Here is a 72,089-nt window from a genome sequence, read left to right as displayed (position 1 = left end):
TTGAATCAGGCTCCTTGCTGTTTCTTGTGCAAAACAGTCCATCTCTGGGGCCCCCTGTCTTTTGCACAGGCTGTCCCTCATGCCAGAAATATATTCCTTCCTTGCCTCTTGCAATTCCCTTCAAGGTACAGCTTGAGCATCACTTCCTACATAGTTATTAATGATCTCCTTCATACTTTTATTTTGCACAAATGTTTTATTGACTTATACTAGGTACTTTTCTCCTAGCAGAATGTCCACTCTTTGAGGACAAGGAGTGTTATTGATAATTTTCACTTTGTATCTCTAGTGTGTTGCCTCTATTAGATGTTTAATAAATGCTTTTTGAATCAAATAAAATAATTGATTTGTAGTAGAATCAGACATAGGGCAAAACGTATCCTTTATTTTCATCTTCCATTATAGAGGGTAGTTGGTCTTTGTCCAGTTGAATTCTTCCTTCCACCTACTTGAAGTGGTAATAAAGCAGATAATAGAGATAATGAAGTATGGCTCAATTAATGAGGTGTTAATATGTTGACACCCTATTGTCTATTCCTGGGTGAACACCTTTCTCTAATGGAATTAAAGGTAGCCTAACCACTAGAGAGCAAACAAATTATGCTCACCCTTGAGGGCTTTAAATAGCTAAGCCTGGAAACAGTTGACACAATTCTAGAGGTGAAGATAACCAAAGAGAAAGTTAATAATATAGGAAGAATCTACCTCTTGAGGGACAGGAGGGAAATTTCGTTCCTCTCCATTCCCATCAGGCATAGCATCTAACTTCAGAGCTACATCCCTGAAAGAAGACATTACATACAGTATTTGAAGAATTTGTTCCAAGGAGTCCAAGGAATGATTGAAGGAGGAGAGACACACACTCTTAAGACAGCTGAATACAGAAAAACTCTCACTCAGGGATGGAAGCACCTTCAAGGAATAGGCGACAGTTGCCTATGGACTCAAGAGATCTGTGGCTCTGACAATTCAGTGTAGAGCTGCAGACTGTGGGAGCCCAGCAGAGAATGGTGCTGTGTTCAGAGAAGCTCTTGGTGAGGACTCCCCTAGGAGATGAAGGAGGTCCTGCAGGTTCCAGAGTCACGAGTAGCCTTGATCATATGCATTCCCTATATGTATGTCCCACTACCATTGTCTCTAAGTTTGTGCCCCTTTTTCCTGTGGGTGCTGTGTGTAATTGTGAAAGAACACACCCTAAGTTTTCAGGGATGGGGAGTAATAGATGTTAGGTAATTATTGTTCTTATTTTTTTAAAAACTAAAAGTATTTTATTATTTTCAAGTTACGTGTAGAGATAGTTTTCAACATTTGTTTATATAAGATTTCCAATTTCAAATTTTTCTTCCTCCCTCTCCCCACTAGAAGCAGGTAATCTGATATATATGTATATGTATACATATATAGATATATAATAACATTAAACATATTTCTGCACTAGTCATGTTATAAGAGAAGAATCAGAGCAAAAAGGAAAAACCTCAAAAAAGAAAAACAACAGCACCAAAAACAAAAGAAATAGGATGGTCCAATCAGCATCCATATTCCACAGTTTCTTTTTTTTTTCTGGATTTGGAGAGTCTTTTCCATCATGAGTCCTTTGGAACTTTCTTGTACAGTTGGATTGGTGAGAAGAATCTAGTCTATCACAGCTGATCAACACATAATGTTGATGATACTGTGTATAATGTTCTTCTGGTTCTGTTCATCTCACTCATCATCAGTTCATGCAAGTCCTTCCAGGTTTCTCTGAACTTCTCCTGCTGTATTGTTCTTATTTTATCATCTTAGTAAATGCTTTTTCTTTGAGCTAATTGTGTCTACTGGCTGATTGTTCACAAAGGAAGCACATTGGTGAGGGCTGAGTAGCTAACCTTTTAGGAAATTCCATCTAATCTACAGAATACTATAGAACTTTAAATTGCCCTCTGGGGATCCAAGCCATCTATGTAAATGTAAATTAGAGAAGTAGCCTAGTCTATTGCACTATCATAGTCCAAAGGAAAACAGAGCATAATAAGACCTAGAACCTGTAGCTGCCAAATGGCTCCAGTGGAAAAAGGATTTATTCTAATCAAGAAATGCTGGGAATCCAAGATTTCCACCTCTCCTTTGTAATGAAGCTATAGCTTTTCAGTCTCTTTATGGTCATTTTGCAGCTCATGTATTCTTTACTCCCAGTGCTTAGCTTCAGTCACTCTCTTGCCTATAGTGTTTCTTTTTTTTCTTTCTTTCTTTCTTTTTTTTTTTTTGCGGGGCAATGGGGGTTAAGTGACTTGCCCAGGGTCACACAGCTAGTGTTAAGTATCTGAGGCTGGTACTCCTGAATCCAGGGTCGGTGCTCTATCCACTGCGCCACCTAGCCGCCCCCTCCTATAGTGTTTCAAACATAATTTCATAATTGTTATTTTGGCTCAGTTAACACCTGCAACCTAGATTTAGTATCTATCAAGTCTTTGTTTATATACTCCTTCCCAGTAATATTTAATAAATAATTTTATAAATACATAATTACCCCCAGATTTCTGTTCCAGTTTCTATATTTTTACATATATAATATTTTATTTTTCCCCGGTTGCATGTTAAAATAATTTTTTATATTTGGGTTTTTTAAAGTTTTGAGTTCCAAATTCTATCCTTTCCTTCCCTCTCCCCTATCTGAGATGGTAGGCAATCAGATATAGGTCATCCATGGGCATTCATGTAAAACATTTCCATATTAGTCATTTTGTACAAGAAGACTCGAATAAAAGCACCAGATTGTTTTGATGATTACCATTTTATAATACAGTTTGAAATCTGCTACACCTCCTGGTCTTCTTCAGAAAGATTATTGACCTGGATTTATATCCCAAAGACATCTCCAAAAAAAGAAAAAGATCCTTTTGTACAAAAAAATTATAGCCGCTCTTTTTGTGATGGCTAAGAATTGGAAATCAAAGGGATACCCCCCAATTGGGAAATGGCTAAACAAGCTGTAATATATGATGGTGATAGAATATTATTGTGCTATAAAAAATGACAAGCAGGATGATTTCAGGAAGGCCTGGAAAGACTTCTATGAACTGATGTATAGTGAAGTGAACAGAACCAAGAGAGCATTGTACACAGACAGCAATGTTCAGTGAAGAATCATGAATGATTTAACTATTCTCAAGATAATCCCAATGGACCAATGATGAAGCATATTATCCACCTCTAAAGAAAGAACTGATATTGATTGAAACACAGACTGAAGCATGGTATTTTTTACTTTTTTCATTTTTTTCTTTTATTCAAGTTTTCTTATACAAAATGACTAATATGGTAATGTTTTACATAATTGTACATGTATAGCCCACATCTGATTGCTTGCTGCCTCGGGGAGGGGAGACAGGAAGAAGGGATAAAATTTGGAACTCAAAAATTTAAATGAAAATGTTTATTATTAGAAATTTTCAAAAAAAAAACAATAAAGAGAATATTGGTGATGGGGGATGGGGAAGAAAGACCAGTGAGCTTAAGACCAGCAGTTTTTGCTACTGAGAGAGATGTGTAATAAATGCAAAAGTGTGGCTGAAGGGTCTTTCTCCTAGTTTCATTTGCATGCCAATCAAGGAGGATCTTGAGAGTGAGAGGATGCTTGTCACTATAGTTTCCACTTAGCCCCTTTGTTGTTGTTTTGGTGGAGTCTCCCAGATGGAATTTAGGAATGGAAAATCACAGTTACAGATTTAATAGGGATTGAAAGAAATTTTCCAACTCCAAATTAGATAGCTGTCTGCAATCACCAAGAGAAAGCAGTCAAAATAAAAAGAAAAATAATCTTAGCCTTGGGTACTTAGTTTTTTGTATTGTAATGTCTCTGGTTTTGATGGTTGATAGACTTTGGCTATCGCATGAAGAGTTGTCCCTTTTTTTTTTCCAGGAAGGACCTCTATATGCACAAGTGACACCATCACATCCCATCTTCTCCAGCAGATTGCCTTTTCTATGATCCCTATTCTTTCACTTCAATCTCTCCCAGTCTACTGGCTGCTTTCCTACTGTTTTCAAATATGTTCATGTCTCCTGAAGCCTCAAAAAACTCCTACTTGACCCATACATCCCTATTAATTATTGTCCCATATCTCTTCTCTCTTTTGTGGATAAATTCCTTAAGAAGACCATCTTTAATAGTTGCCTCCACTTCATTTCTTTTTACTTTTTTCTTAACTAAAATCTAGTTTTTAACTTCCTCATTCAAAAACTACTTTTTCCAAAGTTGCTAATGATCTTTTAATTACTAAATAGGACTGGCTTTTTTCAATCCTCATCCATCTTGAACCTTTTATGAACTTTGACACTGTTGATCCCATTCTTCTCCTTGATACTCTCTTCTCCCTAAGTTTTCGGGACTACTTTAACCTGATTCTCTTCCTGCCTATCTGACCTCTCCTCAGTCTTTGGTGATGGAGCTTCATTCAGGTCATGCCCATTTAACATGGGCATGCTTTTTCACTCAGTGATCTTATCAGCTCCCAAGAATTCAATTATTATCTCCATGCAAATGATGCTCATATCTATTTATCCAGCACTGACTTCTCTCCTAACTTCCAGTCTCTCATCTCTGACTGCTTATTGGACATCTCAAACTGGATGTCTCAAAGACACCTTTAACTCGACATGTCCAAAATTGACTCATCCCACCCCCACCCTCTCCCCCGGCCCCAAACCCTTCTCCTTTTCCTAATGTCCCTATCACCATCCTCCAAGTCATCAAAGCTCACAACCTAGGTGTCCTCCTCAACTTTTCACCCTCTCTCCCCTCCCCCTCCCCTTTATCTAATTAAATTGCCAAGTTTTGTAGATTCTACTTCAGCCACATCTCTCACACATGCCTGTCCTCTGCCACTGCCACCAACCTGGTAGAAAGTCTTATCACCTCATGCATGCACTATAACAATAACCTGCTATTTAATTTCCCTGCCTCAAGTCTTTCCTCACCTTAGTCCATCTTAGACTCATCTGTCAAACTGATCTTCCTAAAGAGGAGTTCTGACAATGCCGCCCCACCCCCATTCAATAAACTTCAGATACTCTCTATAGCCTCCAGAATCAAATATAAAATCCTTTGTTTGGTGTTCAAAACTCTTCATAACCTGACTTCCTACCTTTCTAGTCTCATCACACCTTACTCCAAAGTTACTAATGACACGCCCATCCTCACCCTACTCTGCAATCAAGTGGCACTGGCTTTCTTCTGTTCCTTACACAAAGTGACCCATCTCCTAACTCTAGGCATTTTCACTGGGTTTCCCCAATGCCTGAAATTCTCTTCTTCCTCATCTCTGTCTTCTAGCCTCTGTCTCCTAGTTTCTCCAGACTTCCTTTAAATCCTGGCTAAAATTCCACAAGAAGCTTTTCCCAATCCCCCTTAATGGTAGTGCCTTCCCTCTGTTTATTATCTCTGATTTTTCCTTTTCTCGTTTGTACATAGTTATTTTCATGTTGTCTCCCCCAAGAGACTGTGAACAGCTTGAGAGTAGAGATTGATTGTCTTTTTCTTTTCTTTGTAACCCTAGAACTTAGGACAGAGCTTGGCACATAATAAATGCTTAGTGATTGACTGTCTAATAAAAATAAATATATTTGTAAGAGCTTGTGAGTTATTTTGAGTGGGTGCTGACTCACAGAGTTCCTCAGATTTTGCTTAGCTTTTCTGGATGTCCAGGTGTCCAGAGTTCCGGTGCTATATCTGTTGCAAGACCTTCTTTTATCTCTACTCTGCAGAATCCAGCCTCATCAAAGTCTCAGAGAGTTGTTTATTTCCTGTTAGAATGCTTTCTGCTATACCAAATATATAACCTTGTGCTCATCTTGATGTTTTGGTTTTTCTACTTCAGATCTTATATGGTTTTCCCTTTCAAAGACTGAAGCAATAGAGAGATCTCACTGATCCAGCTTTGGAGATAGTTGTGCAATTTCCTTCCTTCCTTCCTTCCTTCCTTCCTTCCTTCCTTCCTTCCTTCCTTCCTTCCTTCCTTCCTTCCTTCCTTCCTTCCTTCCTTCCTTCCTTCCTTCAGTACAATTCTGAATGTGCTCAGCCTATGTTGGTTTGTCTTTTAATTCTTTAATTCTTCTGTCTTGTAGTGGTCATAACATCCTTCCTGTTGCTTCAACTCCCTATCTCCTTTCAAAGTAAAAGTCATAGACTTCTAGGCCAGTGTCTGTCTACTTTCACTCTGAGGTTTTGCAAACTCTTACCTTAAGGCAGAAAAAGCACAGATCCATCCATACCATAGTCAGGAACCATGACATGAAAGCCCTCAAAAAGGAATTAAAAAGTCTTGGGAATAATACAAGCAAAAGGGTTAGAGGAAGGTGTGGGAGTAGTGGGGGTAGGAATTTTGAGGTTAAAAAAAGGGAAAAAGAAATTGACACGATAATTTTATTATATATTTAAAAGTAATAGGGGCAGCTAGGTGGCACAGTGGATAGAGCACCAGCCCTGGATTCAGGAGGACCTGAATTCAAATCCGGCCTCAGACACTTGACACTTACTAGCTGTGTGACCCTGGGCAAGTCACTTAACCCCAACTTCCTCACCCAAAAAAAAAAAAGTAATACCAAGTTGGACCTAATAGATTTGCAGTTTTGTGTGCAATCATCTTTTTCATTATGCTATGTTATGGAAATGCTTGTTTTATTCCATAAATTAAAATAAAACAAATAAATGTGAAAAAAGAAAAGAAGCTCCTTTGAGGAACTCAGGATATGAGAAGAGACAAGAGGAGTGAAAGACCGAAGAGGCCTCAAGACTTTTCGCCATTTCTCCTGTTAGCATATGACGGCAAACAATAGGATGCTTCTCCACACTGTGTAATTCAAAAGAAATACTGAGGTTACCAAATCACACTGATTAGGGAGGGATTTTTTTAAGTGACATTTTATAGTAACTTCCATAATTCAATTCAATCAGTCAACAAGCATTTATTAAACATATTATGTGCCATAGATAGTGCTAAGTGTTGGGGATATACAAAAACATGGTCCCTGCCTTCAAGGAGCTCACATTCTAATGTGGGAGACAATACCCAGGTACTAGGCACCTGCGAGACAGAGATAGTGTACATGGAAAGTGATCTCAGAGAGAAAACACTACTTCAATCCAACAAGCACCCCCTGTGTGTCAGGTATTTTGGAAGGGGCTGGGCATTCAAAGCCAAAAAGAAAACTTGCCCTTGAGGAGTCTATATTCTATTGGAGGGAAACAACATGTACCTGGATAAGTAAGTAAAAAAATAATACTAAAGAATATAAGGGGCAGTGGAGAGCTGTGACAACTAGGGAAAATCAGGAAAGACTACACGTAGAAGATACCTGAATCAGGAAGACAGCTAGGCATTCTAAAATACAGAGGTTAGGAAGGAGAGCTGACCAGGCATAGGGGAGAGTCTGTGGAAAACCAGGGAAGCAGGGGGTGCAAAGATGTGTAGGGGGGTGGGGCAGCAGGAAGTTATGGCTGGAATGGAGAGTGTGTGAAAGGGAAATAATTTGGAAAATGACAGGTATGGTAGATTGGAGCCTGATCTATGTTCCTCTACAGTGTGCTATTCTGCTGCCTCACTGTGGTCTGGAGGTGACTCTGCTTATTCCAAGTTATGACAGTGGATGATAAGCTCTGGAAGGCTCTACTAGGCTTTCAGTATGAGCTCCCAGCCACAGACCACTTCTGCTTTCTGAGGACCAGACCAGCTAAATATGGAGAGACTAATCAATAGTTTGCTGGCCATTTAGTGATTAATTCTTTGGCCATTGCAGTCCGTGACCAAACAAAGAAAAATACAAAATTGGCCTTAGTGCTATTGAAATCCTTTTTGCTTCTTCAGTGATAGTGGCAGTGCTGGGGAGAAGGGTAGAGGATGCTTCTGAGAAAGGAAAAAAATAAACTGTGCCGGTGAGCACACGCTTGCCTGAAACAAGTTTATTAAATTAAACTTCTTCTAAGCACCTTCTTAGTAGAAAGAGGTCCAAAATGGGCAGCGTGTCCTCATGCATTTGAAGACCTCTCTAACATGGGCCCTTTTGAAACTACAGTTAATAGTATTCCCAAACAAATACAAAAATTCTACAGTCAAGATTAAACAAGTGTTCAGAATTTAGGTAACTCAGAACAATTGTAGATTAAGAGTCAGCACACCCTAGAGAAACATTTTTCCTAAAACTATTCCATCCCACTTCACTACTTCCTCCAACAATTCTCCATTCTACCCAGTTGAATGTGGACTCCAGATATTTCCTTTAAATTGAGTAAAAATAGGGCAGGTAGGTGGCACAGTGCCAGGCCTGGAATATAAAGAAGACTCATCTTCTTGAGTTTAAATGTGGCCTCAGACACTTACTACCTCTGTGACCCTGGGTAAGTCATATAACTCAGTTTCCTCATCTGTAAAATGAACCGGAGAAGGAAATGGCAAACCACACCAGTATCTTTGCCAAGAAAACCCCAAATGGGACCACAAAGAGACAGACAGGATTGAAATGACTCAATAGTAACAACAATCAAAAATATCTTCGTTCTCTTAGTCTGATCCTTATCCTTTTCACCTGGCCTGAACAAGCATCTTTAGAATATGCTTAGACCTTCAAAAAGGATAAAATGAAAAGATTTCAGTGCAGGGCATTGTTTTCCAAGAAATTTGATTAAGTATCAGCAAAGTTTTTTTTTTCATTTGGATAAGACTTGAAATAATTTCAAGTGAAAGTATTGCCCTAAAATTATTTGCTATATATAGCCTAGAGAGACAATGAGAATGGAGGCATGAGGGACACTCAATGTGCTTCCATACTATCTACAATCTTTAACTTGGCTGTCAATTCATTCAGTATGAGATCCTTGTTTAATAACATAGTACTAAAGAAACTGAATCATGTATATCTTGACATTCTCATTATGAATTAAACAAGAAAAAAGAAGGTGCCGCATCTAAATGGAAATGATGTATCAATACTCTTTGAAGAGACAAAGGAATTAATTGGTAGAGGTGGTGTGTAAGGGGACGTTTTGGTGAATGAGAATTTGGGGGCAAGGTGAGTATTTCTCACTTCCTCAGATAGAAGTGGAGGAGAAACATGGGAACTACAGTAAGAGTTGCTGGGAGCTGGGTGATTTCACTGCAGATATGCTATTCCTGGCTGCAGGATGTTCTTGTGCCTGGATCCAGTTAAAAAGATTTCCTGGAAAATTGATGGCCTCTCTTAGTTCTACTGGATTCTCAGGGAGCCCTCCATGGCCTTGTTCTACTTCAGTCTGAGTGCTGGCTTTCTCTTTCATGAGGAGCCAGTGCCACTGTTTCTTCCTTCTTCCCCAATAGCACAATAGAGCATACTCTATTGGGAGTCATTTTTCTTTCCTTCTTGAGTGCCCCACTGGCCCCTGAATGGCACTTTATAAGTGAGGCAGAAAATGCCTATTTAAGGGTTGTGACTGCCTTAATATAATGATTCAAATCTTTTAGGTGAGTGAGCTGGAACACCCACTGTGAATAAGAAGGGAATCTGTTTTATTTCTTTATTTTTTTTGCAGGGCAATGAGGGATTTGCCCAGGGTCACACAGCTAGTAAGTGTCAAATGTCTGAATCCGAATTTGAACTCAGTTCCTCCTGAATCCAGGGCCAGTGCTTTATCTACTGCACCACTTAGCTGACCCTGGAATCTATGTTTATTTGAATACTTTGAGATTATTTGGAACCTTCAGAAACTGAATCAGAGAAAACTTCATTGGTGCCCACATGTTTTCCCTGCATAGATGGATCCAGGAGACTGACATCCTGATTCTTAACTTCTTGATCCCACTAGCCAGTTCTGCTTCCTCCAGGGAGAAGACCTTTTGTATCAGTATTGTAACTATTGGAAGCTCTGGTGTTGGATATGACATTCTTTGGTGTTTTCAACTGGAGATTTCTCTTTCTATTTTCGCATTGCCTTCTGGTTCTAATAGGTTTGGGCAGTTTTCTTTTGTGATTTCTTGAAATATGATATACAAGGGCTTGGGGGTTTTTTTTGTCATAGTTTTCAGAGATTTCAAGGATTCTTATTTCCCTTCAATCTGTTTTCTAGGTCAGTCATTTTTGGTAGTAGATTCCTTGCATTTCTCCTCTAATTTTGGCTTCCTCCTGCATATTTAAATGTAGTGGTCATGCCCTGTTTGGTACTGTTGGTGAGTTTTGGTGCTCCTGCCACTGGCTTCTACTACTTCCTGTGTGTCTGTGCTCAGGGTACTTGTAGGCTTTAGCACCCCTCTGAATTATGCCTTTCAGAGTACTTTGGACTTCTGATTCCTTGGGACATCCTGGTCAGAATGCTGTAGGTTTAAAGACCGTCTCTGGAGTGTTCCTACTCAGAGATCAGAGGAACTTCGAGACACTGTACAAGGTACCTGGTCAGATCATTGCGGGTTTCTGACTAACTCAGAATATTCCTAATTAAAGCTCCCTAGAGCAGGGATTCCTAATCTGGGGTTCACAGATCTTCCAAACTGTCTGTGGATAGATTTCAGGAGGTCCATGAACTTAGAAGAGGAAAAAAAAAAGCAACATTTTTTATTTTCACTAACCTCTAACTGAAATTTAGCATTTCCTTCAATTATGAATGTAGACAACAAACCACAGGTATTTATAGTACCTGTGACTTTTTCAGCAATAGAAACCATAAATATTTTCATTTAGAATTGCTGTAGATCTCAACATATCATTTATATTCGTCACTACTTTGAAATGTTTGTGGTTGTTATTATACCAACCACCAGATCGCACCTAATTATAGACTATAGATGCTCCTGCAAAGGAGTTGGCCAGCTAATGGACAACCCTGAGTTTACTAATCCTTCAGCTTACAAATGGTAAAGCTGTCTCACATTTGGTGACTCAGAAATTTATATTGCTGTTCAGATTTTCCCACCTACATTTATTTAGTGACCAATATGTGGAAGAAGGTGATTTGCTTTTATTACGTATAAAAATTTTACAAAACTAGGCGGTTCAAATGAGAAATCATAATTTCCCATACGGTATCATGGGCTTTTGTAGCACAGATCAGCATGCCAGCTAACAGTACAGAACAGGCAATTCATACATGCCTGGCAGTTTAGATAACTATTAGTATGTGTTATTAAAAATAGTAATTTCTTATTGTTAACAATGATACAGGTCACATACTGTGTTGTGAGTTCTGTGAATAGAGAAGTTCTTTTTTGTTGTTCTTTCTCTTTATACTCCCCTTTGTTGGGTGGGATAGAGTGTGTTATGAACTTAAAGCAATTCACATGCAGTATGTTGTACATATAGTGTTAATGTATTATTATTTTGTGAAAGTCCTGAAAATTGTGAATAATATAAAAAATGAGAACAGTTATTTCTAGAACGGCACAAAAAGACTTGAGATTCCATATACAATGATAGCCATATTCTAGTTAGGAAACCATCCTGAGCTACCGTTATAATTTGGGGATCTATCAAAGGATTAGGAACCATGTTAACTGTTAAAATTTAGATAAATTGTAAAACCTGGTGAGTTCCCCAACCCCCAGAGTCAGACGATGGGTGGGGGGCAGCTCGAAGTCTGCCTGTCCCTTACTCCCTTCCCTTCTTTACTTCCCTCCCCTCCCCTCAACTGATCTGGGAGAATCCTAAATGTCTGTGGGTATGTGGGTGTGTAGGTGTGTGGTGGCGGGGGGGGGGGGTGTTATGAGGGAGGAAAAAAACGTCAGGCCAATCGGTCAGTGTTTGCATTTGGAAACCATGTGCAATGTGTAACATCACTGGACCTTTCCCCTGCAGGAAGGGGGAGGGAAAAAAAAAACACTCAGAAGACAAGATATTTGTGGTTAGAGACACATGGTTCTGAGAACATTATGGTTATTATAGGTTTGTTCTGTGGAAACATGTCTAATCTCAGAACACTTTGAGGATGAGATACTCATAGCCCAATCTATAGTATTTGATAACATTTCAGTTGCCTCAAGCTTGGTTTCTGTAAAAGCTAAGTCTTATTGGAAAAAACTCGGACCTCTCATCTTGGTCATGTACCAAGAGAAATAAAAGTAAACTGAGACAGAAAACAAATGATAAAACCTGCCTTATTTTACTTAGCAGTCTTACAAATTTCTTGAATATCTTTATTTAATTAGCATAAAATATCTATGCAGGTCTATCAAACAAATCACTTAAAAACCACACCAAGAGTGAGCTCTCGAACTCAGGACATGATCTCTCCAAAAAATATCCAAATAACGCCATAGGAAAATGCCCAGAGCAGCAAAACTCACAGAAGAATGTGCAGAAATCATGTTCTAACCAAGAACGTCTTGGAAGGTCAGAAGGAGGGAGCTGCTGTGCTGATACAGGAGTCGAGCCCAACCCCACAGTCACCCTGACACAGATCCAGTCCCAGGAAGGCCTCACCAAAGAAGGAGACCCCCAGAGCCTCTGAATCAGCTGAAGCTCCAGTGTTGTCTGGAACTAAGCTCACAGTCTGGTGAGAGGGCTGAGCCCTTGGCAGGGGGGAGACTACAGGGGTCTATGCTGGTGATGAGGCAGAACTTGGATTTTTCACTCCTGCTGAGAACCAGGAGGTAGGCTCGAGTAGCAGTGGCCTAGGTTGGGGAGGGACACAGGCTCGTCAGAGCTAACAACCACAACACACAAAGCTGGTTGATTAGCAAGTTGGTCTAGGGTCATCTAAGGACCAGGGAATAGGCCAGGTGAGTGAAGAACCTGATCCTCCTTAAATCATACCACCTGGGACTTCTGAAGCTTGGGATACTGCAGCCTGGAAACAGTGCCCCACTTTAAGGAGCTAAAAGGCAAGTAAAAGAAAGGCAAGATGAGCAGACAGAGAAAGGTGAGGATCATAGAAAATTTCTTCAGTAACAAGGAAGACTGAGGGGCACCCTCAGAGGAAGATGTCAACATCAGGGCCCCTATATCTAAAGCTTCCAAGAAAAATATGAATTGGTCTCAGGCTGCAGAGGTGCTGAAAAAGGACTTTGAAGATAAAGTTAGAGAGGTAGAGGAAAAAATGGAAAGAGAAATGAGGGAAATGCAGGAAAGACATGAGAGAAAAGTCAACAGCTTGAAAAGTCAAATTGGCCAAATGGAAAAGGAGGTACAAAAGCTCTCTGATGAAAATAATTGCCTAAGAATGAGGATTGAACAAATGGAAGCTAGTGACTTTATAAGAAACCAATACACAATAAAGCAAATCCAAATGAATAAAAAAACAGAGGGCAATGTGAAATATCTTCTAGGAAAAACTGCTGACCTGGAAAATAGGTCCAGGAGAGATAATTTGAAAATTATTGGTCTACCTGAAAACCATGATCAAGGAAAGAGCTTAGACATCATCTTCCAAGATATTCTCAGGGAAAACTTCCCTGAAATTCTAGAAGAAGAAGCTAAAATAGAAATTGAAAGAATACACCGATCACCTCCAGAAGGAGATCCCAAAAGGAAAACTCCTAGGAATATTATAGCCAAATTCCAGAGCTCTCAGATCAAGGAGAAAATACTGCAAGCTGCCAAAAAGAAAGAATTCAAGTACTGTGGAGCCCCAGTCAGGATAGCACAAGATCTAGCAGCTTCTACATTAAAGGACCAGAGGGCATGGAATATGATATTCCAAAGGGCAAAGGAAATGGGATTACAACCAAGAATCACCTACCCAGCAAAACTCAGCATAATCTTTCAGTAGAAAAAATGGGACTTTAATGAAAAAGAGGACATTCAGATATTTGTGATGAAAAGACCTAAACTGAATGGCAAATTTGACTTTCAAATACAAGACCCCAGAGAACCATAAAAAACTGGAGCTGGGGGGACATACCTGGGGTCACACAGTGGGCAACTGTCTTGTGTCTGAGGCCGGGTTTTGTCTGGGATCCCCCTGGGTCCAGGGGTGATGCTTTGTCCACTGTGTGACCTAGCTAGGTGATGACATCTTTAGGGTTAAATTGAGGGGTGAAGGGAATGCACTGGGGGAGGGGCAAGGGCAGAGGTGAAATCCTACATGAAAGAAATAGGAAAAGGCTTATGGAGTGGGGGAAGAGATGGGAGAGGAGCAGGGCAGTAAATGAATTTTACACTCATCAGAAAAGGCTCAAAGACCTCAATCTCATTAGAATTGTCTCAAGGAGGGAATAATGTACACACTCAAGTGGGTGGAGTAATTTCTCTAACTCTGCAGGAAAATAGGAGGGGAAGGGGATAAAGAAAGAGGGGCAAAAGAAGGAAGGGCAGAGTGGGGGAGGGGACAGACAGAAGCAAATCCCTTTTGAAGAGGGATAGGATGAACGAAGATGGATAATAGAATAAATATCATCAGGAAGGGAAACAGTTAGCAATAGTAATCATGAAAAAGAGAAAAGGGGGGAAAATTGTACAAAAAATATTTATAGCAACTCTTGGTGGAGGCTAAGAATTGAGAATCAAGGGAATGTCCATAAATTGAGGAATGATAGAAAAAGCTGTGCTATATGATTGTAGTGGAATGGTCTTGTGCTACAGGAAATGACAAACAGGATGATCCCTGAAAAACCTGGAAAGACTAATGAACATCAATGTATAGTGAAGTGAGCAGAGCTGGGAGGGCATTGTGCATAGTGACAGCAGTATTGTTCAATGACCAATTGTGAATGACTTAACTACTCTCAGCAATGCAATGATCCAAGACAATCCCAAGGAACTAATGAGGAAGCTTACTATGCACCTCCATAGAACTAATAAAAAAGAACACTTGTGGATTATACATATATAAGCTGGTTGCGATCTTGTGGAGGGGGAAGGAAAGGGAGGGAGGGAGAAAAATTTGGAACTCTAAATCTTATGAAAATGAATGTTGAAAACTACCCTTACATGTAACTGGAAAAAATAAAATAAATGTTTGTTGCTAAAAAAACAAACACACAAAAAACCCCACGCATACCCCAAAATATTGAGTTAAAATATTGATTGAATCAAATTCTTTATTTTAGCCATAATTATTTTATATTTTTAAGAGACAATTTACATTGAAATGTCAAAGAAATGGAAATACAGTGAAGACTATGTATTCATGGTTTCACTTGCATTAATAACCATGATGGGGGGCGGCTAGGTGGCGCAGTGGATAAAGTACCAGCCCTGGATTCAGGAGTACCTGAGTTCAAATCCGGCCTCAGACACTTGACACTTACTAGCTGTGTGACCCTGGGCAAGTCACTTAACCCCCATTGCCCTGCCCCCCCCCAAAAAAAACCCATGATGGGACATAAAATCGATAGTGATTTTTGTGGCAATTCATTCTTATGAACAGAATTTGGAAGTCAGCAAAGTTGAAAGATCACCCACAAGTATCTAAAGATGCAGCCTACTCTTATGAAAGAAAGCTCAATTGAAAAAAAAAGCCAAAACACTCATACAACTTGGATTTGCCATTTCATGAAAAACTATTCTTGAAACATCTTATAAATTTGCTTACTAAATTACCAAATAAATGAAGCCCCACATTTTTGGAGATATGTTAGTAAAAACCATGCATACTGAAAATAGTCAAGCTCTTTGGTTGACTGGAAAAGAAGAAAAAACTAGAAGCAGTTCAGTTGTCAAATGATGATTCTTAAGTAGGTGAGGTTTTTAAAAACACTTTAAAGCAGGTCATTGAGGAATTGTCAACCTCACCATTCCTTTTCAGTATGCAGCTGGATGAGACTAGAGACATCTCTGAATGTAGCCAACTCTTTTTTTTTGTTTGTTTGTTTGCTATGTGCATACCAATGCCATCAAAGAATTTTGTTTGTTTTTTTATTCCCTTTAGGAAACTACAGAGGCCATCAACATTTTGGAAGTAGTAGGCAGTTGTTGTTTTATACCAAATAAAACATTGGCTAGAAAGAAAAGCTGCTTACTTTTTTGCACAGTTGGTGCTTCGTAATGCATCAGGTTTTGCCATTGAAAAAGGAATCACATCATCATTACTCATTGCTCCTTCCTTCCTTCCTTCCTTCCTTCCTTCCTTCCTTCCTTCCTTCCTTCCTTCCTTCCTTCCTTCCTTCCTTCCTTCCTTCCTTCTTTCCTTCCTTCCTTCCTTCTTTCTTTCCATCCTTCCTTTCTTCTTCCTTATCTTGTCTAATTTGAAACTGCAGTAACCACTCACAAACCCAATCTTACTACTGATCAGCATGGGAGCTTTGACCTGCTCCAGCCTAGTTCCCACCTAGTTCTCCTCTGACTCCAGTACTCACTATATTGGTGTTGGACTTAGTATGGACTTCTAATTGACTTAGCACACTGAAACTTAGAACTTCCTAGCTCAAGAGATATATCAGCTCAACCTCCCTAGTAGCAAAGCTTATAGGTATGCACCATCACACTTTTTACACAGACATACCCTGGCAACCAAGACTCTTCCAACAACTCTGAAAGAAGTCCCAACAGATTTTACCTCAAATAGCAAGTTTCACTAATCACAGTTTAGGGCTAGAGATAGGAATTATCATTCTCATGGTGTTACAATAAGTAAAAAAAGCTTACCAGGACACATAAACACACACACACACACACACACACACACACACACACACACACACACACGATTTCACCTTAACACCCTCCACATGTTCTTTTCTTTTTCTTCTCAAGCTTAAATTTGTCCTGGTGTAAAGATCAATTGTTAGAAATCACTTCTATATTATAAACCAACTTGTAAATTCTCAGTAAGCACATTCCTTGTTTAGAAATTTTATAGCCCAAACAAAGCTCTTTCACAGGGGGCAAAAACCTGTCCAAATAGATGGTTTCAAGAAACCTGGCAAATTTATGAATAAGGGAGTCTACAAGGTCTTTATACCTTTTCCCACAAAATAATTATCAATTTTTCCTTTTCCCCATAATTTTCTTCCATTCCTACTGAGTCCATCACTCAGTAATGGACCTATCTGGCAGGAATTTTCCTAAGCTATTGCTACTCATCTGTCTGGGAGTTCTCAAAAGAACATGAAGCTCACCTCCTGCTTTTTTTTTCCTTTTTTATAGGGAGGAAATTAGTTTTAAAAATTCAAATTGAGGGGCAGCTAGGTGGCACAGTGGATAGAGCACCAGCCCTGGAGTCAGGAGTACCTGAGTTCAAATCCGGCCTCAGACACTTAACACTTACTAGCTGTGTGACCCTGGGCAAGTCATTTAACCCCAATTGCCTCACTAAAAAAAAAAAACCTTAAAAAAAATTCAAATTGAGCATATTCTATTACAAAAAGCAGTCTTACACAATTTACAACACAATTTCCAATTTCAGTACACCAATTATAAAAGCTATTTTAAAATTGATCAGATTTAACTTTAATTTGTCAGCTAAATACTCCCTTAGTATAGATAAGGGAGTATCTATACTCCCTTAGTATCTAACTAAATGTTCCAATTAAACTCAATTACCTTTTTAAAAAAAAATTTTGGGGGCGGGACAATGAGGGTTAAGTGACTTGCCCAGGGTCACAGCTAGTATGGGTCAAGTGTCTGAGGCTGGATTTGAACTCAGGTCCTCCTAAATTCAGGGCCAGTGCTTTATCCACTGTGCCACCTAGCTGCCCCCTCAATTACCTTCTGATTGTTTCCTGATTCACACAAACCTTTCCTCTTTTTTTGTGAACCGGGAAAGGATTAACAAGAGGCAGACAATTTCTAAGTGCCAGTTTATTTTTTTTTCTCTGAAACTTCATTGACAACTTCCCTCCCCTTACCTCTTTATAATCAGTGAGATAGATGATCTTCCTCTCTAGCTGTAAAACAATAAGCCTATCATTCTGGGTGGGTGGGTCGAACAGGCAGAGGTGGGGGGCTAGGAGGTAAGTTGTGGAGGGGTATGCTCCTGGTTCCCTTAAAAAAATTCTAAAGAATGTTAACCCAAAACTTGCTAGACTATTTCAGCACATTTGTAAAAACATTCAAACCATAATTTAGGGATTCACAGTAGAGAATTTACATTTTAGTCTGATTAGTTTATTATGTAAAAGCATCGCACAGTTTGAGATAAAATATTCCCTTCTTAATTCTCCTTCCCTCCACACTCCTTGAACCTGGCCATAGTTCAAGAAGCTAAAGAGAAAGGAAGAATCTTTCTGAAAACTTACAGAGGTTCATATACTTTTTTCCCCAGGAAAATGTAACAAGACACAGAGAGATAGATACATTTGCCAGAGAAGTATTTTTTTTTCTTCCAAGCTCCATGTGCACAATTGTAGACACGTGATCTCTGAAAGACACATAAACATAGGCACAGAAAAAATATAAAAGCAGACCTACGGTGGTGAGGCAGTAGCCCCATATTCCCTTATTGGTGAGGTTTTTCAGTTATCAGCCTTTTCTCACAAGCATGTGACCGTTCCCAGTTTGGTCCTTACTAGATGTCTCCAAAGGCCATGCTGTGTCTCACAGACATCTGCACACAGCCCAAGAAATAATTACCCTTTTAAAACTGCACCTATCTTGTTTCTTTCATATTCTGATCTGATCCTTCCTTTGTCAGTCATATTCCAAATAATCTTCTCTTCACTGAGTTTTTTCTTTCCTTCTCTCCTGTCTCTGACACACACTGTCAGAAAGACAGGGAGCAGGCAGCTAGGTGGTGCAGTGGATAAAGCACCGGGTCTGGATTCAGGAGTACCTGAGTTCAAATCCAGTCTCAGACACCTGACACTCACTAGCTGTGTGACCCTGGGCAAGTCACTTAACCCTCATTGCCCCACCAAAAAAATTAATAAATAAGAAAGAGCAACTCTCCATGTTCTTTTCCTCTGTCAGCATCTGTCATCCCCCAGAAAACCATGTCTAGTCACCTTATCTTTTACTTTGAGGTTACTCTGTCCTTTGTCTTATGACAAAAAGGGCAATTGCCCTCTCAAAGTTGCTCTTAAGAAGACTGAAAGCTCTCATGTTTGCTAGGCTATAAATCTTCCATTAAGCAACACAAACAGCCAGCAGCGCATAGGATTCCCACATGGACCAATGTGCATTTTCCAGGTGTCCCTGACCTTGTATGGCTCAGGCCACCCCTGCCCCTAGGGATGTGGGTGGTCAACAAAGAGTTATCCCTCCAGGGTAAATGAGCCACCTCTCTGCCCAGGGAAGAGGATGGCAGGGATTTCCCCTGTGGAGACTTCTTTCCCTAAGCCATTTCTTAGGTATTCTGTTGACTGTGCCAAATGTCAAGATGCAAGATCTGTTCTGTGTTGATTATACCACTTGTAGGGTCGCAGACTACTGAGAGACTAAGGAGGTACTGAATAAAGAAGGGTAGTCCATGCCAGCATGGGTTATATATGTAGATTTATCAGGGTTTATTAGTTTAATTGGGGGAGTTTACTTGCAGGAGGCCTTCCTGGGCAGTCCTTGTACCTGCCCTTGGGGCAGGTCAGGTATTATATAGAAACAGAAGAAAGAAGGCATAGTGCCAGGGATGGCTGTGGTCACATGTAAGTCTTCCCTTGGGATAGTTGGAACTTCTTTTGCTGTTTACATGTCAATTGTGGAGTCATTTAGGTCACATTCTCACACTCTGGCTCCCACTGTACAACACTGCATCTCAACACAGTGCACCTGAGGTTGTTGCATGAGGACCCTGAAAAAAGAAAAAGGATATAGAGTCCCTGCAGCACAGAAGCAACTTATTTTGACCAAATGTGCTCATTGCCTCATTTCCATCATACTCGAAATTTGTACTAATGCTTCCCTCAGATGTTGTGTGTGTATGTGGGGAGAATATTTTGGAGTTACTTTTTTAACAAAATAATGACTGTGGGAAAATGGACCCCCTTCTCATCAGACACCAAGCTCAACCCAAATTCCATGCCCACGTACAGAGAAATTGTGTAGTACGCCAGCTTCCAAAGGTCCAGCAGTGGTCTCTCAACGCTAGATGTCCCAAATCATCCAGCTTTCCATTCCTTCTTTCTTCTCTCCCCATGTTCCTCTTCTCAGAGCTAGAACTGTTAAGAATTCAACGGAAGGACCATTCACCATCCTCTTTTCTCATTCATCAAAGCAATTTAGCAAATACTTATTAAAGACAGGAGATCACGAGAGATAATAAACAATTCTGACTGCACAATTTTTTGAAAAACTTCTGCACACAGAAAGTCAATGATGACACAATTATCAGAGAAAAACTGAACGTCCAAACCAGGCCTGAACTGAGACCCAAGCAGGGCTGGCTACTTCTAGAGGATGGAGGTGAATGAATTTCCTGGGGTCATAAAAGCAGGAGGAAGATACAGGATATGATGCTCCTTCTGGGAACCCCTGCACACCTCTCACCCAGGAGATCCTTGAGGGCAAGGCTTCTTGGGTATTGCTAGTACTTAGCACATACAGTTTGTGGTATACAGCAGGAGCTCAATAAGTATTTACTGAGTTTGGTTTCCTCAGTGTGCTGGGTTGTGTTATCCAGAAGACTGTGGTGGAAGGACAGCAAGAGATCATGATGGAGAGAGTTCTGCAGAATAGTCTAGAAGTAGGGACAGCCTTGGCCCTACTACTATATTATCACAAACTGCTTTTGCTGCCTGTATCCCTCTTGCTCTTTTTCTTCCTCTGCTGCAGCTACTTCCTTCATTTCAGCTCCCTCTTGAGTCCCCAGTCCCCAGAGAGATCTAATTATCGTGACCAGAAACCCACTGATGGGAATCCTAGGAAAAACCCACTTTTCTTTGGGTAGCTGCCTGTTAGACCTCTCGGGGAAAACCTAGAGCAGTGAAAGATCAGCCTGGCTTTAGTGGACCTGGTCAGTGTTCTGCCTGGTGTCCCTATGCACAGAGACTCACCATTGTTCTGCCTTTCCAGTCATCCTATCTATCTTCTCTCTATAGAAGGAACTAGGTCATAGGAATCCTGCTCAGCCCAGGTCCATAGAAAAATGAGGAATTATTTTTCAGGGTTGAGAAATAAGTAGACCTGAGCATAAGAGATGAGAAGGTAGGGGCCTAAATATCAGGGGAGTTTAGTATATAAAATTGAGAGAGTAGAGCTGAGAGAGTGAAACACAAAGTCTAAGAGGCCAAAATCTGGATGATTTAATAAATAATTATTAGATTCCTACCATATAGAAGGGCAGCTAGGTAGTACAGTGTACAGAGCATTTGGCCTAGAGTCAGGAGGACCTGAGTTCAAATCTAGCCTCAGACAGTTATTAGCTATGTGACTCTGGGCAAGTCACTTAACCCTATTTGTCTTCGTTTTCTCATTTGTAAAATGAGCTGGAGAAGGAAATGGCAAATGGCAAACCACTCCAGTATCTTTGCCAAGAAAACTCCAAATGAGGTCACAGAGTTGGACAAGACTGAAATGAATGAACAACAAACCATATAGGAAGGAGGGAAGCAAGGAGGAAAGGCTTTTTCAAGCACCTACTATGTTCCAAAAACTGTGCTAAGACTGTCAGAATCCTCCAGAAACATGGAGAAGGAGACAAGCTGGGGCAGGAGGAAGTAAAAATGCAAATCAACCTGGTTCCTCAGCAGGAGACTGACTGAAGCAGTGCTTAATACTAACTGACTCATGGAGCTGGTGGCTCTATCTATAGCAAGAGATGGAGCCAGAGCAGTACCCAGACAGCCTGGGCCTGCAGCCCATCAGGAGACAAGGGCAGACAATTCTTACACAACTTAAGCAGGGCCTACCCATACCATTCAAGAGTATGGGAGCAGAGTTTGATCCAAGCACAAGTCCTTAATGTAGAAAATGGATTCCAAAGGCTGGAAATATGAGTAAACAGAAAAAAAAAAAACCACTGAAGAGAAAGAAAAACCATAGAATTAGAGAAACCCAAGAGGCAAACCCAGAGAAAAAGAGTAACTACAATAAGTCTATCATCCTATATCTCTTCTGCCCTTTGTAACTAAACTCCTCCACTTTATCTCCTCCCACCCTCTTCTTAACCCCTTACAAGTGGCTCTCAACCTTATCATTCTGTTGAAACTGCTCTCTCCAAAGTTGCCAATCCAATGGCCTTTTCTCCATCCTCGTTCTCCTTGAGCCCTCTGTAGCCTTTGGCACAGCTGATCCCTCTCTTCTTGACACTCTCCTCTCTGCCAGTTCTCATCTTACCTATCTGACCACTACTTCTCTCTCTCCTGTGCTGGATCCTCTTCTATCTAGATCATGCCCTTTATCCATAGGTGTCCCTCAGGGGTCTGTCCTGAGTCTTCTCCTCTCCTCCCTCTATACTATTTCACTTGGTAATCTCATCAGCCTCGTGGATTGTATTTACTCTCTTTGCTGATGATTCTCCTATCTACCTATCCTGCCCCAATCTCTCTGATGATCTCCAATCTGCATCTTCAGCTGCCTTTCTGACATCTTGAACTGGCTGTCCAGTAGAAACTCATTATGTTCAAAATGTTCATTATCTTTCCCCCTAAACCATCTTCTTCTCCCACCTTTTCTATTATCATAGAGGGCAACACCATCCCCAGAATCCCTCAGGCTTGCAAGCCAGGAGTCATCACTCTCTCTTACCCCACCCACCCATATTCAAGCTGTCGTAAGGGCCCATCGATTTTACCTTTGCAGCATCTCTCAAATACACCCTTTTCTGTCCTCTGACACTGCTAACACTCTAGTGCAGGCCCTTATCACCTCATGCCTGGATTATTGCAATAGGCTTATATAGGTGGGTCTGCCTGCCTCAAATCTCTTCCCACTTCCATCCGTCCTCCATCCAGCCACAAAAGCAATTTCCCTAAAGTGCAAGTCTGATCATGTTACCTCTCTTGCTTGATAAACTCCAGTGAGTCCCATTGCCTTCAGGATCAAATACAAAACGCTCTGATTAAAGACCTTCATAACCTCGCTCCCTCCTCACTTCCTAGTCTGCTTACAACATGCTCTTTAGTCCGTGTGCTCTGTGATCCAGTGACACTAACCTCCTTGCATTGCATGAACAAGACACTCCATCTTTTAGCTCCAGGCATTATCTCAGACTGTCCCCCAAGCCTGGAATGCTCTCCCTACTCTGCTCTGACTGATGACCCCCCTGGCGTCAAGTCCTAACTAAAATGTCACCTTGTACAGGAAGCCATTCCTAACCCCTTTTGATTTCAGTGCCTTCTCTCTGTGTTTTGCTTCCTATTTGTCCTGCTTATAGCTTGCTTTTTATATATTTGCTTACATGTTGTCGTTCTCATTAGATTTTAAAGCTCCTTGAAGGCAGGACTGTCTTTTGCCTCTTTTTGTATCCCCAGAACTTAGCACAGTGCCTTACACATAGTAAGTACTTAATAAATGTAGATTGAAGACAAGTTTCTTTTTCTGGCTCTCCCATTAATTATATGTATGATCATGTATAGATTGCTTCCCTTTTCTGGTCCTCTTTTCATCTGTAAAATGAGAGTATTTGAACTAAAGTGCCTTCAAGTATTAACATTTTATAGTTTTGATAACAAAAATTTTTAGAAAGTTGAGCAAAGAAGCAAAACATTAAGGTCATTGTCTAAATCTGATCCATCTAGGAGCATAGTCCTAAAGTAGCTTAAACTGACACATATTACTCAGCCTGAAATAATCCCTAACCCATGCCTTCCATACAAGGCCCTGACTCTATTCAAATTTATGGTAGATGATGTATTTGTAAATTGTATGGTAAAGGATGTAAAGGATGTATGATTGCAGGATGAGTCTAGAAGGGATAGACTCTGGTTATCCGCCTTCCTTATTTTCCATCCTTAGTTTATTAATCTCCAAGGAGAAATCTAAACCAAGGAAATTTACTCCCTGTACATAAAGCAGATTAGACACTTAGATAATGAGTTGTCTTTCTCTTACTTGTATAATAGCAAAACAGGAAAGCAAAGAAAAACAGATAATAGAGTGAAACTTTTCTTCTGCTAATATCTCCAGGGGAAGAATGACTGACTTCCCCAGGGTTCCAATCTATATCCTTGGGGCTGGTTCACCTATTGAGACTCCTACTACTGAAAAAAAAAAAGAAAAAGGAAACCAGAACAAGAGTTAGAACTCCTTGGGTCTATCTATACAACCAATTCCCCAACACTCTTGATTTCAGCTTCTTTTTGAACTCAGTGAAGGTGGGACAGGGATCTGGGAAACGTTCTCATTGCTTCCTCCCCTATCTCAACTGCTTCTCTCAATTGTTCCTCATTCTGTCCCAAGGCACAGGCTACTTTTTTGTTCAAAGAAATGTGTTTTATGAACATTAAAGCACATTCTAAGATGAGTTGGCATGTAGGAGATACAGTGAATAGAACTCTGGGCTTGGAGTCAGGAAGAACTAAGGTCAAATCAGGTCTCAGACACTATGTGATCCTGAAAAGGGTATTAAAATGTGGGAAAAAAAAAAAGAAGAGGTAGAATCTAAGTGGAAACCTTGTGCTGCCTCTTAGATATTGGGGAATAGCTGAACAAATTGTGGTATGTGAATTTAATGAAAAGTTTTGGGATTGTAAGAAATGACAAAAAGATGATTTCAGAGAATCCTGAGGGGTGTAAGTTTATCTCAGAACCAAAAACACTGGGGCTCAAGTACTACCCCTGGAACATCAGAATGAAAACTACTAAAGCAGAAACACTGTTTCTTCTTCCTCTTCCTCTTCCTCTTCCTCCTCCTCTCTTCTCTCTCCTTCTCCTTCTCCTTCTCCCTCTCCCTCTCCCCCTTCTCCCCCTCCTCCTCCTCCATCAACATCATCACCACCACCACCACCACCACCACCATCATCATCACTGTTTAGCCTAGGGGCTGGCTCAGAATAACCAATTCAGAAGTGCTTCACCATGACCCTGGCTAAATCCTTTCTCACTAAGAGAACTCTCTAAGCCTGAATGTCAGAGAAAGAGATGACCTGCATTAATAAATGTAATCCCCTCATTTGGTAGTTCCATATACAAATGATATGACAGCTCTGGTCCCTATTCTTCTATAAAGGCATTATAAAGATTTTTTTTACAGATAAATCCTTAACTTTAAAAAATTACATCGAAAAGATTATCATGGGAATTACTGGGTTAAGGGGTACAATCCACTCCATAACTTTTCTTACATATTGCTTAGATTTTGTTTCAAAAAGATCATACCAGTTCCTTACTCCACTCCTTCCCTGGCAACCCTGCCAAAGTTGACTTTTATTATTTTTAACCAATTTTTGTCAATTTAGGGTCACAAATGGAAAGGAACCTCAGGGGACTTATAAGATGAGAACACTGAGGCCTAGAGAGGTAAAGGGATTTGACCAAGTTCAGGGTCAGATTCTGCCTCAGCCATTTTCTATGTGGATGACCCTGGACAAGTCCTTAGACCTCAGTTATCTCATCTATAAAATAAAGAAGGTTGGAGCAAATGGCCCTCAAGATCCCTTACAACCCTAAATCTATGGTGTCATGATATGTCCATGATGCCTAATCACAAGACACCTCTTAATGTTCTAATGCTGAAATGGTGGTAATTTCTATAGGAATAGGTATGAGGTGGTAGAAGAAGGATGTGGCCAGCCATCACAGCCATGGCCATTTTTCAATCTTTGGTCTTTGTGGCTCACTCCGGAGGTTCTAAAACTGCCAACCACATACTGAACAAAAAAGAAGTCTCTTCGAGTTCCATGACTGATTGTTTTAAGCCAGAGCATCTGATGCTTTGGAGCTGTGAATTTACTAAAATCATATGGGTTCTTCTCCCCACCCCCGCCTTTATGAAGAGGCCATGGCCACTTTATCACGCCCAGTTTCTGCATTTCCTGTATCAAGCCAGGCTTTGCCCTCCCAGATTTACTACACACACACACACACACACACACACACACACACACACACACACACACACACACACACACACACACACAGCCTAATACTGTTGTGGAAGAAGCTGCTGCTATATACAGCTGAGACTTTTTAAGTGACTATTTTATAACTTCCTGCTTGGGTCCACAGCTCCTCACCAGCAGGGACTGCTGAGCGCCCTCCATGGACCTTCCCTATTACCATGGTCCCCTGACCAAACAAGCCTGTGAGACTTTACTGCTCCAGGATGGGAAAGATGGCAAGTTTCTCTTAAGAGACAGTGAGTCAGTCCCAGGAGCCCTGTGCCTCTGTGTCTTGTAAGTGCTCTCTGCTCTTTGTTTCTATTGGAATGTATTGTGTGTACTGCCTAATGTCGCTTCCAGCCTTCGCATCCTATGATATTCTAAGATTAACCAATACGAATAGAATAACAGTGAACTTGGGAAACCCCAGGAGGCAGGGAAGTAGGTAAAGGCCACCAGGGAGAAATGGGAGGGAAGGCAGAGGGCTCTATGACAGTGGGGTATCGTCATAGAGAGAGTTGTGCTTCCACGCCCGTTTCTGATACATCCCAGTTTTGTGCCTCTTGCAAAATTGTTACTGAGTCTCCCAGTGCTCCAGGTATCTCTTTAAGTTACATCATTTGCAGGGAATTTGCTGATTTGGCTTAGTGGAGGAAGTGTCTGTGCTTGGAGTTGATGCTATCTCAGATATGGAAGGAAAACAATACGATTACAATGCAGTTAATTCATCTGTTCTATTGGGGGAACCGCATATACATGTACAATTATATACCAAATATCTTTAAAGTAAAGATGAAGTAGTCGGGGTGGGGCTGGCAACAGGTGCTGGGGGAATAAGGAAAAGCCTTATTTAGGACCTGAGCCGTGAAGGAAATCATGGAGGATAAAAGGAAGATAAAGGAAAGATAAAAGGGAGTGTGTCCTAGGCATGGAGGAAAGCTTGTACAAAGGTGCAGGACAGCAGCTGGATCATAGGTGGGCTGCACAAAGAGCTCCTTTGCTTGGCACAGGGTAGAGTGCAGAAGGAGCCTGGTATAGACAGTGGGAGGCAGGGTTATCTCTTTCCTGAACATCTGCTTATTTTGTCCTTCAAGGGTCTTATCCCAGATTTAATCTTAATTTTTTATTTTTATTTTTAATTTTTCCAATTATATGTAAAGATTTTTTTTTTGAGTTCCAAAGTTTTCTCCCACCATCCTTCCCTCTCCTCTCCCAAGGCCTGATATAGGTTACACATTACAATCATATTAAATAACCCCAGATTTAATTTTGCACTGAGAATGTCTGACTTTAAAGGCATTTCTAAATAGTGTTAATTCATTAAAATGATTCAGTATATATTAATGGAGTGCTTGGGGATGTGGGATACTTTGTATAAGTCAGGTACTGTGGGGGAATAGAAAAAATGAAAGTTCTCTTTGATCCTCCCCTCAGACCTGTGCAAGTCTTTTATTAATTCATTTTACAGATATAGAAATGGAGGCTCAGAGAGGTTAAGTGATTTGCCCAGAACTTTCAACCAGATTTTCTGACTCCAAGCTTAGTATGCTTTCCTCTCTTTAATTCTCCCCTGCCTTCTCTCATGGAGCTTGTTGTGTACTATGATTTAAACCAGAAATGCCAAGCTAATGGAACAATTCTCTCTTGTTGAAGGCACTCCTTTAAGCAAAGTTGAAAAAAAAAAGATTTTGAGTTAATTACTGTATGTCCTTCTTGACGTTCTCTGCTACTTCTCTATAAAAAAGAGAAACTATTGTCTTCTTCCTGCTTCCTAATTACTGGGTTTAAGGTAAGAGTCTCTTTTTATTAAACTACATTGTGGGTGATATGGGCTTTTATAAACCAGCCTATGTAACTCATAATTTCTATGGGAAAGTATATTCTAAATTCCAAGAAAATAGCCAACTTTTGAACATTTGGGGGACTGCCCATATAGGACTACCTACATTTTTACAATTTCCTATCAACTGGTACTGTTTTTGTTGTTACATTATTCATCTCTGTTGATGGAGAGAGTTCCCCTAGGGAGAGTTGCCCTCAGTTACTTCCTTTATTTCACAGTTATATCATCATCACATGTCAGTCTTGCCAGGACATGAACATAGTGTCACTGGAGTCACCATTGTGTAATGGTAGAAGCACTGGTCTTCAATCAGAAGGCCTGATTTTGACACAAACTTTGTGATCCTCAGCAAGTCACTTGACCTCATTGTCAACTGCAAAACCTTATAGAACTATGTGCTATTTTGTCCATAGATCACCATAACTGACATCCCTAAACTTACTATTTCCATCTTTGTCAACATTTCAGACCATTGGCTCAGATTGTTGAGTTGTTGTTTTTTACCTCCAATTTAAGATTGACTGGGTATTACTATTATTATATCTCGGAGTAGGGATATGAGAGTACCACTGTACTCTGTGCTTATCAAACCATATTAGGAATGTTGTGTTTGGTTCTGGGCTCTACAATTTGGGAAGAATATTCAAAAGCAGAGTATTGAAGGGTCTCCAGATTATGCCATTGATTCTCACTACAATCCTGGTGAGATAGCTGCTATTATTATCCTCATTTTTCAGATGAGGAAACTGAGGCAAACAGAGATTAAGTGACTTGCCCAGGACCACACAGCTAGTGAGTGTTTGAGGTCACATTTGAACTCAGGTCTTCCTGACTCCAGGCCCACTGAGTTTCCTGAGACCTTAAAGGTTACATAACTTGTCTGGGGTGTGATGTAGTCAGTATTTGTCAGAGGAAGGACATGAATCCATGTCTTCCTGGCTGGCTTCTGCCATGCTGCTAGTTTTAGGTAAAACATCCTAATAATTAGAGCTAATCAAAGGTAGAATAAGTACTGCATTAGAAGCCTTCAAGTGGAGGTTTGATAATGGCTTGTCATGTATGTTGTAAAAAGGATTCCTATTCAGGCATGAGTTTCACTTTTATTTCTTATGTGCTTTGTAATACATATGCTTTAAGTTCAAATGTTTATTAGAGTTTGCTGCTTGAAGTAGGAGGAAGGAATGCATTTCTCTGGGGCAGGGCTTCTTAAACTTATTCATTCATTCATTCGTTTGTTTGTTTATTTATTTTTATGAGGCAATTGGGGTTAAGTGACTTGCCCAGGGTCACACAGCTAGCAAGTGTTAAGTGTCTGAGGCCGGATTTGAACTCAGGTCCTCCTGAATCCAGGGCCGGTGCTCTATCCACTGCACCACCTACCTGTCCTGCTTCTTAAACTTTTTCCACTTGTGACCCCTTTTTGCCAGAGAAATTTTTATTTGAACCTACATAAATAGATATACAAATCAAACAAACCCCCACATTTTTATGTGACCCCCCATATGGGGTCGCGACTCACAGTTTAAGAAGCGTCGCACTAAGGGAGAGTTAGAATCTAGCCAAACTCACGTTACCAGAAATGACTTCCGAGTAAGTGTCCACATTAATCATACCAGAATTTTCCTAAGATTGAACCCTGTCAATCTTCCAAAAGTGAGTCCTCCCAAAGCAAGAAGTTGCAGAAGTACCGCTTGGCATGAGCTAACCCATCTAACAAGGGTTTTATAAATTTAATGAACAGGATAAATGCAACCTTTGAACCTTGAACAGAATAAGATATTGTGACTAAAGGACTAACTGACAAAGTAACATAGGAGGGAGAAGATCATTAAAGACAAAGTCCACAAAGGAGGGGTTCAGGAGAGGATGTAGTATTTGAGTTAATGAGGCAGGTGTTAATTTTTAGGAGGGGCAGGTGTTAACTCGACAGGTGAAGAGAGGGAGAAGTCTAGGCTATTTTGTCGGAAATACAGAAAAAGGTGTGAGGTACTACAGAGTTACTGTGGGGGACTTTGATTGACCAGCAAAGGAGTTTGAATTGTCCTTGGTAGGATCTAGAAAGCCACTGAAGATTTTAAGGAAAGGAGTATCATGGTTAGATCTATAGATAAGAAATTTTATTACAGCAGCAAAGGATGAATTGGCAAAGGGAAAGGGTAGAAGCAAGAAGGTCTCAGGATACTGTTGTGTAGTTTAGGTAGAGGTACAAGAATGTGGGTGTGGAAATGGAGAGATGTTGCCGAATGAGTAATTACTTACACCATCAGCCACCACCATCTCACAGAGATGCTTTGTGGATTCTATTTTCCATTGTCTAGTGGGGACCACAGGTCTTTACTTTCCTCCTTTGCTTGTGAATGACAATTCTTGACCACTGTAAGTTGTGCTTCAGTTACCTTACACCTATGATGTCAAAGCTTCCTAAATGATCTGCCACAAACTCCTGCTGTTGTTGTTTTTGTTTCTCTGTCCTTCTCAAAAAGGATCATGACATTGGGAAGTGATGTCATGACTCGCAGGGAATTGGATCTAAGTGAGGGGGGGCTGTACAAAGTCAAGAGTCTCACTCTCTCCTCCAGAGCCATCTGGGTCTAGTGGCAAGATATATATTATATATCAGGAAATTGGAGATGACCCCTGATGCAGTGGGGAGACCATGGCCTTTTTAAGCTAAGGTCTTTCCAAGGTCTCAGTTTGCCTGAGGGAATGCCCACTCAGTGATTAAGGCTAGGTTAGAAGTGAGGCAAAGACTGGCTTCCTTTACCAGCAAGCAGAGAGAGAGGGCCAGCGAGTGAGCAAACTTGGGAGGTTATTAGCTAGCATTAGAACTAACTATATAGTAATAGCTAAAATGGATATAGTGCTTACTATGTGCCAGGTACTATTAAGCACTTCACAATTATTATCTCATTTGATCTTCACAATAACCTGTAAAATTTCCTTTTTACAAATAAGGAAACTGAGGCAAAAAGAGTTTAAGTGACTTGGCTGAGATCACACAGCTAGTACATGTCTGAGGCTATATTTAAACTCTGATTTTCTTGGCTTCAGGTGAAGTGCTCTAGCCACTGTGCCACTTAGTTGGCTAGAAGAAATTGTAGGGTCAAAAGTGAAAAGGAATGGGGGCAGCTAGATGGCACAGTGGATAGAGCACCAGCCCTGGATTCAGGAGGACCTCAGTTCAAATCCGGCCTCAGACACTTAACACTTACTAGCTGTGTGACCCTGGGAAATCATTTAATCCCAATTACCTCACCAAAAAAAAAAAAGAAAAGAAAAAGAAAAAGAAAAGAAAAGTGAAAAGGAATGTCCAGTAGTGGCTTAGAACTAAGGTAGTCTCCACTGACCCAGCTTATGGCTGGGGAAACAGTGCTCCTGGTCCCACAGCAATAGCAGGGAGAGATGTCATTGGTGTTTCTGAAGTGAAGGTTTTGAAGGCCTGAGAGGCAGTGTTACGTTATGCAGTAGTTAGTGTTGACAGACCTGCAGTCAGAAGAGACCTGGATTCAAGTCCCACTCCATAAATCACGTAATCTCCCCTGACTCTTCTCTGGGTTATTATGAGGTTCAAATGAAATAATGTAAATATAACCTATTTTCAAAGTGCTCCATAAATGTCCATTATGAACAGTGTCAGCTCTGGCACTTTTTATCTTGGGCAAGTCATTTTACTTTGTTGGGTCTCTGTTTCCTCATCAGTAAAATGAGGAGAATAATATTTTGCTGCCTACCTCATCTGGATGTTGTGAGATGTGCAAGATTTACATTACAGAGCTATAGAAATTACACCTATTGGTACTGTTTCTGCCTGGTTCATAGCCCTCACAGGATTCAGCAGGCTCTACCATATCCAGGTTTACAATTGGTTAAATGTATAATCATAGGTCTCTTTTGGGACCAAAGCATCTACATTGGGTTTTTTAGGGGAATATTTTTTAATTCCAGAATTGTTGCCTCAAGAAATATTGTTTTGAATTAATAAGCTCTTTAAGGGTAGAAATTGTTCTTTTGTTTGGTCTTTGTATCTCCCTCATCCAGAAATGTGCCTTGAAGACATGTGTAGTAGTGCTTAACACATGCTTGTTAAAGAGAATTAAACACACCTTTTAGTAAGTTGGGAGCTGCCTGGCTAAAGCCTCCAACCAGAAAAGCAGTCAGGAGAGTTTGGGTGCTTTCATTTCAGAGAGAGTAAAGAGGTCAGAAACAAATGACAGAGGATCTTTTGCTGGCACTAGGCGCAGCTGGGGCTGACTGTCAAAAACTGCTATGGTGGCAGGGAAGACCAAGATGTAACTTAGAGGTAAACAGTGTGAAAATAGTTACAAGCAAAGCCTCAAAGAAAAAAATATGACTTGGGCACAAGCCCAGTAAAAATTCTTGAAAGATTTTTAAAAAGAGATAAGAGTGGGGGCGGCTAGGTGGCGCAGTGGATAAAGCACCGGCCCTGGATTCAGGAGTTCTTGAGTTCAAATCTGGCCTCAGACACTTGACACTTACTGGCTGTGTGACCCTGGGCAAGTCACTTAACCCCATTGCCCTGTAAAAAAAAAAAAGAAAAAAAAAAGAAAAGAGGTAAGAGTAGAAGAAAAATTGGAAAAGAAATGAGAGTGATTTAAGAAAATTATGAAAAAAGAATTAACAGCTTGGTTAAAAGAGGAACAAAAAAACTTAAGAAAATAATACCTAAAAAACCAGAATTAACCGGGGGCAACTAGATGGCACAGTAGATAAAGCATCAGCCTTGGATTCAGGAGGACCTGAGTTCAAATCCAGCCTCAGATACTTGACACTTACTAGCTGTGTGACCCTGGGCAAGTCACTTAATCCCCATTGCCTTGCCCCAAAACAAAACAAAACAGAATCAACCTAATGGCAAAAGAGGCATAAAACTTCACAGAAGAAAAGAACTCCTTAAAAAACAGAGTAGACCAAATGGAAAAGGAGGTACAGAAGCTCACAAAGGAAAATAAGATAATTCCTTAAAAATTATAATTGGATGAGTGGACACTAATGACTCCATGAGACACCAAGAAGCAATAAAACAAATTCAAAAATGAACAAAAAAAGAGAAGAAAATGTAAATATCTCATTGGAAAAACAACTGACCTGAAAAATAGGTCCAGGAGAGATAATTTAAGAATTATTGGACTACCTGAAAACCAAGATAAAGAAGAGTCTACATATCATGTTTCAAGAAATTATAAAGGAAAACTGTCCCCACATCTTAGATCCAATGCGTAGAATAGAAATGGAAAAAATCCACTAATCACCTCCTGAAAAAGATCCCCAAATGAAAACTCCCAGCAATATTATAGCTAAATTCCAGAGCTCCCAAGTCAAGGAAAAAATACCATAAGCAACCAGAAAGAAACAATTCAAATATTGTAGGGGCACAGCATCACACAAGATTTAGCAGCTTCCATATTAAAGGACTGAAGGGATTGGAATATGATATTCCAGAAAGCAAAGGAGCTAGGATCACAACCAAGAGTAATCTACCCAGAAAAATTTAATAAAACCCTTTAGTAGGAAGAAAATGGACATTTAATAAAATAGAGGACTTTCAAGCATTACTGATAAAAAGACCAGACATTCAAACACAAGAATCAAAAGAAGCATAAAAAGGTAAAGAGGAAAGATATATCAAAAGGGATTTAATAACACAAAATTGTTTATATTCCTACATGTAAAGATGATACATGCAAGTCCTTAGACCTTTATCATTATTAGGGAAGTTAGAGTCTACATGGATAGAGGGCATGGGTCTGAGTCAATTATATTGGGATGATTTTTTAAAAATGAAGGTGTGAAAAAGAGGGATGTATTGTGAGGAGGGGGAATGGAGAGGTAGAATGGAATAATTTTTTTTTTTGCATAAAAGGAAGAACTTTTATAGTGGAGGGGAAAATGGGGGTGGCAGGCAATGGTTGAATCTTGCACTCATCAGAATTGGTTCAAAGAGGGAAAGATATATAGATATGTGTGTATGTGTGTGTATACACACATACATATATACACACACTCAGTTAAGCATGGAAATCTATCTTACCAAACAGAGAAATAGGAAGGGAAGAGAATATGAAGAAGAGGGGGAGGGATGATAAAAAGGAGAACAGCTTAAAGGAGACAGTGGTCAGAAGCAAAACAGACTTTTGAGGACGATCAGGATGAAAAGAGAAATAAGAATAAACAGAAGAAAGTAGACTGAAGAGGAATAGCAAGTTAGTAATCATAACTGGGAATGGGATGAGGTTACCCATAAAACAGAAGCAGATAGAAGAATGGATTGGAAACTAGAATCTAAAAATATGTTGTTTATAAGAGATACACTTTAAATAGACACACAAAGAGTTAAAATAAGGGGCTGGAGTAGAATCTATTACACTTTGGCTAAAGTGAAAAACAACAACAACAGCAACAACAACAAAAAACGGGTAGCAATCTCGATCTCAGAAGAAGCAAAACCAGACCTAATTAAAAGCAATAATCAGGGAAATTACATTTTGCTTAAAAGGTACCATAGACAATGTATAGCAAATTTCTCTGATAAAAGTCTAAATTCTCAAATATATAGGGAACTAAGTCAAATTTATATAAATAAGAGTCATTCCCTAATTAATTGGTCAAAGGGTATAAACAGGCAGTTTTCAGAAGTCATCAAAACTGTCTATAATCATATGTAAAAATGCTCTAAATCACTAATGATTAGAAAAATGTAAATTAAAACAATTCTAGTGTATCACCCCATACCTATCAGAAATGATGAATGCTGGAGGACTTGAGGGAAAACAGGTACACTAATATGCTTTTGGGGTAACGTGAACTGTTCCAACTTTTCTGGAGAACAATCTGGAACTATGCCCAAAGAGCTATAAAAAACTGTGTGTTCCCTTTGATTCAGCAATACCACTACTAGGTCTATACTCCAAAGATTTCAAAGAAAAGGAAAAGGGCCTATCTGTACAAAAATATTTATAGCAGCTCTTTTTATGGTGGCAAAGAATTGGAAACTGAAGGGATTCTCATCAATTGGGGAATATGTAAACATATTGTGGTGTATGACTGTGATGGAGTAATATTGTGCTATATGAAATAATAAGGGGGATGGTTTCAGAAAAAAACATAGGAAGACCTATGCGAACTGATACAAAGGGAAGTGAACAGAAGCAGGAGGACATTGTACCAAGTAATAGCAAAATTGTAATGATGATAAACTGTGAAAGACTTAGCTCCTCTGATCAATACCATGATTCAAGACAATTCCAAAGCACTCAGGATGAAAAAATGCTATCTACCTCCAGATAGAGACTGATGAACTCTGCGTACAAATTGAAGTATGATTCTCTCTATTTTCTTGCTTTTTTGCAATATGGCTAATATGGAAATATGTTTTGCCTGATTTCATATGTATGATTGATATCATATTGCTTGATTTCTGTGAGTGGATGAGGGATGGAAGGAAGGGAAAGAATTCAGAACTCAAGTGTTAGGGAAAAACATATGTTAAAAATAAACAATTTTTAAAAGTCAGTGGTATGGAATAGTACATAGTAAAATATGAGAAATAAATTATGAAAGGTATGATAACCAGGACATAAAATATATATTCCCAGGGTTTATTGTTTGTATTTTTTGTTTCAGGTGATATCATTTTCCTTTACATTGTTTAAAGTTTTACATTTTTAATAATGACCCGTCAGCAGTCTTACCTTGACTTAGTAGAATATCAAATCTTCAGAAGAATGTAAGCTACTTGAGGGCAGAGGCTGATTCCTTTCTGGTTTTGTATCCCTGAACCTAGCCGTTAGTTAGTCAGTCAGTGAACAAGCATTTATTAAGCACTTACTATATGCTAGCACTGTGCTATGTACAGGCTGTGGATAAAGGCAAAAAATAACCTGAGCTCTCAAAGTATTTTCAGTCTAATAGGGGAGGCAACATGCAAACAAATATATAAAAAAGTTATAGACAAGATACATTGTAAATAATTAATAGAAGGAAGCCATTGACATTAAGGGAGATTGAGTAAAGCTTCTTACAAAAGGAGAGGGGCAGGGGGTCGAGGAGTCAGAGATGATAAGGGAAGAGAATTCTAGGTAGGCAGCAAATGGAAATGTGTGGAGTTAGGTGAGTTAGTGTCTTATGTGAGAAAGAACAAGGAGGTCAACGGCTATTGCAGTAGTTCAGAATGAAGTGACAAGGACCTGGATCAGACTGATGGCAGTATCAGAAGAGAGAAGGGGGAGTTTATGAGAGATGTTATAAAGGTAGAATCAAGAAATTTGGCAACAGATTGGGGAGGGGGTGAAAGAGAGTGAGGAGTAGAAGATGACCTGAGTTGTGAGCATGGGTAACTAGGAGGATGTTTGTATCCCTAGTAAGAACAGGAAAGTTAAAAAGAGGAAATAATTTGGTGGGAAAAATAATGAATTCAGCTTTTGTTATGATGAGTTCAAGATGTCTATGAGACATGCAGTTAAAGATGTCCAGTAGACTATCAGAATCACTAGCATAAAAATGAAAATTGAATCCATGGGAGCTGGCGAAATCACCAACTGAAATAGTATGGAAAGAGAAAACAAAAGGGCCTAGAATAAAGCCTATCAAAGGAGAATAGAGATCTATCAAAGGATAGGAGCAAAAGCAGGGTGGAATCTTGTAACAAAAACATAGAGAAGGAAAATATCAAGAAGAGGAGATCAGCAGTGTGAAAGACTACAGAGGGGTCAAGAAGTGTGAAGGCCCAGGGAAAGCTAGGTGGTACGGTGGATAAAGCACTGGCCCTGGATTCAGGAGGACCTGAGTTCAAATCCAGCCTCAGACCCTGGGCAAGTCACTTAACCCTCATTGCCCTGCCAAAGGAAAAAAAAAGGTAAAGACTTAGTGATTAGGAAATCATTGGTAACTTTGGAGAGAGCTATTTCAGTTGAATGATGAGGTCAAAAGCCAGAACACAGAGTTAAGAAGGGAGACTTAAAGAATTGCCTTGCTGCAGTGAAGGCCCAGTCAGCATGAGTTCATGATTTTCTACAGCTTTGTTCAGAGGTGTGTGAATAGAAATGAAGGCAAGGCCAAGGCTTAGAAGACCAAAATCTTTGATAGGATAAGGGAACCAGGGACTTAATAGGACTAGTCTTTTAATTCATTTTCTACACAATTGCCAAAGGTTTTACCTTTGTCCCAAAGGACAAAACTAGGCTCTATGGGTGGAAGCTGTAGAGATGATTTAATGTTGATAGAAGATCACAGTTAGAACTGTCCTGGGATGCCCCAGGAGGCAATGTGTTCTCTTTTTATTAGAGTGGTAGAGAAAGGGACTTGGGGTTGACAGGGCTAGAACTGCAATCTGCGGGATCCTTATGAGGCCCTGCTCCTTGCCCTGGGCTTGAGACAGTGTGCTCCTCTCCTCCAGCCACAGTGACTGAGATAATCCGCAGACCACAAGAACAGCTTTCAAGAGTATTGGGGGCAGACATCCTGATAGAAAGGTGTTGGGTTCCCAGCGCAGATCAAGACCTGACTGGTTTTGTTGTTGTTTTTGCTGTGTTGTTTTTTTGAGATGGTCAATACATGATTTTGTTTCTCTTGGCCATATTTGTAACAGGGTCTTTATTTTTTGCTTTCTCAATGAAGGAATGGGATGAAGAGGAGGGAAGGAGAAAAGATGGATCTTTGTTTGAAAAGGAAGTTTAATTTTAAAAAGGAGTATTGGGGGCAGGAAGTCCAGGAACGCAGTTATGACTTACTCTGTGCCCCTTTCTGCATCTGTTTCTCTTCATGGCTCAGCCAAGCTTGATTCTCTGTGTTCCTCTTCCAAGAAAACAAAAACAATATATCTTCACCAGGTACACTGTAGCTACCCCACTCCGTCACCCCACAACTGTCCCCACCTAAGTTCTAGTTCATCCCTATATCTCCATAGTCTTCTTGTCTACATTTAGTCAACCTTCCCAGGGATGAATTCCACATCTGGTATTTGCTTCTCTAAGACCAAGAAGGGGAGAAGTGGGAATATGACCACCACTGATAGTAAAAACGTCTTTCCTTGGTCAATGCCATTTATTTCTCCTATAGACCTTGATGGTTCTAGCACAGCTCCCTTAGTTTGAATTGTGGGTTGGGAACCAAAGTTACTGCCCACATATTTTGAAGGTTTCTCAGATTCTTTGTCATCCTCACCAGGATTCTGGGTCTGGACCTCATCATCTTCACCTTACTGTAACTTTCAGAGGAAAACCTGGCTGAGGCCTGTTCCTCTGTATTCCTCTCTATCTGGGAGTGCTCTTATATGTTTTCCTGAGGAAGTTACAGTCTTAGGGGCCTGAGTGGCTCCTACTTCAGTTTATTCTTTCTTTTTTCCATTGCTAAATTTTGTTGCAATGCATCAGATCCTAGTTTAGTTTCATATCACCTTGAAATAAATGGCAATCTCTGCCATTTCGAGGACAAAATTTCTGCACTGAGGCATTTCGCCTACTTGTGTCAGTCTATCCTACAGCTTTGACAGAAGCTAATAATAATAAGTATCATATATATGTATATATGTGTATATACACATATCTGTATATATAAAATGCCTTAAGATTTACTAATCATGGGCAACTAGGTGGCACAGTAGATAAAGCACCAGTCCTGGATTCAAGAGGACCTGAGTTCAAATCCAGCCTCAGACATTTGACACTTACTAGCTGTGTGACCCTGGGCAAGTCACTTAACGCTCACTGCCCTGCTCCCTCCCCCCCCCCCAAAAAGATTTACTAATCACTTTACAAATATCTCAGTTTATCCTCACAACAACCCTGGAAGGTAGGTACTATTATTACCTCCATTTTCCAATAAGGAAATAATGAACATGAACTTGGACAGACTTTGAGAGATAGTGGAGGAGAGAAGGACCTGGCATGTTATGATCCACCTAGTCATAAAGAGTCAGACTGGGCTAAACAACCAAACAACTTCCTAAATCCAGGCCCCAAACTTTATGTTCAAGACAGAGTAGGAGGTGAATCAATCCTCCCATTCCGAGTAGATTTTGATAAAGGGATGGTGGCCTTCTGGTCCATTCCCCTTTCATTAGGGCTTGTGTTTGTTGAGCTAGGTTAATGTGTTTTCTTTGGAGATTTTCTTTGGATGCGTGTTAATCTATTTTCACGATAGATTTTGTCAACCATAGTAAAATAGAGAGACTAGTCCATGTTTTCTCCCAATTGGAGTTTTCAAAATAACAGTGTATCCTGTAAGAAAACATCGATTGTTTGAACATGTCTAGCATGGCTCCATCACCCCGTAGCTAGTCTTCCCTTTATCATCCCCTTCTATTGTATTCTCTCCAATCTCTTTACCTGGTTTGGGATTGTTTCACCCTCCTCCTGACAAATACTTAAAAACTTAGGGTAAAAGTTGTTATTACTTTGCACATCCCAGAAAGTATACTCAAGCTCTTTCTGGCAGCCCATTACAAAAATAGGGCTACGTGTCCTCATGGTCACCTGCCATGTACGGCAGTATCCCTGAACTTCTTATCCCCTTTACTGTCACCTTTCAGTATTTGGCCCATGCCGTTCTGGTACTATTGCATGAAGCTGTACTAGTCAGCTTTCTAATTCCTTTTCTTCTGGTAGGGCTGGTGTTCCTTTAAGATTTTAGATTCTTCAAATGCACGAATGGCATGCTTTGCCAGATGGGATCTAATCAGTACTCAGTGTTGTCGGATGGATCTACATGTCTTCCTTAGTTACAGTGAGAGTGTTTGGATCCTGAAGACATGCTGCTGATAGTGAGAGAAGGAAGCAGTAGACTCTCTGATCATGTGTCTCTTCGGATCAATTTACAGCCTACCTTTTGTAGGCATAGAATTCCTCTTTGAACCCTCTGTGCTCCAGCCAAACTGGTCTATGTGTTGTCTTCTAGATTCAACATCCCATTTCCCACTACTGCACCTTTGCACAGGCTGAGCCATGGAATGTATTGCTTCCTCACTTTTATTTCTCAGAAGCCTTAGCTTCCAACAGGAATTCTTTTCTGACCACCTTAGTTAGTATTTTCAGCCTTTTCATATGGTCTGACTTAGTAAATATTGCATTCTCTTGTAGAATATAAGTTTCTCAGACCCAGGGACTGTTTTTCATTTTGTCTTTGAATTCCCTGTACCTAACTCAGCGCCTTGCAATCAGTGAGTCAACTAGCATTTTTTTTTTGTGGGGCAATGGGGGTTAAGTGACTTGCCCAGGGTCACACAGCTAGTAAGTGTCAAGTGTCCGAAGCCAGATTTGAACTCAGGTACTCCTGAATCCAGGGTCAGTGCTTTTCCACTGTGCCACCTAGCTGCCCCCCAACTAGCATTTATTAAGTACCTACTACATGCCAGACACTGTGCTGAGTGCTAAGGATACAAAGAAAGACAAATGGCAAATAGTGTCTACTGTTAAGGAGCTCATAGTCTAATGTACACACTAGATACTCAATAACAGCCTCCTGCTGGCCCCCAAAACCTTGTTCAGGGAAACAACCTGTGTGCAGTTGTGACCTACCAATGGCCTCTCTAGGATATATAGACCCCCAGCTTTTTAGAAACTGCCACTGCTAAAGACCCAGGCAAGAAAGTTCTTTCCATTAAAGTCCTTGATACTGTCAAATGGTTCAGCGTCAGCAATGCATGTGGTCTTATTAATGAAAATGACATGAGATATGCATTCTCTTCTGCTTTTCTGCCATAGTTGAAGGAACACTACATCTTTTCATTTGCCTTAAAATGTGGTAATTGGATAGATGGCATAGTGGAGTAAGTCTAATCTCTCAAGTAATGATTTTTTTTTTTTTTTTGGTGAGGCAATTGGGGTTAAGTGACTTGCCCAAGGTCACACAGCTAGTGAGTGTTAAGTGTCTGAGGCCAGATTTGAACTCAGGTCCTCCTGCCTCCAGGGCCAGTGCTCTATCCACTGTGCCACCTAGCTGCCCCTCAAGTAATGATAATAATAATATTAACAACAATAGTAATAATGGCAATAACCATGATGATGGTGATAGTATGCACACAGTGCTTTAAGGTTTATGGAGCACTTCCTCTGATCTTTACAAAAATCCCCATGAGGAAGGTGTTGTTTTTAATCTCCATTTTACGTATGAGAAAACTAAACTAAGAGAAATTGTGACTTGCCCAGGGTCACGTAACTAGCAGGTGGCCACAGACATGGGAATAATTAACCTTCAACAAGCTAAGGATCTGGTCTTCACTAGGTTATCCTTTAACGTTAGAGACTTTAGCTAAAGTAGACAACACAGTAAAAGCAGTGGGGTTTTTTGTTACCCCAGTAATCTCAGAAAACACTCTCTGAGATATCTCTTGTATGCTGGAGAGGACAGCAAATGCATTAGTGTAGCCAGGGTCCCAAAAGATCTCAACAACTTGGAATGATTGGTTACATATCACAAAATTAAATTCAACGAAGATAAGTGCAGAGTTAAAAAAATCAACTTTGCAAGTACAGGATGGAAGAGGAATGCACAGACCATTGTTCCTAAGACAAAGACCTGGGAATTTTAGTGGACTGCAAGTCCAGAATAAGTCATTAGTGTGCTATGGCAATAAAGAAAGTGCATGCTATCCTAAGTTACATTAAGAGAGAAATAGGGTCCCAAATGAGGGAGGTTCTCTGCCATTCTCAGACCATATCACAAGTATTGTTTTCAGTCTTGAATGTCACAGTTAAGGAAGGGTTAACAGATGACAATCAGAGTGATGAGGGAACTAGAGACTTTGCCATATGAGGGTCAGTCAAAGCAGCTGGAGATGTTTTGCCTGGAGAAAAGAAGGGTTAAGGAAGATCTGATTGTTTTTGAAGGAATGTAACAAGGAAGGGATAGGACTTCCTGGGCCTAGAACACAGAAGTGGGAGCAGTGACTAGAAGGTACAGACAGGCAGATTTCAGCTTGATGAAAGGAAATATTTCTTAAAAAGAGAGCTGTCTAAAAATAGAATTGGCATTAGTGGGGGTCTTCAAGTGGAGGCTAGGTTTTGTGGGAATGACTATGTTAACTTAGGTTGAGCAGCTCCATTTTGTTTTATGACTCCATTTGGTGATGGCGGAAGTGTTACTGTAAGTTGTTTTTCTGTGATAAGGACTTGAGTGGTATCATTTGGCAGTGAAATGTACATCTCTCAAATCGAATAAACAATTAGAGATGATGTGTGTATTCCCCAAATTTGGGAAATAACTGACAAATACTTGTTAATGATATTCGGAAACTAAAGCTAACATGAATAGTTTCACTTCATCATAAACTTAGATACTCGATCACCAATCAGAATTTATTTGTAATTTTTAAACATGCTAATGCATAAAGACCCACTGGAGGGCTCAGCCATCAGTCTGCTTCTGGGTGGTCACCAGAAGTGATGCCTGTGTGACCCATATTCAGACATTTGAGAATCCATGTTTGATCAAGAGGAATGCTGATTGATGGAAAATACTCTCCAAATCTAGAAAGAAAAAAAACAACCTATGGAAACTAGATGTAGATTGCACCATACTATTTCTACTTTTTTCTTTTCCTTTTATGAGGTTTTTCTCTTTTGTTCTGATTCTTCTTTCACAGCATGTCTAATGTGGAAATATGTTGAATGTGATTGTACATATATAACTATAACCTATGTCAGATTGCTTGCTGCCTTGGGGAGGGGGGAGGAAGGGGAGGGAGGAAGAAAGAAAGATTTGAAACTAGAAATCTTATAGAAACAAATGTTGAAATCTATCTCTACGTGTAACTATAAAATAATAAAATACTATATTAAATCAGAAAAAAAGAAAAGAAAGAAAAAAGAAAACACTGGTAACAATTATAGTCAAACAAAACAAATCCCCACATTGGCTATTTCCAAAAACTATACATCTCAAATGGCATCCTAAATCCATCCCCTGTCAGGAGATAGGCAGCGTGTTTATCCTGAATCCTCTGGTATTGGGGGGTTAGTCCATTGTGCTGACCAGCTTCTAACCTCTTTTATAAACAAGAAGAGGGGTGAGAGAGGAGCATGTTCAACACCAGTACTCCAGGTGTGATGAAGTCTCCTCACCTGCCCCTTTTCTCTTTTCCTTCATCAGAGCCTAAACATAGGGCATACCTTTTCCTTTGGTGAGAAAATAATTATTAATAATGGGTTTCTGGGGGCAGCTAGGTGGCGCAGTGGATAAAGCACCGGCCCTGGATTCAGGAGTTCCTGAGTTCAAATCCGGCCTCAGACACTTGACACTTACTGGCTGTGTGACCCTGGGAAAGTCACTTAACCCCATTGCCCCATAAAAAAAATAATGGGTTTCTTGGGGGGACCCAGTCTTTGATTGGCTTTCTACCCCCCCCCCCCCCGCCCCGCCAGAGGTAAGCTTTTAGCAGTGCTTGCAGGGTGTACAATAGAGGTGGAGAATAGATTCTTTGAGCTGATGGGATTAAGCTGCACCTATCTGGACTTTGACTTTGCCATCAGGGGTCTGTCTCCCACTAGACCATGATGTCATCATGGTACAGCTCATTTTAATATGGACCACTCTCAAGTCATGTCAACCGATGGAATTGAATGATGCTAGCTGATTAGCTTTGATCAGTGTGTCAGAGCCACCTCTATAAGAAGAGAAAAAAGAATCAGACGACAAGGCAAATGCCATTCTAGGCTCGCACTTTAGGCTTGGAAGGCTGTCTGGTTGGTGAGTGCTCTCCTCTTAGGCCAGAGTAGGTAATATAGGGCTTCTGAACTCTGCTTGGGGTCATGTGCCCTCTTAGAGATAATATGTTGCTAGGGGGGTTTTGGTTTGTGTTAACTGTCACACGGTTAATATTCTTTACTAATATTTAATATGCTTTAATAATAAATACTGCCTAAAAAAAGAGGAGTGCTTATTGATAGAGATTTGTTAAAACACTGACATGAAGAGAGACCCGTGTCCCCTGGGTAGAGAGGGAACCTTGCAAAAGCCCTGAGACAGGCTTCCTGGGACCCTGAGGGATCAGGTTGATCCCCAACACCTAGCACAGTGCCTGGCACATAGTAGACACATAAATGCTTATCGACTGACTGACTGGATGTAACATTGGACAAGTTGTGTTTCTTGGGACATAAATGCATGTAAGGAAGCAACATGGTAGACTGGGAAGATTCCTAGACTTGGTGTCTTGAGATGTGGATCTGCTCTGATAGTTAATGGTACTGTGGACAGATCAACTCATTCCTCTGGATGTCAGTTCCTCATCTAAAACATCAGGATCTTTTTTTGCCCCACTTACTTCACTAAACTGTTCAGTGTAAGAGAAAATCCTTGGAAAACCAAAGGCGTGTGAGTTGCCACCAGGGGTGTACTGGTAAATGTTTAAAAATCATCTCTCCATAGAAGAAATGTACACATGAAACATTGAGAGGTTTGATCTGAATTATTAACCCTTTCTCTATCACTTTCTAAAGTCCTGACAACCAACAAAACAATAAATCAAGCTTTGGTTTGTATCAGGTGCCTATTTCAGAGGTGAAAATTGAATAACTGTCTCTGATTCAAACTGGCTGCAGCACACTGCCAGTCACTACTATCATCATAAACACAAAATGTTGCATAGTCCTTGTGTGTGGACTCTTTTTTCCCTTTCCCTTATTTCTAAAGGATGTTCTACTCTAATAGTGGTCCCAGAGTAGTTCATAAAGACCTTGATGGGGCCTCTTGGAGGCCTGGCAGTGGCCTTGATTTGTGGAACACCATTAAGCCAATTCTTGGAGAAAAGTAAGTGTGAAATGGACAAGAAGCTGTGGGGGACTTTATTATCCCTATGCTCTCACAATGAGTGTGTTGGAGAGTATTGGGCAAGAAGGCAGGAAATGACAAAATGAAATTTTGGCCAGGAACTTATGGTATTGACCTGCTATATGTGGTTAACAGTAGACAGGAAATGTTATTTGATGCAAAAAAATGATATAACTGTGAAAAAAGCCAACCTCACTGCATAACAAGACCATGTTTTTCTTGTAGGGGTAGGGATATTCTAGTAGAGGGTCTGGGGCTTGTGGTGTGGAGGTCTCTTCCCTCAAGCCACCCACCATGCACAAGTCTGTGAGTTTGTTCTCCCTGCTGTGGGAAGGAGGGATGGAAAGAGGGGTCACAAGAGGCTGGGGAAGGGGGTGGGGTGGGGAATAGGTGCTGAGTGAGGCCTCTAAGTCTTAAAGTTCTTGGTGTTAATCCAAAGATTTTTACCCTTACAGGATCATCATGCCAGGCTTCCCTTATCATGGCACTCCGTCTTGAGTCTCCCTTCACTTCTCCCTCTATACTCTCTTTCTCTCTTAGTGCCCCCCCATTTCCTTTGAACTTAATTATTCTCTATGCAGATGATTTCCGGATCTATATGGCTATCCCAAATCTCTATCCTGAACTCTAGTCCTACCTCAAAATTGGACAGTTCAAACCAGATGTCCTATACATATCTCACACTCAACATTTCTAAATCACAACCAATTATCTTTTACTTTAATGCTTTCCCCCTTCCAAATTTCCCTATTTATATCAAATAGCTCCCTATTCTTCCAGGCAAGCAGGCTCACAACCCCTCAGTGATATCCTTGATTCCCTTCTCTCCTAGCTCTACACATCCAATTAGGTGCTGAAGTTGGTTGTTTGTACCTTTCTCCTCTACACTCACATTTTTACCCCAATGCTATGGGTCATGACAACCTCTCACTTGGACTTTTTCAATAGTCTCCTATTTGATCTCCTTGACTCAAGTCTCTCCTCAATCCAACCCATCTCCAACAGAGCTGCCGGATGATTTTCCTAAAGTTCAAGTATAACCATTTCACTCTCCTACTTTCTCCACTGACTCCCTGTTCCCCACAGTATTAAATTTAAAGTCCTTGGTTTGGTATTAAGAGCTCTTTGTAACTTCATCCCTTCCTGCCTTTCTGGGCTTCTTACAGTTTACTCTCCTCTGCATGTTATACAATCCAGCAATGCCAGCCTACTCACTATTCTTTACACATGTAATGTATGCATGTGGAGCCATCTAAATATAGGCATAGGGCTTTCAGGTAGTGTATAGAGGTATGATCTGAGATCTAACATGTCTCACCCTTCCTCCTTTATGAGGACTGAGAGAAAGGCCCTAGCTGGGAGAGATGCAGGGAAGGTCCAGGACTACAAGAAGATGAGTGAAGTCTCCTTTCTTCAAGCTGGTTATCAGACTAGAGTTGTTATCTTCTGTTCCTCAAATATCATGTCTGGTTTCAGAGTGAGAACCACTTCCCCTATTAGTCTTCAAAGGGAATGGTAGTCCTTAACATACACTTCCCACCAAACCCATTCCCACCAAAATCTAATGACACAAAAGACCATCACAAATATTGACTAGAGTCCCAGATAGTAAGTGATCATTAATTCAGTGTCATATCATCAAAGGCCAGTAGGTATGCCCAGACTCCACAAGGAGGGGCTCCCCCAGGTGCTTCCAAACAAAGGACACCAGATACATACCCCTATACTATATATATATAAAGATGAGGATATTGGGGTCCAAAATGGTTTAATGATTTGCCCAAGCTTATACATATAGTAAGTAGCAGAGCTAGGACCCAAATCTAGGCCTATTAACCCTGAAATCAGAGTCCTTTAACCTAAAATACAAACTCATTCCTTTTGACTTTCCTCACAGGATTTTAGGCCATTGACAGCTGCCAATTAGAGGCAGAAAGATAGTGCAGAAAACAGAGCTCTGGACCTGGAGTCAGGAAGAGCTGAGTTCTAACCCGACCATAGATACTTACTAACTGTATGATCTTGGGGAAGTCATTTAATCTTTGTCTGCCTCACTTTAACCATAAAGTGGGGACCATAATAGTACCCACCTCCTAGGGTTGTAAGGATCAAATGAGATGTTATTTGTAGGTGCTTAGCATAGTTCCTGGCACATGGTAGGTGCTTAATAAATGCTTGTTTCTTTTCTTCCATGGAATCTTAGATTTTTTTTACCCTTGGAAATAGGCTCTCCTAAAACTTACTCAGCATGTAGTAATATATAGGTATATACCCAACTATATCCAACTTTTCATTATTTCTCTCTTTACAAACCGAAATGGTTGGAGCCATCCCTTTCACCTGTTTCCCATCTTTTTCTGCTTCGGCAACCAAATCTTCTCTTTTTGGTCAAAATAGGATACAGAATAGAAGCTTGTCTCATCCATTCTTCACCTTTTGAAAAATAAAGTGACCACTGAGGCAAGTCAAGAATTTATCAATTTATATTTTGGAAGAAAGAGAACTCTCCTAGAGGACTAGAAAGCTAAAGTTCCTCATCTCTACTCTATCCTACCTCCCTGACAAAGTTGTGGCCTGCTGCCTAAACTTCTCCTCTCTCTGCTCCTTCTGGTCAGGTGGTCTGTAGTATACTCCCACCATGGTAGTTCTTCTGTTTCTCTGGCTGTAATCTCCACATGCTTCCTCTGCTCAGTGGTGGTCCAGTGGTTAAAAAAGTACTCCGTGGATTTGCATCCAAATCTCACCATTGATGCACTAAGTCATGGTTTTCTCATTTGTAAAATTAGGGGTAGGGCTGGGACAAGATGCCTCTGAAGTCCCTTCTATCTCTAAATCAATGATCCTCTGAACTCTACAAACCCTAAATGCCTATTATTGCAAGGAAATTGCTAACCAAATATTTATTGACTGCCTGACTGCTGGGTGCTGAGAATACAAAGACAAAAATGAAATCATCCCTGCCCTTGAGGAGCTTGCATTCTTTCTTTAGTTTTGAATTTCCTGACTTGAAAATAACTTCTTAATAGAAATACCACTCTAGTACTTCCCCTCTCTACTTTGATTTTTGTTTTTGGTTTTTTGTTTTGTTTTGTTTAGGGCAATGAGGGTTAAGTGACTTTCCCCAGGGTCACACAGCTAGTAACTGTTAAGTGTCTGAGGCCAGATTTGAACTCAGGTACTCCTGAATCCAGGGCCGGTGCTTTATCCACTACACCACCTAGCTGCCCCTACTTTGATTTTTTTTAAGAAGGTAAAACCTTCAGAGCTATAGTCCAGTCATAAGTATCATTCCATCAACTTCTGTGGAGTTGATCATTGAAAACATATGTTTCCTTATTTTTACCTGCGCTCTGGCTCTTTGTGTACAACTCTCCTGGACCGTGAGTTTTATTTCTGTCTCTCTATTTGCATCATGTATCTTGTGAATTCCTGGTCTTTTTGTCATTTATGATGGTGATAATCTTGTGTTGCATCTGCTGCTGTCTATATTATTTCACTTGATAAATAGTTTTGGTTGTGTTTTCTGGCCACCCCACCCCTCCATGTACAGTTTTAGATTGTCTTGAGTCGGAGGGAGCCAAGATAGAGGAGGAAAGGCAGCAACTTGCCTGAGCTCTCCTCAAGACCCCTCCAAATACCTTCAAATAATGCCACAAGACAATTCCTGGAGCAGCAGAACCCACAAAAGGACAGGGTGAAATAATTTTCCAGTCAAAGACAACTTAGAAGGTCAGCAGGAAAGGTCTGTTGTACTAGCACAGCCCAGCACTGGCCACACCACAGAAGACCCAACCCCAGAACAGACCCAGCTCCAGCTCCAGAAAACCAGGCCTCCAGAGCCTCTGAATCAGCTGTGGTAGCAGCTGCTTCTGGAATAGCCCATGTACAGTGATGGGGTCAAGAAGTTGGCCAGGGGGAGATTACAGGGTCTCTTTGCTGGTGCTAAGGCAGGCCTCTGTTGTTTTACCATGCTCGCATCTGGATCACAGTCTTGGGTGGCAATCCCAGACAGGGGAGGAACACAAGCACACCAGAGGTTGCAGTCTTGGTGGAGCCGGACTCTGTTTTGGGTTCCAAGGCAGAGAAGTGGCCCTGTGGTTGCTTGCAGACCAGAAAATAGGCCCAGAGAGTGGTGAACATACCTCTCTTTAAATCATACCACTTTAGAAGAACTAAGGACTTACAAATTCCTAGAAGTATCTTAGAGAATCCCTGAAGCTTGGGACAGTGTGCCCTCTACCCTGGAAGCAGTGCCCCACTTTAGCACACAGTTAAAAGTCAAGAAATAGACCGGAAAAATGAGCAAACAAAAAAATGCTGACCCTAAAAAGTTTTTATAGTGACAAGGAAGATCAAAATACACTCTCCGAAGAAGATAACAAAGTCAAAACTCCCACATCCAAAACTTCCAAGGAAAATATGAATTGGTCTCAGGCCATAGAAGTGCTCAAAAAGAACATTGAAAATAAAGTAAGAGAGGCAGAGAAAAAAATGGAAAGAGAAATGAGAGTGATGCAAGAAAATCATGAAAAAAAGTCAACAGCTCGAAAAGCCAAATTGGCCAAATAGAAAAGGAGGTACAAAAGCTCTCTGAAGAAAATATTTCCTTAAAAATTAGGATTGAGGGGGCAGCTAGGTGGCGCAGTGGATAGAGCACTGGCCCAGGATTCAGAAGGACCTGAGTTCAAATCTGACCTCAGACACTTAACACTTACTAGCTGTGTGACCCTGGGCAAGTCACTTAACCCCAATTGCCTAAAAAAAAATAATAAAAAATTAGGATTGAGCAAATGGAAGTTAATGACTTTATGAGAAACCAAGAAACAATAAAGCAAAACCAAAAGAATGAAAAAATAGAAGACAACATGAAATATCTCATTGGAAAAATGACTGACCTGGAAAATAGATGCAGGAGAGATAATTTGAAAATTATTGGACTACCTGAAAGCCATGACCAAAAAAAAGAGCCTAGACGTCATCTTCCAAGAAATTGTCAGGGAAAATTGCCTTGATATTCTAGAAGCAGAAGGTAAAATAGAAATTGAAAGAATCTACCAATCACGTCCTGAAAGAGATCCCAAAATGAAAACTTCCAGGAATATTATAACCACATTCCAGAGCTCCCAGGTCAAGGAGAAAATATTTCAAGTAACCAGAAAGAAACAATTCAAGTATTGTGGAGCCACAGTCAAGATAACATAAGATCTAGAAGCTTCTACAGTAAAGGATCAGAGGCCTTGCAATATGATATTCCAGAGGGCAAAGGAACTGGGATTATAGCCAAGAATCACCTACCCAGAAAAACTGAGTATAATGCTTCAGAGGAAAAAATGGGAATTCAATAAAAGAGAGGACTTTCAGGCATTCTTGATGAAAAGACCTGAGCTGAATAGAAAATATGACTTTCAAATATAAGAACCTAGAGAAGCATAAAAAGGTAAATAGGAAAAAGAAATCATAAGGGATATGAAAAGGTTAAACTGTTTATATTCCTACATGGGAAGATTATACTTGTTACTCATAAGAACTCTCTCATTATTAGGGCATCTGGGTGGAGTGTATTTAGACAGAGGGCACAGTTGTGAATTAAATATGAAGGAATTATATCTTTTAAAAAATTAAATTAAGAGATGAGAGGAATACACTGGGAGAAAGGGAAAAGGAGAAATAAAATGGGGTAAAGTATCTCACGTAAAAGAAACACAAAAAAGCTTATACAGTAGAGGGGAAGATAGGGGAGGTGCTGGGGAGTGAGTGAACCTTACTCTCATAAGAATTGACTCAAAGAAGAAATAACATAGACACTCAACTGGGTATAGTAATGTATCTTATTCTTCAGGAAAGTAGGAGGGGAAGGGTATAAGGGTGTGTGTGTGTGTGAAAAGGGAGGACAGATTGGGTGAGGGACAGTAAGAAGCAAAATACTTTTGAGAAGGAATAAGGTGAAAGAAGATAGAAAATAGAGTAAATGTCATGGGGAGGGAATAGGATGAAGGGAAATACATTTAGCAATAGTAAATGTGAAAACAAATTTGAATCAAGTTTGTCTGACAGGCCTCAGTTCTCAAACACATAGAGAACTGAGTCAAATTTGTTAAAATAAGAGCCATTCCCCAATTGATAGATGATCAAAAGATATGAAGTTTTCAGATGAAATCATCAAAGCTACCTATAGCCATACCAAAAAAATGCTCTAACTCACTATTGATTGGAGAGATGCAGGTCAAAACAATTCTGGGGCACTATGTCATACCTATTGGATTGGATAATAGGACAGCAGAAGAAAATGATAAATGATGTAGGAGATATGGGGAAAATTAGATATTAATATACTCAGTAAAGTTATAAACTGATTCAAACATTCTGTGATAAAATAATGGAATTTGGCAGATGCCCAAGGGGCCCCACCTGATTGGCTTAGTATTGTTTGAATTGGGTGAGAATGAGAAACTGACTAAGTACCTATTTGGGGATGATTAGATGAAGGCCACACCTGGCTGGCCCTGAGTGGCATGTTGGTATACTAATGACACCAACACAAGGTGTTGGAACACAAGGTTTTAAAAATTGATGTTAGGGGGCAGCTAGGTGGTGCAGTAGATAAAGCACCGGCCCTGGATTCAGGAGTACCTGAGTTCAAATCCAGCCTCAGACACTTGACACTTACTAGTTGTGTGACCCTGGGTAAGTCACTTAACCCCCACTGCCCCGCAAAAAACAAAATAAAACAAAACAAAACAAAACAAAAAAACCACCACCACAACAACAAAATTGATGTTAGGGGGCAGCTAGGTGGTGCAGTGGATAAAGCACTGGCCCTAGATTCAGGAGGACCTGAGTTCAAATCTGGCCTCAGACACTTGACACTTACTAGCTGTGTGACCCTGGGCAAGTCACTTAACCCCCATTGCCCCGCAAAAGCCAAAAACCAAAAACCAAAACAAATCGATGTTAGAATTTGTTTTTACATGTAATTTGGGGGGAAATTTAAATAAAGAAGAAAAAATAAATTGTCTCGAAAAAGTTCAAAGGATATATAAATTCATTTTTATAAGTCTTCATGAGGTATACACCACTTTTATCCAAGAGATCTATTATAAGCCATAGTTCTGATATCCAAACCCTAATTTGAAACAGTATCTTAAGCAGTTATCCCCTACCCAAATGCACATTTCTCTTCAGAATTTCCAACTTTCACTTGAAAGCAGTGATGAAAATGGCACCTATACCCCTAAGGTTATCAGTTTCTAGTTCAGCAGTTCATAATTTCAAAAGCATCAAAAGAAGAAGTGAGTGAATGAACCAGCATATGTCTCCGATCTGCTTGATCAAAACATAGGCTCCCTGATAGCAAAGCCATTGTCTAAACTTCAAATCCAACAACCACTTAAGCATCTTCCAAGTTCAAAGACAACGGAGATTGAAAAGTGAGCCCAGTCAGAATGCCTGTCCTCAAGGAGCCAATCACTCTTCTCATCAGCAGAGAACTAAGGAGTGAGAAGCAGTGATGAGATGTGAATAGCCCAGGGTCAGGAGATCCTGCTAAGGTCTTACTAAGTTCAGACAACGATGATATAGCGAAATCTGAGTTGTAACAATTTATGGAATGTCTCTAGCACCAGTCTCATTAACAGAGAGCCCTTCCTGGCATAGTGCCAAGAGCACTGGTCCTGGCAGTAGGAATTGTGAGCCCCAGCTTTTCCACTTATTAATATGACTGTGGGCAACCCATTTTGCTTCTCTAAACCTATTTCCTTAGTTCTAAAATGGCTGGGGCAGGGAGCTGTAAAACTTGTACCACTTACCTCATGAGGTTGTTATTAGGAAAGCATTTTATAAATTTTGAAATGCAATCAAAACGTTCCCTCTGAATTTGCCTCCTTTAAGTTCCTGTTTCTAGCATTGAATCTCCCCTGTCTTTGCACAAGCAGTCCCTCATTCCTAGAATGTTCTAATATTTCCCTCTGCCTCTTGGAATCCATACTCCTTTTCAAGGATCAGCTCAAGTACCAAGTTCTACAAGAAGCCTTCCCTGAATCTCCCAGTCAGTGTTCTGCCCTATATTTACTTTGTGTATATGTGATGGATTTGATCTTTTGAGACTTCAGCAAAGCTTAGAGTTGTAAAGGGCAAAAACAGAGACATTGATCGACATGTAAACAGAAAGCCCTTTCAGGTAGAAGAGAAGCAAACCATACTTCTAAAGGGGTCTGATACTCGAATAGCTCAATTGTAAAGGAAGAGACCAACACACAATAACCTTACCCCAGGGCATAGATGATTTTACTTCCTTCGTCTTCAGCCATTCATTTGAATAATACCCATCAAGTATCTGGGAAGAGTAACTTGTTGATCATCATAAGTAATATAGGAATTGTATAAAAGGGATGACTTGTCTGACATCATCTGTTAGAGAGGTACTTGACTGCCTTCACAATTTGCTTATTCAAGGTTCTTAAGGGGAAAAATGCTGTACAGGATTTGGCTGTAGAGCAAACAGTTTTAATCTATGGTTGTGCCTTACTGTTCCATTAAAATGGTATACTTCAATCCATCAGTAAATAGTTGTGGGGGGCAGCTAGGTGGCACAGTGGATAAAGCACTGGCCCTGGATATTCAGGAGGACCTGAGTTCAAATGTGACCTCAGACACTTGACACTTATTAGCTGTGTGATCTTGGGCAAGTCACTTAACCCTCATTGTCCTGCCCCCTGCCCCAACAAAAACAACTTGTGGTTAAAATAAATTAATTTAAAAAATAAGGAAGGGCATAGTTACTCATTGAAGCAACCTACTTCATACCAGAAAGAACCATTTAAGAGAAGAGTCTAGACCTTTCTCACCTCTTGACTCATGGTGACAAACCTTAGCACCAAGGTTGATGAAGTCAAGGAGGAAAGGTTTCTGATAGTTTTAGGTTAAGGATCTTTGCTTTTTCTGAAAAGAACACTGAAAAGTAACACTGGGTAAAAATAATACTGTAACACCTGACTAAGCCAGAGGCCGAAGCTACCCCTTGAAGAATGGATCAATATGTCAAGCAGAAAGAAACACCATGCTCAGGGAAGAGTCCAGTTGCTTTGCAATCTGTCCTGCCCAGGCAGTCACAATGTAGCAACTTGCCCAGCCTAGTCCATCAGTCCAAGGGTAAAGCAAGCTGCCTGTCCTCACCCAGTACTGGTCAACTCCAAGGAAGAGCCATCTCAGCATATGGAACTACTCATCCATCATTGATACAAATATCCTGATTTAGTGAACTTCATTCATAAAACTCTCCAAAGAAAGAAAGAAAGAATATTGAGGCCCTACTATTCCAGACTTGTGAGTTGACCTGACTAGATGTATTCTATATACATATGCCTCACTACCAATGTAGGTTTAAGTTTGTGCCTGTTCCCCACCCCCACCCCAACCATGGACTGTGTGTATATTCATGGGAAAGTGTGGTGGTGGTGGTGGTAGTCATCTTTTTTTTCTTCTTCATTTCTTTGTCTTGTTCTTTGTCTTCTCCATTGTCTTCATCTTCTTTTTTTGTGAGAGCATGCTTTGTAACTATTGCACTTATTATATCAATGTCACTGTAAATTGGAGAAGTGAGCCCAGAGGTGGTGCTGTATATATTTTGTACTTAGTCATCTGTTGATATGTTGTTACCCTTCCACCTCCAATGGAAAACAAGTTGCTTGAAGGTGGAAATTTGGCTTTATATTTCCAGGACGTCATACAGTACCTGGCAAAGAGTAGGCAGTTAATTAATTGAATTTAATTCAGCTGAATGTGAACTGAGTAATTATAGTTTTGGAGAGCATTGAGAGTTAGGTGAGGTTACTTCTGATGCTTCTTCCTCCAATATGTGTGCTCTCTCCCCTTCACTTACTAGTATTACCTTTAAATCTGATCCAATACTATTAGCATATTCTCCACCCTCTTCAGAGTCCATGACCCCAAGCTGTCTGATCCCTGACATCCAAACACAGAAGCTTCTCCATATGGAACACAAATTGCTTTCTTGGTCCCCCTTATACTTTTCCCCATCAAAATTTACTTGTGGGAGGCAGCAAGGTCTAGTGGAAATAGCAATTGATGTAGAGTTAGATAAGCCAGGTTTGCCTCAGCTTTTCAATCTCATAGCTACATGACTGTCTTAAACTGTGACCTCCAGAACTGAATGTAACACTCCAGGTGTGAACCAAGCAGGGCAGAGAACAGTGGGGCTGTCATCTCCCTTTTTCTCTTAGTGCAGCCTGAGCTCATGTTAGATTTTTTGTCTGCCACATCACACTTATATTGACTCATATCATCACACTGCCTCTCAAGTCATTTACAAAAATGGTGACAGTGTAGGGCCAAACATAGATCCTGGGGGTACTTTACAGGAAACCTTCTACCACATTCACACTGAACCATTAAAGCCATCTAAACATATGGAACAATTCATCCATCTTTGAGTTTGGCTCTTCAACCATTCTGAATAAATTTAAACATATTATGATCTAATCTATCTCTATTCATCTTCTCTAGAAGAATGTTATGAGAACCTTTTGTGAAAAGCATTGCCAAAAAGCCAGGTAAACTATATACTAATCTACTAGTTTAGCAATCCTTTTTAAAAAAGGAAAGAAAATGAAATTAATATGCAATGAACTGTTCTTGATAAAACCACACTGGGCTCTTTGTAGTCACCTTTTCCTTTTTTCTAGCTGTTTTCCAGTATCTCTTTAGTGACCTATCCTAGATTTTTGCCATAATTCAAAGATTCAAGCTTATAAGTCAAGCCAAAGAAATGTTTCCTTTCATTTCCTGAAGAATATGGGGGGCCTCAAATTGGGGATTTCAGTTTTCTGGGAAGCTAAAATTGCAAAAGTCATTGCCAGGAAGCAGCGTGGGTGGGAGGAGTATGTGGATTGGATTCTGGTATAGTGTAACTCACTCAGTTATTTTTCCACAGGTTTCAAAATAAGATCTACACATACCGAATCAGAAAAGAAAAATATGGATACTATACAATAGAGGTAAGAAACACCTCTTCATGCCATAATGCTTAAAGATGGGAATAGAGATGGCTGTGTCATGTACATCTTCTGGGTGTGCATTATTCTGTGTGGTCATTTTGGGATGCGGCTCCAGTTCTGACTCAGTGCATCAGCCTAGTTCCCGGGTACCTGATCACCCCCTTCTTCCTTTGATATTGGGATCTGTGAACTATAAGACCTCTTGAGCCTCTTAGAGTCAGAGACATTAAGGGGCCATATATTCATGCTATGCCATTACAAGACCCTAGAGGATATGGTTGTTGGTCATTTGGTCATCCTCTATGCTATGAAGTGAAAATTCAATAATCTTCCATGATATATTTCTTTATACTATCACTCACTCCCCCCACCCCAAGTCCATAATTCTCTATGCAGCTTCCATTCCATTCTACCTCCTGGAACATTGTTAACAAGCTTGCCCTTTATCTTAGATTGATTCACTTCTACTTCTTCTAATAGAAACATAACTTTCTACGTAAGTCCAGGTATCACTGACTATGCTCTCAAGTACTCCTTTTTTCATACTCCATGAAGAACTGAGCCACAGAGAGGATGAGGAGTAAGAGGAGACTTACTCTTTAATCCTCACTCTTATCTGGACCACCTGTTTTCCCAATGACCTACTGGCCGCTGTTATTTCTCCTTCTTAAGCAGTTTAATTCATAATTTACATTTTTCTTCACTTCAATACTTGTCTGAATACTAGATACTCCAATGAATGCATAGATATCCTAATGAATACCCTGGCCTCTTATTTCATCAAGCTTCTAAACTTTCACAACCTTCATCTTAATTTTATATCAATCACTCAAGGACAGTAATGTCTTTGGGCATATCATCACTCACTGTTGTATAGCCATAATCCAGTAATCTGAATTTCCTTGCACCAACTTCCTATTTTCTAATCTCATCCTCTGCTTCAATCCTCTGAAATTTATTCATTTTAGCCTCTTCCCCCGCCCTGCCCTCAAGCCCCCCAACCACCACCACCCCCCCCCCCCCCCCGGCCTTGGCGGCAGCTAGGTAGCAAAGTAGATAAAGCACTGGCCCTGAGTTCAGGAGGACCTGAGTTCAAATCCTGCCTCAGACCAAGTTCACACTTACTAGCTGTGTGACCCTGGGCAAGTCACTGAACCCCCATTGCCCTGCAAAGAAAAAACATTTTTAAAAAATTGAATTCCCCATCTTTTTACATTAGTGTTTAGGCTCAAATTTGCATGTTACATTGGATTGTACCTTGAGTTCCTTCACTGTTCAAAACAACACTATTTCTATGCCTTCTTGTGGTTTTTAATGGGTACACAATAGTTTTGTACTACTCACATTTTCTTTCTCTTATATTTAAAAGTCTTTCTCCTGGTTCATTGCAGAATTTATTGTTCTCATTGGATATAAGTTTAACTACATGTGTCTTGGAGTTGGAGCACAGGGGTTTTGGTTTTTTTTTTTCCTGGAGGCAACTCATGGATTCTTTTGATTGATACTTTGTTTTCTGTGACCAAAAATTCTGGGAAGTTTTTCTTATGTTATTTCTTGCATTATGGTATTCCAGTGTTTGAACTTTGTGACTTCTAAAAAAAAAGTTCTATAATTCTTAAGTTGCCTGTATTCTGTCTTTGTTTTTTCAGGGCATTGAGGCATAAATGACTTGCTGCCCCTTATATTCTGTCTTCAAGACAGTGTGTTTTGCTTGTATATGCATAATTTTCGTTTAATGTTTATATTTTTTCTTCTCTGCTTCCAAATTGTCCTTTAACATCAATTGTCCTCTTTTGTTTCTTTAGTGAGGTTTGTCACTGGGGATTCAAAGTTTTCCATTTTGTCATTATTTCTTCTGTGTTGACCATAAATTCTGCTTTCATGATTCTTATTTTTCTCTTAAAATCATTTGAGGACATCCTGATGTTCTTTCCTGCTTCTCTTGACAATTCATAGGGTGTTTTGCCTCAACAGATATTGGATTCTTTTTCCTTGTCCTGCAAGACTTATTTATAGATTTATGGATTTATTTAGATGACCTGGAGGCCATGTTCTCTTCTTTATTGATTTATATGTTTATGCTCAAGATCTTTAAGTTTTTTTCTTGAGATCTTTGGTAATTTCAATTTCTTTACATTCCCCTATTGTTTACTTTCTGACTCCTATGTTTTGTTTTGGTTTGGTTTGGTTTGGTTTTTTTGGTGAGGCAATTGGGGTTAAGTGACTTGCCCAGGGTCACACAGCTAGTGAGTGTTGTGTCTGAGGCCGGATTTGAACTCAGATCCTCCTGACTCCAGGGCCGGTGCTCTATCCACTGTGCCACCTAGCTGCCCCTGACTCCTATGGTTTTTTATGACAGTTTCCCCAAGAAAAAGCTTCAACATTCTCCAAAGCTGAGTAGTTGACATTTTACCAACTTCACTCCCTACCCCATGTGACTTCTGTGGTGACATAATTGGCCACAGATTGTGTGACTCTCGAGCATGTTGGCATCCTACCCAGTTTCCTCTGTTCCTCAGTTCTCTGGATAAGCGCTCTTATAACAAAAAGTGTAGCTGGCACTTCCGTCCCAGCCAGAGCAAGGCTTATGGCTTTTGGCTTTCCATAAGGCAGGGAAGGGAGAGCAGAGCTGAGCTCTGTTTCAAGGTCATAAAATTGACTTGCACAGCTCTGCCAGAACATGGTGATCTATGTGGGAGAGGAGAGAAGAGGGAGAGAGAGGGAGAGGAGAAAGAGAGGGAGGGGAGAGGACAGGATAGGACAGGGTAGGAGAGGGCAGGACAGAGCAGGACAGGAGAGAGTTAAGGAGTAGGACTTAGCCCCTTGTTAGTTCATTGGTTGTTTCCTCATTAAATTTCTTGGTGTCTTAGACTGGAGATAGGTTAAATTGGCTTTAATCCCTTACACTTAATTCCTATTTTGGAGATGTTTGAAAGTTTGTTGGTAACATGCTCTAAACAAGATTTTTTTTTCTTCTCACTCTTTCTTCTACCGTCTCACTGTTCTCTCCATCTATCACCCCTGCTGTGACTTTGCTTTCCTTTCTTTTGAACCCCTGACCTGTGATTCACCAATTCAGCCACACACTATCAATTACTTTTTAATTCTTTTCTCCCCCGTTCTTCTTTCTGGTCATGCATACCTTGTGAAACTATGACCTTGGGCCTACCCTCAACCCCTGCCCTCTCTGATCCTCTTCATGTGCTCCATGAATGCTGGCAGTAATTAAATAGCATAGTGGCAAATAGGACAGAGGATTCAATATGGAGTTGGGAAGGACTCCAAGATTAAGTCCTGCTTTTTGAAACTTAGTAGGTATGAAGCTGACCAGGGAATCTTTATCTTCAAATAGGGATAATACTAACACCTACCTCCCAGGGCTTTGTTGGTCAAATTAGATAATATATTTAAAGTGTTTTGTAAACCTTAATGTGATAGGAAAATGTAATCTGCTATTATTATCATTGTTTCAGCAGAAGACCTTTGCCTCCAACTTAACGTAGAAAATAGAAGCCATCTGTTTCAGGTTCCTTTTTTTACATTTGAAAATCCTTCTTCATCATTCTTGTTCTTTCCTCTTTTGCTCCCATCTCTGATGAAGAGATGAGCTTTAGATGCTTACTAGCCATGTGACCCCAAGCAAGCCACTGAACCTCTGCCATGATTGGTTCCCTCGTCTGATAAAACAGGCATAGATAATGGTACCTACCTCCCAGGGTTCGTGGTGAGGATAAAGTAATATTTGTAAAGTGTTTTGCAAACCTTAAAAGAAGATATTAGTTTAACCAATTGGAAAAAGAGATACAAAATCGTTAGGAAGACAATAAAAAGGAATTTAAAAATCAAGGAAGAGAGAACAGGAAAAATTAGAAAAAAAAGCATTTCAAGAAAATTATGAAAGAAAGTTAACCAACTAGAAAGGAGATACAAAATCTTAAGGAAGAAAATAACTCCTTGAAAACTAGAATTGAGCAAGAGGAATGGAATGAAAGTTTAAGATACCAATGTAATAAAACTAGAAAAAAGAGAAGAGAATCTGAACATCTCATTAGAAAAACAACTGATCTCTGGCCTCAGACACTTGACACTTACTAGCTGTGTGACCCTGGGCAAGTCACTTAACCCTCATTGCCCCACCCCCCAAAAAAAAAAAGAAGATAAGCAACTGATCTGGAGAAGAGAGGAGAAACAATATAAGAAATTCTCAGACTACCTGAAAGTTGTGATCGAAGAAAGAATCTGGATATAATATTACAAAAAATTATTAAGGAAAAATGCTGAAGTTCTAGAACAAGAAAGTTAAGTAGAAAGTGAAAGAAACCACCCATCACCACCTGAAAGAGATCCAAGAACAAAAACTTACAGGAATTTCATAGCCAAATTTCAAAATTCCCAGGTAAAAGAGAAAATATTGTAAGCAACAAGAAAAAAATAATTTAAATACTGCGGAAAACAATCAAGATTTCACAAGACCTAGCAGCTTTTATGCTAAAAGACCATAGGTCTTGGAACATTATATTTTGAAGAGCAAAAGACCTGGGGTTGCATCCAAGAATAAAATATCCAGCAAAGTTGAGTATAATCCTGAATGGAAAAAAAATGGACATTTTATTAAACTGAAAGACTGTCAGGTATTTGGCACAAAAATACCAGAACTCAATGGAAAGAGTTGAGTATAAAAGGATCCAGAAGAAATATAAAGAAATCTTTAAAGACTAATTATAAGGCACTAATAAAGGTTAAACTGCTTATTTATGATATATGAAAATGTTATCAGTATTCTTAAAACTGTTATAATTACCAAGGTATTTTGAAAGAAAGGCTGTGCCTGAGTTGTGTGTGATGGGGTGATTCTAAAAAACAGAATTGGGTAGGCAAAAGCAGCAATTATCTCATAAAATGGAGTGTGAAAGGAAGAACTAATACAGAGAAAACAGGTTGGTGTGGAGGGCTGGTAATGTTGGAACCTTACTCAGGAGGGTAGGGGGAGAAGATAAGGGAGGAAATATTAGAGGGGTGAGTAAAATAAGCAATAAGAAGGTAAGAGGAAAAGATAAAATAAGAGGGATAGGGCAAACAGAGAGATGAAAAGGAAAATAGTGAGTAAAAATAAGATGGAGAGAAATTCACATATAGTAAGTAGAATTTGTCAAATCTCTAAGAATAGGAGTCATTCCCCATTGATAAATGGTCAAAGGATATAAACAAGAAGTTTTCCAGTGAAGAAATCAAAACAATTTATAGTCATATAAAATAGTCTGATCATTATTAATTAGAGAAATGCAGATTAAAACAACTTTGAAGTATTATTTTATACCTACCAGGTTGGCTAGAATGATAGAAGGGGAAAATTGCAAATGTTGGAGAGAATGTGAAAAAATTGGGACACTAATTCATTGTTTGTGGAATTGTAAAATGATCCAACTATTTTGGAGAGCAATCTGGAATTATGCTCTAAGAGTTATTAAACTACCTATTCCTTTTGACCCAGCGATACTACTACTTAGTCTATTTCCAAAGATGATTAAGGAAAAAAAGAAAAGAACCTATATGTTCTAAAATGTTTATAGTAGCTCTCTCTATGGTGGCAAGGAACTGGAAATTTCAGGGATACCCATCAATTGGGGAATGGCTGAACAAGTTGTGTTATACAATTGTGATGAAATACTACTGTAAAAAGAAATGATGAGCTCAATGATTTTTTTTTAAACCATGGAAAGAGTTGCATGAAATAATGAAAAGTGAAAAGCACAGAACCAAGAGAACATTGTATACAGTAACAGCAATATTGTTTCAATAATGAGTGAATAAGTTATTTTGTCTATTATAAATACCCAAATTAACTATAAGGACATATGAAGACACTATTTGCATCAAGAGAAAGAACTGATAAATGGAAGTAGCTTTAGAATAATTTTACATGTATATGTGTATGTATAAATACTTCTCCATCTCCATCTATATCTATATCACCTATATCTGGAGAATTGATGTTGAACTACACCTTCTGACAAAGAGGTGATGGACCCAGGGTACAGAATAAGATGTATATTTTTTTTGACATGGCCAGTGTTGGAATTTGTTGTCCTGTACTATGCCTATCTGTTAGAAGGGTTTTGGTCTTCTCTTCCACCCCCACCCCACAAAGGTGATAGTGGGAGGGGGTATTGGTAAGAGAGAGAGAAAAATCAAGTTTTGTCATTGAAAAATAAAATTTTCATTTTAAAAATTAGGATAAAGCAATGTAGTTTTGGGAAAAATAAAAAATTTACCTATATCTGCATGTATTTTAAAATTTTACTAAAATTGAAATTCCGGACTCTCTTCTCTTCTTTTTCTATTTCCTCTTTCTTGGTGATTTCATTAGCTCCTATGGTTTGAATGATCATCTCTGTGTAGATGGCTTCCGGTTCTATAGATCCAGTATTTAATCTCCCATCTAAATTCCATATCATATACTATCTGTTGAATAGCTATACCTGGATGTCTGAGAGATATATCAAACACCATAAGTGCAAGATGGAACTCATTTCCTTCTCTTCTTTCCTTCACTCCCAATACTTTCCTTTTACTGTTGAAGGTACAACCAACACATTCCAGTGGCCCACATTGGCAACTTTGGAGACATCATAAATCTTCCATTTCCTATATTTCCATATCCAATCAGTTACCATGTCTATTTAATCCAATCTCCATAATGCCTCTCTCATCTATCATCTGATCTCCACTCACAGCCACTCCTATAATTCAGATGCTCTCCATCTCTTAGTTGGACTATCATAATAGCTCCCCCATTGGCCTTTCTCTTTCCATTTTAAACTCTCTCCAATCCATCATCCACGTAGCTGCCCAAAATCATCATCCTGAAGAACAGATCTCACCATGTGACTTCCTGCTCAAGGCGATTCAGTGACTTCCCATTGCCTCTAGGAAAAAATACAAACTACTCTCTTTGACATACAAAGACCTTCACAAATGGTTTCCAACTTACTTATCCAGGCTTATTTCGTATGACTCTCTTTCACATATGGTGTGGATGTAGCCAAAGAGGTCTACTTCCTATCCCCCAAATGTATTATCCCATCTTCTACCTTCTATCCTCTCTACAGGCTATCGCTTTTTCATGTGTAGAATGTACTTACTTTCCCCTCTGCTCCGTTAGAATCCTTCATTTGGTTTCAATGCTAAGTTCAAGAGCCATTCCCCAACGATTCTGGTGTTTCTTAGACCTCGTCTTCTACTTCAGATGATCTTATATGTTTTATCATCCAGTAGAATTGGTCCTTGAAGGTAGAAATAGTTTATCTGTTTGTTTTCTCTGTCTCCCCATACCACATATGGTATTCATTTAAATTTTTCCCCTGGGGAGTTAAGTGACTTGCCCAGGGTCACACAGCTAGTAAGTGTCAAGTGTCTGAGGCCGGGATTTGAACTCAGGTCCTCCTGAATCCAGGGCTGTACTTTATGCCACTGTGCCACCTAGCTGCCACCCCATTTAATTTTTTTTAGTTGGTTGTTGTTGAATTTGAATTGAATCAAGAATTCACAAGAGTTATGAATTACAGAGTAAAGGGTTTGGACTTATTCATTAGGCAAGATTAATAGGGGCAGCGAGTGGCACAGTGATAAAGCACTGGCCCTGGATTCAGGAGACCTGAGTTCAAAGCCGGGCCTCAGACAGTTGACACTGTCTAGCTGTGTGACCCTGGGCAAGTCACGTTAACCCCCATTGCCCCGCAAAAAAAAAAAAAAAAAAAAAAGAATAAATGTATAATAACTAACAAACATGTACAGAGCTTCTTTAAGGCTTTATAAAACATTGTTACAAATATTTCATTTCATCCTCACAGCACACCTGGGAGGTAAATGCTGTTATATACCCCAGTTTACAAGTGAAGAAACTGAGCAGACTGAAGTTAAGTGCCATACAGCTAATAAGTGTCTGAAGCAGGATTTGAACTCAGAGCTTCTGACTCCACATCCTATCAACTACCATCTTAGCTCGCCTAATAGAGGGGCCACTGAAGGGTTCTGAGGAATGTATGATATGACTAGTTTATTTCTTCATAACAGAACTCCAGTGAATCAATTGGTTTGATATTAGACAATAAATATTTTTTCTATTCAATTAAAAAAATTATGAAGCACCTACTGTCTGCAGAGGACTGTGCTAGGCATAGTGGGACATACAAAATTTGGATAAAAATACTATTAGCCACTGCTTTCATGGAACTTTCTATCCAGGAGGGGCATATGATACAGAAAACCTTTCTTGAATGAGTTCCTGGTTAATATTGTTCACTGTTTACTTTCTTCTGTGACCGAGTTAGGGCTTCAGCCTTAAAATGGACAGACAGTGATATAGACTAAATCAGCTTTCAGGCCCCAACTACTGCCTCTTTGTTCTTACCTTCAATCTGCTTCTCCATAGAGAAGGGGCACAGCAATAATTGCTCTGTTCTCTTTCCTTACAGACAGCAAAAAGTGTTAGAAAGCAGCTGTTTCCCAACCTAGAGAGAACTAATCTCCAATTTGAAAAACCAGGTCAGGATTAGTGGTTCATCTCCGTTAACCCGGTAAAGAAAAATAATGTATACCAGAGTTGGAAAAACCCACCAGAGGCTTTGAATGATAGTGATTATGGTAAGAACCCTCCTGATTAAAACACAGAATTTCCCCCTTTAAGACAGATCATACCCTGAGTATCAGAAGAATTGCTGCAGGCTCAGGTGTGAAAGGTGTGGCTTTTGGTAAGTGGCGGAGCTCTCTAGCCTCAGTTTCCTGTTCTTAGAAGGAAGGAGAAAGCCTTTAGTAAGCACTTCCTACGTGCTAGGGGCAGCTCGGTGGCACAGTGAATAGAAAGCTGGGCCTGGAGTCAGGGAGGGACTCATCTTCCTGACCTCAAATCTGGCCTCAGGCACTTACTAGCTGTGTGACCCTAAGCAAGTCACTTCCCCCTAACTGCCTCAGTTTCCTCATCTGTAAAATGATCTGGGGAAGGAAGCGGCAAATCATTCTAGTATCCCTGCCAAGAAAATCCTGAAATGAGTCCACAAAGAGTGTGCATGACTGAAAAATAACCAAACAACTACAAGTATTCCAGGCACTATGCTGTGCTTTATAAATATCATCGAACTTGATCCTCACAACAATCCTGGAGGTAGGTGCAGTACGATCCCCATTTTACAGTTGAGGAAATTGAGGAAGATGGGAGTTAAGTGACTTGCTCAGGGGCACACAACTAGTAAGTGTCTAAGGCTAAATTTGAACCCAGGTCTTCCTGACTACGAGCCCATTATTTTATCCACCGTCCACCTCACTGCTTCTAAAGGTTATATAGTAGGGGAGGCTAGTGGCGCAGTGGATAAAGCACCGGCCCTGGATTCAGGATGTTCCTCAGTTCAGGTCCGGCCTCAGACACTTGACATTTACTAGCTGTGTGACCTTGGGCAAGTCACTTAAGCCCCATTGCCCTGCAAAAAAAAAAAACACACCAAAAAACCAAAAACAAACAAACAAAAAAGGTTATATAGCACAGACGGCCAAAGTTTGGGTGGAAAGAATCACACGCCCTTTGCTTGGAGGTCTTGGGATGGCTGTAAACCCTCACAGTTTATTCTCCTGTTTCTTTTCAGTGAATGTCAACAGTGAAGATTATGTGGAAGTCATCCCTTAAATTCTAACCCAGTGAGCATGAAAAGAGGCAGCCTACGGCTTCTCAGGCTGTTAGGGTAAAGCCCTCAAACCTCCAAATTCTCTGGCTTTTGCTGAGGTTTTCACCACCACATCCTAGCCCTGGACTCGGGTCTTCCTTGCCAATCAGAGAACTGGACAGTCCGTGCCTGTTTGCCTTAACTTTATATCCAGTCATGGTCCAAGAAAGGAAACTGCCTGTAGAACTGGAAATGTAAATGTAGCTTAGAGACACGTACCCCTCCACCCCAACAACATCTTCTCAGGATCCCTGCACAGCTAAAGCAGGTAGCCCTAACTTAGCCCGATAGTTAAAAATGTAATTACGACCAAATAGCCCTCATCACTCCATATACAACCCAGAGAGGCCCCACAAACTGATATGAGGTCCTTGAAACTTCTTATCTCAGAACTCGGACTCCGGAGCCCCAGATTCAGCGTGATTGTGTGGAGGTAATCTGTTATGCAAATTATTCTCTCACCTCCCATCCAGCACAACTTTCTCTATTCAGGAGATAGTAAGCCCAAAGCAGTCAATTAAGCCGTAAAGACAGTGTAAATAACAAGAAAGGGAACTGAGAGTAGAATCTTATCTGCCTCCCATCCGTAATTAAGACAGTCACCTCAAGTCTCTTGTCTGATCTCAGGGAATTCTCTTCTAATCCACTCTTAATTCCCACTACCCATGGCGATATGGAAGAGAGACCAAGGTGCTCCTGAACTCTACTTCTGGCTAAATGGTGGACAGAGAATTGCTGGAGGTGAGGAGCAGTTAGAGCTCTGGCAAGTCTCTTGCCTTGACCGTGACTTTTTTTTTTACTAGGTTAAATTTCACATTCAGTTGCATCTCCTATACAATCCTCTTTTCTGTTCTTTGTATATTGGTATATTCATGTTTGTTGGCATTTAAGTTCATAATAAAACTTTTAAAATTATTTTAAAAAAATAAAGTCCTAGAGACTCTTCTTGGTCAAATACTGTTTCTGCTGCCCCCAATGGAATGCCCTTTTGTGGGAGGGGGTGTGCCCCTCCCAACTGGGCATTTTTTTACATAGAACTTTTATCGCTGCTTCCTACACATTGTTCTTCCCTCCTCTCCCCTCCATCCACTTATGTTCTAAAAAAACAAAACAAAAACCCCTCCACTATGATACATTCAGCATTTCTATGAAACTTTAATTAATTAAACCTGTCTCACATTCCAGATTCCTGTACTTTATGTATGTGTGTGTGTGTGTGTGTGCGCGCGCGTGCGTGCTAGTTGTGATCCATTTGAAAGTGACCAGATGGATGCTCATATATTTATGTGGTGCAGAAGATAGAATGTTAGAGCCTGGAGTCAGAAAGGTCAGAGTTCTAATCTGACCTCAGACACTTACCAGCTGTTTGACCCTTGTCATTCAACTTTTGTCTGCCTCAGTTTCCTTGTCTTATAAAATGAGGATAGTAATAGCACCTGCCTCTCAAGGTTGTTCTGAGAATAAAATGTGATATTTGTAAAGTGCTTAGCAAAACCTTAATGTGCTATATAATTTCTATCATATTTATTATTATTATCATCCTACATCCTTATTACGTTATATCACCAGAAGGGTAGAAAGTCTCTTGCTTCCTCTGTATGCTCCCACAACATCCTGTGATGTACTCTGCACACAGTGGGTGCCCTATAAGGAAGTGTTGATGCTTTTTGGCAATAAAGCAAAGATCCTGAACTAGCTGATCTCTGAGGTCCCTTTCAGCTCTCCTGGTTTCTGATTTCTGATCTGGAAGATCAAAGTGATTCTCAGCCCTTCTCCTGGTCTATCTATTTAACGCTGGAATTCCCTCTCCTAAAGCAAATCACCACTATTTGACACCTTAATAAATTGTCTTTGTATGTTTCTTTGACCAAAAAAACCAAACCAAACCCCAAACAAAATAGAAAATAGAAAAACCTTTCTTTGCCTAGGCCTTGATGATTAGCTTCTGAACTTTGTAAGGTTGCTCCTCAGATGGCAGATCTCTAGTTTGTTGCCAGAGTCAGACCAAAAAACAACTATTTCATCTTGGAAAGGGGGAAAGGAGCTCAGGAAAAGCGCTAAGAGCTCAAAACTTGGAGTCAGTCAAAATCTGGGTTTGACCCCTATCTTTGACACTCATAAGCTGTGTCCAGGGTTACGTGGGTAAATGTTTTAACAACTGGCCCTGGAGGTGGGGGATGGGAGGAGAGGAGTACTCCTGACACACTTTGAAGTTTAAATCTGCATTATCATCACTTTCTTCAATCTAGGCAATTGACAAAACAATCCATCAAGCCAAGGTTTGTAAAATTTCCTGACTTCTGAGGCATTATACGCAGAATGTTTTAAGAATGGCTCTCCAGAGACCATTCGAGTAGGCTCCAGTGCATCTCTGTCTCTATGGTACTTTCCAGTTCAAAAATGATGAGTGTGAGTTCTTGGATCACATTCACAGCCACAATTCACAACTGGAAGAGACAGAAATCTCTAGACTATGATGTGTTCAGAGGAACACTAGAACTAAATCACAGAATCACACAGAGAGCAGGGACCTTAGTGACCACCAAGGCCAACTTTTTCTTATACCTATACCTTAATTTATTGTTTAAAATCTTGGGAATTTTTAGTAGGTTCTAGAAACAATTTTGTAGTGCCGTGGAAAAAACAATGAGTAACTGAGAAAAATAAAATAAAAATTAAATGTTAAAAAGAACATAACCCTAGAACCAGGATCTGACATTGATACCCAGAGGACCCTCCTCACAGAGTTGTCTTAAAGAAAGTGCTTTGTATAATGTAAAAGGAAAAAGGTGTATTTAGACTGGAAAAGAAGAAGGACATAATAGACACTTTTAACTAGATACTTTTGAACTAGAGTCAGGAGCCTAGAGTGTAGACCTGGCATTGACACTAGGTGTGTAACCTTCGGCAAGTATCCTTCTTGGCAACAAGAGATGTATCCGGTACTAGGCTTCCATTCCTCATGCTCAGTGCCTTAAATACCTACCAGGGCATTATGGGAAAGAGAAGACACGTTATGCTGCTCCAGAGGGTAGAGCTGAATGATTATTCAGGGCCACATATTATGGAATTCTTACCACAAAGGACATCACCATTATCCCAGGCACCCAGGATGTTATCATTTCATTTTCACTCTTCATTTGTACTCATTCCATAACCCCAATCTGTTAGCAAAAATCATTGCTTTCACCTTTCCAACACCTCTTGTATAGAATCCCTTTTCTCTGTTCATGTAGTCACTACTCTGGTGCAGGTTTTCATCCCCTTATGCCTGGGCTATTGCAATAACCTCTTCAATGGTTTTCCTCATTCTCTCCCATTCTCTCCTAATGTAGCCTATTACCCTTTTAGATAGCTGTAATTTTTAGGATTTTTCCCCTCTGACCTCTTATGCTTCTTTCTGCCTTCTACCCACCACTCCTACTCTTGCTACCTGGGGTCAAGAGGAACAAGTTGAATTAATCTCTTTGCCATATAAGTACCTGAAAATAATTATCATCCCTGCCCCACCAGTCCATTCTCCTCCAGTTTAAATATCCCAAATTTATTCAAGTAAGTCTTCTACAGTTTGCACTCAAGCTGCTTCACCATTCTGCTCCACCCTCCTTAGAAACTTAACCAGCTTATTATTGTCCTTCCTAAACAGAGCTCTGATGCCCAGAGCTGAGCACGATAGGAAGTATCCCTCAGAAACTATGCTGCTTTGAATGCAGCCCTAATCTGTATTGTTTTTCAAAGGTTCTGTATCATACTGCTGAACTGTACTGAGATTGCACAATATGAGGACTCGTTTTTAGACAAATTGCCACCTCGCCATACATTCTCTATCATATATTTTGGAGATGATTTTTTAACTCAAGTTTGAGACTTTACATTTTATCCCTATTAAATTCCAACTTGTTGGATCAGGATCAGTGTTCTAGCTCTCAAAATCTTTTTACAACTTATGCCTGTCATTCCGTGTGCTGATTATCCCTCTTAGTTTTTTTTTTGTCATCTGCAAATTTGATAAATATGCCCCTATATATTTATCTAAGTCATTGATTTAAAAAATGTTAAGAGGAGGACCTGAGTTGAAATTTGAAAGTTGTTTAACTCAGATTGCCTCAAAAAAAAAAGTTTACTGTATGCCAGACACTACAAAAAAAAGTTAAGAAGTCACATGACCAAAAATAGATTCCCTGGGCCACTCCAGAGTTGATTGGAAATGAGTAGACAAGTTTGGGAGCTATGACAAAGCTCAGAAGGCACATAATAAAGAATTCCTCTGAGATTCGTTGATTCTGTAATCTGCCATCCAAGGTCATCATTTCATTTGCAACATCCTCAACAGGTGGTTCTGGATCACAGATTTCGAGCAAGAAGGAATCCCAGAGGTCCTCATTTCACAGCTAAGAAACATTACAGAAATGTAAAAATCACCTTGTAAATCTTTCAGGCTCCCAAACTAGGAGTCAGCCTGGATTCCTCCCTATCTCTTACTTCCCATATCCAAGTTGTTGCCAAGGCCTGTTGATTTCACCTTTGCAACATCTCTCAAACCTTTCCCTTCTCTCCTTTAAGGCTACCTCCCACTCTGGCACTGGCCCTAATCACCTCACACCTGGACTATTGCATTAGCCTGCAGGTGGGTCTGCCTGCTTCAAGGCTCCACCCCACCCCAATCCATCCTCCATTCAGCTACTAAAATGATTTTCTTAAAGTGTAGGTCAGATCATGTCACCTCCTCCCAATACACTATAGTGGCTCCTTATCAACTCCAGGATCAAAACCAGAATGTTTTGTTTGGCATTTAGAGCCTTTATAACCTAGCCCCTTCCCCCCTCTCCACTCTTCTTATACCAATCTCCCCAACTACATACTCTTTGATCCAGTGACACTGGCCTCCTGGCCATAAACAAAACACCCCAGTTTCAGCTCAAGGCATTTTCTGTGGGTGTCTCCCAAGCCTGGAATATTCCCCCCTCCTCAATTCCACCTACAGACTTTCCTGGCATCCTTTAAAATCCCATCTTTTACAGGAAGCTTTCTTCAACCTCTCTTAATTCTAGTGTCTTCCCTTCTTTTAATTATTTCCTATTTTTCCTGTGGAATGTGTGAGGTGTTCAAGAAGGACTAGCTCTTCTGGTCTGAGGGCTTGCTGAGTCCTTTTCAGTGCTACTTAGCCACCTTTGTTGTCCACCTGCCACCCAGCCTTCCCTGTGGCTCCAAGAAGTTGTAGCATGCGCAGCTACTGCACCCCAGTAAAACCAGCTCAGCAGATGGGCTAAACCCAGTTGAGCATAACTGACAGGCCTCAAACCCATCAGTGGGTCGATGAGTTGGTGGGATGTATACCCTGAGCATGTGAAAACTTTCCCTCCCAGTGCAATGGACAAACAAGAACAATTTGTTCCAACTGCCATGAAACAGGTGCTGTGGTGTGCTTAGAGCCTGGTCAGACACTGAAGATGCCATGGTCAAACACTGTATCCCAAGCCTAGGCCATTGCCAATCATCCTGACTTTTGTCTCCCCACTGGACTTTGATGATTCTGGAAGAGAGAGCGAGGCTGACAACTTTGTGTAACTCTATCTTACTTAAATGCAATTTACACACATGTCAAGACATCACTAGTGGTGTCGTTTTGGTCCTCTGTGAATCAAAGGATGAACAGTTTATCCTGTATTTAGCTTATTTGTATATATTTGTTTGCATGTTGTCTCCCCCATTAGATTGAGCACTTCTTGTGGGCAGGGACCATCTGTTGCCTCTTTTTGTGTCCTACACGCTAGGTGCTTAATAAATGTTGATTGATTGATTGACTGTAGAAACCATCTGAGGGAAGATCATTGGAGGCAGAGGCAGAATTATTATCAGCAGAATGCATTACAGACCACTTGTGCAAAGGGAGGAACTAGATGAATTCAAGAAACAGACCCCAAGCTGGCACAGTGGTGGTGACCTGCAATTTTCTGGACATTGGCTTAAGACCTCTCTCAAGAAGGGAACTTTAAGAAACAGAAAGAAACCATTTGGACAAGGAGGAAACTGAGAAGTTATCTGAAGAAGCTGATGTGGATGCACAGAGAATTTACCGACCAACTTAGATTTTTTTTCTTTTAAAGACTTGTTCAGAAGACAGAAACAAAGGCAGGTAATGGAGAGTGAATACAAATGTGTAACATGATCCTCTCAAGATGTTAGAAACACTAATGCTCAGAATGAATTGAGGCTAGGGAGGAATACTCGAGACCACCAAAGAGTGTTTTGGGTTTTTTTGTTTGTTCGTTTCTTTTTTTTTTTTTTAAGTGAGGCAATTGGGGTTAAGTGACTTGCCCAGGGTCACACAGCTAGTAAGTATTAAGTGTCTGGGCCGGATTGGAACTCAGGTACTCCTGACTCCAGGGCCGGTGCTCTATCCACTGCGCCACCTAGCTGCCCCCTTGTTTGTTTCAAATTACAGTTTTGGGGAGAGGATCAAAGAAAGGATAGGACAGCAGCTTGAGGTGACTGGGATATGATAGCTGATGATGGCACTAAGGAAGAACGACTTGATTTTTACCAAAGTTTCCGTGTCCCCAGCCCCCTCTTCTCTAGAAGGACTCCAGGGAAGTAACACGATGCAAACGTGCCTCTAAAAAAGATTGTAACAACTGCTGCGCCACACACACTTCGCTGAAATGATGCAGGAGACAGCAGTGCTATGATGTGGCCACTTGAGGGCAGAAAAACCTCAGGAAAGTATTTATAGACGCCAGCTGAGCATTCAAACTGGCCAACGTTGCATCTCTACATGCTTGTATATGGAAGTAGGTCACATATAATATATTTAATGCATGCTTGTTGAATTAATGAATTTCCCTTACCTGTAAAGTGAGGGGATTGAACTGGATTATTTTTATAGTCTCTTCTAGCTCTAAATACTAGGGATGGATGAATGAACAAATGTTGTTCCTCCGAAATGAAT

At 40.2% G+C, this 72,089-nt stretch overlaps 1 protein-coding gene across 1 annotated transcript; it reads left to right on the top strand.

The window, feature by feature from the left end:
• The first annotated feature begins 25,950 nt into the window (after window positions 1–25,950).
• Window positions 25,951–65,966, top strand: SH2D1B (SH2 domain containing 1B). Its single transcript, XM_044000846.1, is given in 4 exon segments — window positions 25,951–26,084; window positions 55,364–55,427; window positions 63,902–64,070; window positions 65,063–65,966. Coding segments are annotated over 4 exon segments (408 nt in total). The 3' UTR covers window positions 65,104–65,966.
• The last annotated feature ends 6,123 nt before the right edge of the window (window positions 65,967–72,089 follow it).

Source organism: Dromiciops gliroides, chromosome 4 (genome assembly GCF_019393635.1).
Source record: "Dromiciops gliroides isolate mDroGli1 chromosome 4, mDroGli1.pri, whole genome shotgun sequence".
Lineage (NCBI taxonomy): Eukaryota > Metazoa > Chordata > Mammalia > Microbiotheria > Microbiotheriidae > Dromiciops > Dromiciops gliroides.
This window is presented reverse-complemented; position numbering and strand designations above follow the sequence as displayed.